This window comes from Orcinus orca, chromosome 5 (assembly GCF_937001465.1).
Source record: "Orcinus orca chromosome 5, mOrcOrc1.1, whole genome shotgun sequence".
Lineage (NCBI taxonomy): Eukaryota > Metazoa > Chordata > Mammalia > Artiodactyla > Delphinidae > Orcinus > Orcinus orca.
The window spans coordinates 30,021,460-30,093,548 of NC_064563.1; the positions used below are offsets into that span (position 1 = coordinate 30,021,460).

The window sequence follows — 72,089 nt, forward strand, 5'->3', positions numbered from 1 at the left end:
TTTAAGATGAAAGAGTTTGGGCTTCCCTGGTGGCGCAGTGGTTGAGAGTCTGCCTGCCGATGCAGGGGACGCGGGTTTGTGCCCCGGTCCAGGAAGATCCCACATGCCGCAGAGTGGCTGGGCCGTGAGCCATGGCCACTGAGCCTGCGCGTCCAGAGCCTGTGCTCCACAATGGGAGAGGCCACAACAGTGAGAGGCCCGCATACCACACACAAAAAAAAAGATGAAAGAGTTTACCTCTCAATTATGTACTGAAGTTTTTTTGGCCGTGTTGCACGGCATGTGGGATCTTAGTTCCCGAACCAGGGATCGAACCTCCGTCCCCTGCTGTGGAAGCGTGGGGTCTTAACCACTGGACGACCAGGGAAGTCCCTGTATTGAAGATATTGATTCAGTAGAGGTAGCTAAAATGTGATGATGATGGACAAAGATGGGAAAATTGCTAGAGTGATGTTCTTGAAGAGGCAAAATGAGATGAGATCACTTGCACCAATGCAGAGAGTATGGCCTTTGCTAGGAGCAAGATATTTCATCTACGGGAACAGGAGAAAAAGCACAATATATAGTCTCAGTGGAGCCTGCTGAGATGTGACTTAGGGAATTTTGGAAAATATTTTCTGATTGCTTCATTCATAAAGTGAAAAAGAAGCAAGGTGACCACCTAGGAGATAAAATAAGGGATGAGGTATTGGAGGTTTGCAGAGGGAAGAGAAAGCATGCAATGTTCATCTAAAAGAGTGAGCGAATGGGGTACAGCAACATAGTAAGTTCAATGGGCAGCAGTAGGAGCCCATCTGATGTATGTGACCATGAATATAAATTGAGACCAGTCAATGGGGTTGAGTGTTCTTCTCCAACCCCCTTCAGCTTGGAAAGTGCAGGCACAGGGTAGCAGATATATCGACCAGCAAAGCAGGAGACAGGAAAAAGAAGTGAAGATATAAAATGGCTAAGACTGATGTCAAAGAGAGTACTGCCTATATTTTCTCTAGGAGTTCTATGGTTTAAAGTCTTACACTGAAGTCTTTTTTTTCTTTTTTTTGCGGTATTCGGGCCTCTCACTGTTGTGGCCTCTGCCGTTGCAGAGCACAGGCTCAGCGGCCATGGCTCACAAGCCCAGCCACTCCGTGGCATGTGGGATCTTCCTGGACCAGGCACAAACCCGTGTCCCCTGCATCGGCAGGCAGACTCTCAACCACTGCGTCACCAGGGAAGCCCTACACTGAAGTCTTTTAATGCATTTTGAGATGACTTTTGTGTGTGGTGTGAGATAGTGGTCTAGTTTCTTTTTTTTTTTTTTAGCATGTGGCTGTCCAGTTTTCCCAACACCATTTTTTAATATAAATTTATTTATTTATTTATTTTTGGCCGTGTTGGGTCTTCATTGCAGTGCATGGGCTTCTTGTTGCAGTGGCTTCTCTTGTTGCGGAGCACAGGCTCTAGGCACACGGGCTTCGGTAGTTGTGGCACAGGGGCTCAGTAGTTGTGGCTCGCGAGCTCTAGAGCACAGGCTCAGTAGTTGTGGCGCACGGGCTTAGTTGCTCCGTGGCATGTGGGATCTTGCCAGACCAGGAATCAAACCCGTGTCCCCCTGCATTGGCAGGTGGATTTTTAACCACTGCACCACTAGGGAAGTTCCCCCATCACCATTCATTGAAGAGACTGTCCTTTTCCATTGTACGCTCTTTGCTCCCTTGCCATGAATTAATTATCCATATATGTATGGGTTTACTCCCAGGTTCTCAATTATGTTCCATTGACCTATGTATCTGCTTTTCTGCAAATATAATGCTGTTTTGATTATTGTAGCTTTATAATATAGTTTTAAATCAGAGAGTGTGATACCTCCAACTTTGTTCTTTTTATCAGGATTGCTTTGGCTGTTCAGGTTCTCTTATGGTTTCATGTAAATCTAAGAATTTTTTATTCTGTTTTTGCAAAAAATATCCTTGGGACTTTGATAGAGATTGTATTGAATCTGAAGATTGCTTTAGGTAACATAGACATTTGAACAATGTTATTTCTTCCAATCCATGAGCACAGAATACTTTTCCACTTATTTGTCTCCTCAGGCAAGGGAAACACAAGCAAAAGTAAACAAATAGGACTACATCAAACTAAGAAGTTTCTGCACAGTAAAGGAAACCAGCAACAAAATGAAAAGGGAACCTACCTAATGGAAGAAGATACTTGCAAATCATATATCCGATAAGGGGTTAACATCCAAAATATAGAAAAAACTCACAACAACAAAAAGAAGAAAACAACCCCAAAATGGGTATAGGACATTTTCCAAAGAAGACATAGATGGCCAACAGACACATGAAAAGATGTTCAACATCATAAATTATTAGAGAAATGCAAATAAAAACCACAAAAGTCTATTTCTCTTAAAGTCTATGTCTGATATAAGTATTGCTCCCCAGCTTTCTTTTTATTTCCATTTGCATGGAGTATCTTTTTCCATCCCCTCACTTTCAGTCTACGTGTGTCTTTAGATCTGAAGTGAGTCTCTCGTAGGCAGCATATACATGGGTCTTGTTTTTGCATCCATTCAGCCACTCTTTTTTTTTTCAAAACAAACAACTTTTTATTGAAGTATAGTTGATTTACAATGTTGTATTAGTTTCAGGTGTACAGCAAAGCGATCTATATATGTATATATTCTTTTTCAGATTCTTTTCCATTATAAGTTATTATACACAAGATATTGCATATAGTTCCCTGTGCCATACAGTACATCCTTATTTATCTATCACCCTACGTCTTTTGATTGGAGCATTTAGTCCATTTACTTTTAATAATTATTGATGTGTATGTTCTTATTGCCATTTTATTAATTGTTTTGGGGTTGTTTTGTAGTGCTTTTTTCTTCCTTTCTTCTTTCATTCTTTTGTCTTGTGATTTGATGACTATCTTTAATGTCATGTTCAAATTCTTTCCTCTTTTTTCTGTGTGCATCTATTATAGATTTTTTTGTTTTGTCTATCATGAAGTTTATATACAGCAATATATTGTTATATGTGATTGTTTTAAGTTGCTGATCTCAAATTTCAAATGCATTTTAACAACCCTACAATTGTACTCTCCTCTCCTTATGATTACTGTTTTTGACATCATATTTTACATCTAATTATTTTGTGTATCCCCAAACTGCTTATTGTAGATACAGATGATATTACTACTTTTGGCTTTTAACCTTCCTACTAGCTTTGTACATGGTTGATTTTCTATCTTTACTGTATATTTTTTTTAATCTGTCTCCTAAGGCAAAGGAAACAAAAGCCAAAATAAACAAATGGGACCTAATTAAACCTAAAAGTTTTGGGTTTTTTTGTTTGTTTGTTTGTTTTTTGCGGTACACGGGCCTCTCACTGTTGTGGCCTCTCCCGTTGCGGAGCACAGGCTCAACGGCCATGGCTCACGGGCCCAGCCGCTCCGCGGCATGTGGGATCTTCCCGGACAGGGACACGAACCCGTGTCCCCTGCATCGGCAGGCGGACTCTCAACCACTGCGCCACCAGGGAAGCCCCAAACCTAAAAGTTTTTACACAGCAAAGGAAACCATCAACAAAATGAAAAGACAATCTACTGAATGGGGGAAAATATTTGGGAATGAGATGACCAATAAGAAGTTAATATCCAAAATATATAAACAGCTCATACAACTCAATATCAAAAAGAAAACAACTTGATTAAAAAATGGGCAGAAGAGGTGAACAGACATTTTTCCAAAGAAGACATAACAGTTGGCCCACAGGCACATGAAAAGATGCTCAACATCACTAACCGTCAGAGAAATACAAATCAAACCACCATGAGATACCACCTCACACCTGTAAGAACACCTAACATCAAAACGACCACAAATAACAAATGTTGGCTAGGTTGTGAAATAAAGAGAACACCCATATGTACACTGTTGGTGGGAATGTGAATTGGTGCAGCCACTGTGGAAAACAGTGTGGAGGTTCCTCAAAAAACTAAATAGAATTACCATATGATGCAGCAATTCCACTCCTGGGTATATATCTAAAGAAAACAAAAACACTATTTTGAAAAGATACATGCAGCTGAATGTTCATGGCAGCATTATTTATGACAGCCAAAATATGGAAACAACTAAGTGTCCATCAACAGATGAACAGCTAAAGAAGATGTGATGTGATATATATATGCATGTGTGTGTGTGTGTATGTATATACTCAGCCATAAAAAAAGAGTGAAATTTTGTCATTTACAACAACATGGATAGACTTGTAGGGTATTATGCATAGTGAAATAAGTCAGACAGAGAAAGACAAATACTGTTATGTTACCACTTAAACATGCAATCCAGAAAATAAAACAAACTAGTGAATATAACAAAACAGAAACAGATTCACAGATATAGAGAACAAACTAGTGGTTACAAGTGGGGAGAGGCAAGATAGGGGTAAGAGATTAAGAGGTACAAACTACTATGTATAAAGTAATTAAGCTACAAGGATATATTGTACAACACAGGGAATACAGCCAATATTTATTTTTTGGCCATACCCCACAGCACACGGGGATCTTAGTTCCCTGAACAGGGACTGAACCCAGGCCCCCTGCACTGGAAGCATGGAGTCTTAATCACTGGACTGCCAGACAAGGGACCATAGCCAATATTTTATAATAACTATAAATGGAGTATAATCTTTAGGAATTGTTCATCATTATCTTGTACACCTGAAACATAATACTGTAACTCCATTATACCTCAATTTTTTAAAAAACTAAAAAAAAAAACCGACAATGAAATATCACTTCATACCTGTTAGAATGGCTTTTATCAAAAGGCAAGAAATTAAAAGTGTTGGCGAGTATGTGGAGAAAAGTGAGCCCTCATGCGGTGTCGGTGGGAATGTAAACTGGCACAGCCACTATGGAGAACAGTATGAAGATTCCTTAGAAATTCAGGAATAGAACTACTATATGATCCAGCTGTCCCACTTCTGAGTATTTATCCAAAGTATATGAAAACACTAACTTGAAAACACTTATGCACCCCCATGTTCATTGCAGCATTATTTACAATAGTCAAGATATAGCAACAACTGAAGTGCCCATCAACCAATAAATGAATAAAGAAGATGTGAAACACAATATATACAATATAGATACAGCCATAGAAAAAAATAAAATCTTGCCATTTGCGACAGCATGGATGGACACTGAGAGTATTATGCTAAGTGAAATAAGTCAGCTAGAGAAAGCCAAATACCATATGATTTCACATAGATATGGAATATTAAAAAAAACATACAAAGTAAATGAAAAAACCACACCAAACAAAAACAAACATGTAGATACAGAGAACAGAGTAGTGGCTACCAGAGGGGAAAGGATGAAATGGATAAAGAGGATCAACTCTGTGGTGACTATACGAACTAAATCTTTGTTGGTGAGCATGCTGTAGTGTGTACAGAAGTAGAAATATAATATTTTCCATATGAAACTTATATAATGTTATAAACACGTTACCTCAATAAAAAATAATTTTCAAAAAAGATATAAATACAGCAATGATTAAAGTGACTATCTCTGGAATTTAGGTTCCAGTTACGAAGGGAAGTGAAGAACTGATAGTTTAAGTTTCACTGAAAAGATAAATTTTTCCAGAAGGGCATAAGGATGGATGGAGTTTGGATATTTAAAGGGCTAAGCTATAAAGTTAGGAGGTAGCCAGTACTCTGAGAATAAATGTTTTAAGTTGTGCTTATAGAGGGGTCACAATTTGGAGTAATTGTTACTGAGCCACGTTCATTCGCCTAACACACAGAAAGCCAAACTCTGAGATAGAGAGGTTTGCAGCAGAGAAAGGGTTTACTCACAAGGCAGTCAAGCAAAGAGAAAGGAGAACAAATCTCAAATCTATCTCCCCAAAGGCCAGGGGATAGGGATATATACTGGATAAAGAATTAGGGTGGCCTGAGGTGCAGGGAGAGTGGTGAAAGGTGGCTGAAAATTAGAAAAAGATGAGGTCGGGACTTCCCTGGTGGCACAGTGGTTAAGGATCCGCCTACCAATGCAGGGGACATGGGTTGGAGACCTGGTCAGGGAAGATCCCACATGCCTCGGAGCAACTAAGCCCATGAGCCACAAGTACTGAGCCTGCACTCTAGAGCCTGCGTGCCACAACTACTGAGCCCGTGTGCCACAACTGCTGAAGCCCACACGCCTATTGTCCGTGTTCCACAACAAGAGAAGCCACCGCAATGAGAGGCCTGCACGCTGCAACGAAGAGAAGCCCCCAGTCACTGCAAATAGAGAAAGCCCGCATGCAGCAACGAAGACCCAACACAGCCAAAAATAAATAAATTAAATTAATTAATTAATTTTTTAAAAAAAGATGAGGTACCGTTATTCTCGGCAGGTGCAACTAAGCTACATGCTTCTTCAGAGGATGCATGTTCAGAAAATGGCAGCATTAGCATATTTTTAGGGTGGAGGTTTTGGCTCTCTGACATCAAACGGCCACCGATCAGACACTCTTGCATGCCCGAGGGGAGAGTCGGTTGTCCCAACCAGTCTTAACCAGCTGACGTTCAAACTGGACAACTGACTCCAAGTTCCAAGAAAACGACTCGGGCAAACATCTTAAGACTCTTACATCAGAGGTACTTATCTATAGGGGTCGTGAAGAGGTCTTGTAGCTTATCGTTTAGGCTTCATGATGCTTGGAGGATATGCAAGTTTTTGTACAAACAGTTAAAGTGAGCTTGACCAGTGAAGGCAGTTTACAGTTTACTATTTACTAATTAAGTTATAGTCTAATGGATGTAACTGATGACTATCATATAAGTTTCATAATGACAAGGTAAAGAATATGAGTCGAGGTAGGAAGGAGGACAAAATTACTGAAGAGGAAGAGAACTAAGAAGCCAAGATGTGGGGGGAGGAGGGATCCATGACAATATTAAACTCACCACAAATTATAGCAGATGTGGAATGAGTGAGAATTACAGTGAATCACGTGCTAAAGTCTTCAAAGACTGTGACAGAGACATTTGCTACACATACATTTGATAAGTGACTGGTACTAGTATGACTGAACCCCAATTTCTTTAAACAATATTTTGTTTATTTACAGAATGTGGTAATACTATGAAGGCCACAGAGAGAGGGATGAGATAGAGAATAAGTGAAGAAACCATTCCAAACAAAATGGTCAGAAATGCCCTTTTCAAGAAAGTGCTCTCGGAGTTGGTCTTTGAAGAAGGAACCAACACTGCAAAAAGTTGGAGGAAAAGTTGAAACCTAATTTTTTTAAGTAAAAAAAGAAAGAAGATCGGAATATTTCAAAGAATTAAATATAATATTGGCTAATAAGCGTATGAAAAAAATGATCCACCTTGACTGGCAATCAGAAGTGCAAAATGAGAACACAATGATATAGCATTTTACTACACCAGGCTGGAAAACAGTTAAGAGTCTATCAATAAGAAATGTTTACAAGGATGTAATGAAATGGAAACATACTCCGCTCACAGGAGTTTAAACTGTGAAAAATATTTTGGAAAAAAAAAAGAGGAACGCATTACCTATTAACATTTTTTTATATAATTTTTAAATTTATTTATTTTTGGCTGTGTCTGGTCTTCGGTGCTGCATGCTGGCTTTTCTCTAGTTGAGGCCAGGAGAGGCTACTCTTGGTTGCAGTGCACGGGCTTCTCATCGCCGTGGCTTCTCTTGTTGCGGAGCACAGGCTCTACGCACACGGGCTTCAGTAGTTGTGGCGCACGGGTTTTGCTGCTCTGCAGCATGTGGGATCTTCCCAGATCAGGGATCAAACCCATGTCCCCTGCATTGGCAGGCAGATTCTTAACCACTGCGTCACCAGGGAAGTTCCTACCTATTAACTTCAAAAGACACACATAGGACCAATTAGTAATTCACTCTCAGGTGTATGCAATAAATGTATGAGTTAAGAGTTCATGATTTAAAACCAGATAAGTCTGCATTGGATGCCTATATCTAACACAAACTTGGTACATATTTAAGTTTTGAAACCTCACTTGACCACTCTGAGCTTAGGTGTAGTGAAAAGTAAAAAAGATCATTTTTTTTTTCAAAGATGGCAGGAAGAAACTTTTGCAGGTCATAGATACTTTTATGGTTTTGATTGTGGTGGTAGTTTCACGAGTGTACGCTTTATCTACAAACTCAAGTTGTTTATATTAAATGTGTACAGCTTTTTGTATGTCAGTCATACCTCAACAAAGTGTTGGGCTATCTTTTAAGAAAAAGATCATTTTCTGGACTTCCCTGGTGGCGCAGTAGTTAAGAATCCGCCTGCCAATGCAGGGGACACGGGTTCGAGCCCTGGTCCGGGAAGATCCCACATGCCGTGGAGCAACTAAACCCGTGTGCCGCAACTACTGAGCCTGCACTCTAGAGCCCAAGACCCACGACTACTGAGCCTGCGTGCCACAACTACAGAAGCCCGTGTGCCTAGAGCCTGTGCTCCGCAACAAAGAGAAGCCACCGCAACGAGAAGCCTGTGCACCGCAGCGAACAGTAGCCCCCGCTCGCCGCAACTAGAGAAAGCCCGCACGCAGCAACAAAGACCCAACGCAGCCAAAAATAAATAAAAATTAAAAAATTTTTTTTAAAAAGATCATTTTTTAAACCTCAGTAGAATGGCTGACATAATAAATACTGAATAAAACAATTATACTAAGATTGTTTTAATTTTATAACAGCTTTTATCTTCAGGAAGGAACTGCCACAAATATTTTACTATTAAGACTGAACTTTACCTAAACATATATGAGTATTTTCCATTTACTCCTGAAATGAAAGACCAAGCATTAAAGGAATTTCATGGGACATTTAGATAGGTCCGTTTTATGTTGCCAAGGGGGTGGTCTATTTGAGTGGTTTTTTTCTCTAGAATGCCTGAAATCAAAGGAAAATATTAACCTTAAAGGTGACTAATATTTAAAGTTCCATTTCCGGTGTATCTTTTTTTCCTCTAAAAATGAAGTACACGAGTATTCTGCCCCCTGTAGGACTGCAACAGTAGCTTCCTACCAACCACAGCCCCGGCTATTGGGCAGCACAGACACCGCGAGTTCTACGGGGCGGAGCCTTGGAAGGGGCGGAGCTTAGCGTGACATTTTGCGACTAGGATTCCACTGGCTTCACCTGCAACATCTTTCGCTGTCTGTTGCGTAGACGAATCGGCGAGAGGAGCTGAAGATTCGAAGGCGCCAGGCCCAGCCTAGCGACAGACGCCGATCCCCTAGAAACCTGAACTGCAGGATCCCGGGGAGGCGGCCCCGGAGCTCCGAGGACTCGTCCCGTATCGCGCAGTCCTGCCGTCCCCGCATCGCGCCGCCCCGCCACGGCTTGCCTCAGCCGTCGTCGGAACCCGTCACAGCGTGCAGGATCGAGCGCTCCGCCCCCTCGCCCTCTGCCAGGCCCCGGGAGCGCTGTCCGTCGGTCGAGGTCATGGGCAGCCGGCCCCGCAGCCCCAGTGCCTACCCTGCGGACTGGTGGGGACCGCAGGCCGAAGGACCCGGCCCCGCCAAGCGCCGCCGCACGGAGGAGCCCGAGGGCCCCGAGTCCGAGTCCGAGGCGACGCCCAGCCTGGACAACCTGACGCAACCTCCGACCGCGGACGCGCTCACTTCCGTAGTGGTCCTGCCCGCCGGCTGTGGCCTGCACCTGTCCCTAGACGACGTCGACGTGCTCCTTGAGCCCGAGCCCACGTCCGTGCTGCAAGTGTCTCTCGGAGATCACATCCTCATGCTGGTCCCCGAGGCCCTCCTGGGCTCGGGTGTGGAAGGCCCGTGGGGACAGGGCCTGGGACGGGGCGCTTTCCTGAGCCCTCCCGGGGAGTACATGGCCCTGGCGCCGGGATTCTTCTGCGCAGCTGTCCCAGAGATCGCCTGCCAAGAAGAGGCCAACAAGGAGGAAGCAGACGCCGAGTTCCTGCCGCCTGGGATGGATGCTGAGGCCGGCTCCGTCGCTGGGCTCCGCAGCCCCACCGCAGGGGTGTCGGGCCCCAGCGCGCAGGGCTTTGTCCCAGAGCCCTGGCCTCGGGCGCCCACCCCTAGTCCAGAGAAAGGCTCTCCTCACCACGACGACAACCTGGGCTTCCACCTTCTGGAGCCCTTCCCCGACTCACCACTCCAACCTCTACCTCCCTCTCCGAGTCCTCCGGGTCCTCACGAGCGCCCCCAACACCCCCATGGTCCTAAGCGCAAGGCCCAGAGATGTCTGTTCCCGGAATGAACTGCACCCCGGTACACACACACACAAATTCTGGCTACCATCCTGGAGGCCCAATGGATTTCCCAGCGTCTTTTACACTGAATGTCCTACAACCTGGAAATTAAGCATTTCGTGTGCCAACAACTCCTTTTCCCCTCCAGACTGGCTATAGTAGCAGGAGAAGACGTCAGGAAAAGAAAGCAGACTCTAGACCTCATCTTAGTAATGGAAAATCTGCCCAGGGATACCGGACAATGTGTTTTCAGACATCTGGACTTCTTTACAAGATCATTCTCAGACCCATCCATTCCCGCTCGTTTGCATCAGTTATTTTCTCTCAAATTCCACTCTCTCCAGCACCATACCGTTGCTACCCTATTTCTCCCCAAACCAAAAAATAAATGGATTTCTCATGTTATGTGTTTTCCCGTGAATTTATAAAGATTTTTAGCCATGGCTTTTCTCTTTCTTGGTGTTTTGAGCTTCTCTCCTGGAAAACTGCAAAACAGTATGATGGTTACTATACATAATTGTATGATGTTTGTTCATAGCTTCCTCTTAACCTGAGGAAGTTCTCTTCCAGTCAAGTTCACTTTTCATTATGAATAAATGTTGGATTTTATCAGATGTTTTCAGCACGTATTAGGATACGCATTTCGTTTTTAGATCTGTTCCTCTGGTTATTTTCACTCACAGACTGATGTGAAATGTCTGCATTCCTGCTATTCCACATTATTCATACCTTTTAAATTCTACCCTGAGTTTTTTCTTTTGTAAATCAAACCTCTAACTTTTAAAACATTAATTTAGGGGCCTCCCTGGTGGCGCAGTGGTTAAGAATCTGCCTGCTAATGCAGGGGACACGGGTTTGAGCCCTGGTCCGGGAAGATCCCACATGCCTCGGAGCAACTAAGCCCATTAGGCACGACTGAAGCCCGTGCACCTAGAGCCCATGCTTCGCAACCAGAGAGAAGCCCGTGCATCTCAACAAAGAGTAGCCCCCGCTCACTGCAACTAGAGAAAGCCGGTGCGCAGCAACGAAGACCCAATACAGCCAAAAATAAATAAATAAAATTTTAAAAAAATAAAACATTAATTACCATATTTGTTTCACATATTTATAAAAGAAATAAAATCTACAGGTAAAGCTGAAAACAAGATGGTTTCAGTTTTCTTAAACATCAATAGTATTTATATTCACCAACATGCTTTACCATTTCCTCTCTACCTCTTTATTCTTATATTCCACTCTCAAAGTCTAGCCTCAATTTTCTTCTTGCTGAAGAATATACGTTAATAGTTCTTTCCACTGTACCCTATGTGTAGTAAATTATCTTTGTTTTGTAAATCTCAGCATGTTTTGCGTAGTACACTCTCTTAGTCTTGTATATCTGAAAATGTTTTATTATGTATTCATTCCTAATTCTAAAGTTTTATTTAAGTACTTTAAAGACATTACTCCATTGTTCTGCCATTTTTTATTGTTGTTGCAGGCAAGAGGTCTCCGCCAATCAAGTTGTTATTCCTATTATATTTGATTCAGCTGTTCATTAGCACATTTTTTAATTTAGTTTTATTTTTTATTGAAGTATAGTTGATTTACATTGTTGTGTTAGTTTCTGGTGTACAGCAAAGTTATATATTTTTTTCCATATTCTTTTACATGGTTATGGTTTATTACAGGATATTGCATATAATTCCCTGTGCTATACAGTAGGACCTTGTTTATCTGTTTTACATTGAATACATAATAGTTTTGTATCTGCTAATCCCAAACTCCTAATTTATCTCCCCCCCCACCCTCTTTCCCCTTTGGTAAGCATAAGATTGTTTTCTATGTCTGTGAGTCTATTTCTGTTTTGTAAATAAGTTCATTTGTATTATATTTTAGATTCCACATATAAGTGATAACTTATGATATCTGTCTTTCTTTGACTTACTTCACTTAGTACGATAATCTCTAAGTCCATCCATGTTGCTGCAAATGGCATCATTTCATTCTCTTTTATGGCTGAGTAGTATTCCAGTGTATAGGTATGCCACATCTTTTTATCCATTCATCTGTAGATAGGCATTTAGGTTGCTTCCATGTATGGCTTTTTTTTTTCATTTATTTATCTATTTATTTAATTTTTGGCTGTGTTGGGTTTTGTTGCTGCATGTGGGCTTTCTCTAGTTGCAGCGAGTGGGGGCTACTCTTCGTGGCAGTGCGCAGGCTTCTCATTGCGGTGGCTTCTCTTGTTGCAGAGCACGGGGTCTAGGCACGCAGGCTTCAGTAATGGCATGTGGGCTCAGTAGCTGTGGCTCGTGGGCTCTAGCCTAGTGGGCTTCAGTAGTTGTGGCACACGGGCTTAGTTGCTTGGTGGCATGTGGGGTCTTCCCAGCCCAGGGCTCAAACCCGTGTCCCCTGCACTGGCAGGCAGATTCTTAACCACTGCGCCACCAAGGAAGTAGCCAGTTGGCTATTTTAAACAGTGATACTATGAACACTGGGGTGCATGTATCTTTTCAAATTAGAGTTTTCTCTGGATATTTGCCCAGGAGTGGGACTGCTGGACCATATAGCAACTGTTTTTAGATTTTTAAGGAATCTCCATACTGTTCTCCATAATGGCTGCACCAATTTACATTCCCTTCAACACTGTAGGAGAGTTCCCTTTTCTCCACACCCTCTCCAGCATTTATTATATGTGGACTTTTTAATGATGGTCATGCTGACCAGTGTGAGGTGATAACCTCATTGTAGTTTTGATTTGCATTTGTCTAGTAATTAGTGATGTTGAGCATCTTTTCATGTGCTTTTTGGCCTTCTGTATGTCTTCTTTGGAGAAATGTCTATTTAGGTCTTCTGCCCTTTTTTTTTTTTTTTTTTTTTTTGCAGTACGCAGGCCTCTCACTGTTGCGGCCTCTCCCGTTGTGGAGCACAAGCTCCGGATGCGCAGGCTCGGCGGACATGGCTCAGGGGCCCAGCCGCTCCATGGCATGTGGGATCTTCCCGGACCAGGCACGAACCCATGTCCCCTGAATCGGCAGGCGGACTCTCAACCACTGCGCCACCAGGGAAGCCCTGCCCATTTTTTGATTGGATTCTTTGGGTTTTTTGTTATGGAGTTATATAACCTGTTTGTATATTTTGGAAATTAAGCCCTTGTCAGTGATATCAGTTGCAAATTTTTTCCCCCATCCATAGGCTGTCTTTTCATTTTGTTTATGGTTTCTTTTGCTGTGTAAAAGCTTGTAAGTTTGATTAGGTCCCATTTGTTTATTTTTGCTTTTATTTCTATTGCCTTGGGAGACTGACCTATGGAAACACTGCTACGATTTTTGTCAGAGAATATTTTGTCTATGTTCTCTTCTAGGAGTTTTATGGTGTCATGTCTTATATTTAAATCTTTAAGCCATTTTGGGTTTATTTTTGTGTATGGTGTGAGGGACTGTTTTTTTAACATCTTTATTGGAGTATAATTGCTTTACAGTGGTGTGTTAGTTTCTGCTTTATAACAAAGTGAATCAGTTATACACATACATATGTCCCCATATCTCTTCCCTCCTGCGTCTCCCTCCCTCCCACCCTCCCTATCCCACCGCTCTAGGTGATCACAAACCACCAAGCTGATCTCCCTGTGCTATGCGGCTGCTTCGCACTAGCTATTTTACGTTTGGTAGTGTATGAGAGAATGGCGAGGGACTGTTCTAATATCACTGATTTACATGCAGCAGTCCAGCTTTCCCAACATCACTTGCTGCAGAGACTGTCTTTCTATGTTGTATATGCTTGCCTCCTTTGTCAAAGACTGACTGTAGGTGTGTGGGTTTACTTCTGGGCTCTCTATTCTGTTCCATTGATCCATATGTCTGTTTTTGTGCCAATACCACACTATGATGATTACTGTAGCTTTGTAGTATTGTCTGAAGAAGGAGGTTATGCCTCCAACTTTGTTCTTTTTCCTCAGGATTGCTTTGGCAACTCTGGGTTTTTTATGGTTCCATATAAATTTTAGGATTATTTGTTCTAGTTCTGTGAAAAATGTCATGGGTAATTTGATAGGGCTCGCATTAAATCTGTACATTGCCTTGGGGAGTATGGCCATTTTACAATATTGATTCTTCCAATCCAAGAGCATGGGATATCTTTCCATTTCTTTGAATCATCTTCAATGTCCTTTATCAGTGTTCTATAGTTCTCAGCATATAAGTCTTTAACCCCCTTGGTCAGGCTTATTCCTAAGTATTTTTTGACATTTTAGCATATTTTAAAATTTTTCTTTTCCTTTGGCATCCTACAGTTTTACTGTAACATCTCTAGGGGTAGATTCTATTTTTATTTGGCTCGATGGATTTGGTTAACTATCAATATGGGAAATTATCTCTTGCCTGAAATCCCACAAAATCTTAGGCTCTATCTCTTGTAATAACACACATCCTCGGGCTTCCCTGGCGGCGCAGTGGTTGAGAATCTGCCTGCCAATGCAGGGGACACGGGTTCGAGCCCTGGTCTGGGAAGATCCCACATGCCGCGGAGCACCTGGGCCCGTGAGCCACAACTACTGAGCCTGCGCGTCTGGAGCCTGTTCCGCAACAAGAGAGCCACGATAGTGAGAGGCCCGCGCATCGCGATTAAGAGTGGCCCCCACTCGCCGCAACTAGAGAAAGCCCTCGCACAGAAACGAAGACCCAACACAGCCAAAAATAATAAATTAATTTAAAAAAAAACACATCCTCATGTCTGGAAATCCAATCAGATAAATAGTGGCGCTGCTCAATCTCCCATGACTCTTAACATCTTAATATCATGTGCTGTATGCTTTATCAACTCCAGCTTTCTATTTTTTAATCCAATTAATACTTTAATCAAGTTTCTTCTGTTTATACTTCTACAAGAATGTATTTATTTCAAAGAATTTTTTTCAAGATTTTACTTCCTTATTCTTGTTTCAAAACTTCCCCACTTAGTATTATAAACTCCTATTTTTGTTTCATGGATGGTATTCCATCCTTTATGTTTTGAAATTATTTAAACATTAATTAATGGCTCCCTTAATTCAATTTCCTCACAAGTAAAATCTCCTATTCTTTGTTCTTTCATCACTTTGGATTGCCGCATGTGCTTGGTCATTTCATTGGTGGGTGCCTTTTGAGTGAGAATTCATCTTCTTCATCTCACAGTTATAATTTTTTATAATTTCCACTTCCTAGTGGAAAACAACTCAGAGCCATGGCTTTTGGAACTCTAGAACGTCACAGGTCTAATCCCCAAGCAATTACATGTCACAAATCACAACTGGTCATTTGCAGTTTCCACCTGTCTTTCCTGATCAACCACAGGTACAACCTTGAAATAGCGGTCACTGCCTCTTCAACCTCTGATGATTGGCAATGGGCTGATTTTGAGCCCCCTCAAAAGAACAGAAATCCCAGCTGCCATTATATATTTTAGTCTCAGTGCCCCAAATACATCAAAATACCAGCTGTCCATTCAGAGATTGGATTTTCTACTCTGTCTCTGGTCCCTGCAAGCTTGTGTCTTTCTTTTCAAAGTAGATGTCTATATTTAATATGCTTTAATATTTCCTATCATTGCTCTCTGCCTCCAGTAGAAGGAATCCCCTGTACTACCATCTCATCCACAATTCCCACCACAATTCCACAATCTCTCCTCCTTACCCCCAAAACATAGCAATCAATCAGACACAAGTCCCAGCCTAATTATCTGATTATTATGAAGAGGGAAGATGGCCCTGTTTGCAAAATTATACCTTCTATTGCAAGAGCCTCATAATCTACATTAGAAATAACTGAGGGTACCCATTTTTAGCAACATGTGAACCAAACAGTACAAAATATCCTCAAGAGGAACACTCATGAAACTGATGGATAAAAATTATTTTAATATTTTAAAGGCATATCACAGCTAGTAAAAATGTAAGAGAAATCTTCCAAGGTCAAAAATGATGACATATCACAAACCCAGACAGGAAAGTGTATGCTAAAACAAGAAGGTACATGGGGATACCTAACATTCTATGATGACCTAGAGCTTTGGTTTTAATGGCCCATTTATGGGGGAGCGAATAAAAGTCCGGGTCACACAGCCCTGAAAAAAATCCCAGGCTTCCAGAAAATACCTCCAATAGCTAATCTAACAAGAAAAAGAAAAAAAAACACCTCATAAAACAAAAGGAGATGGGACATAAATGTATCTGTCTCAGCCTTGGCTCCAGGTAGAATTGAACAGAATAGGGGGTAGGTGACAGTTTAGTTCAAGATATTCTCTGGTAGACGGTTAACCTGGCAAAAGTAAAACAAATTTTCTCTGAGAATACAGCTTATACTCAGGGCTAAGTACCTTCTCAGAGATGACCTTCTTGTGATTCTAAACTTATAATCCAAAATCAGAGAACACATAAGGGAAGAAACCACCATAAGTAAGAAAAAATGAGAAATATTCAAAACAAGGAAAAGGTAAATCAGTCCCTCAAATGATTGAAATTGATGAATTATCATATATAAACTATCTTAAAATAAAATTAATATGATTTGAGGACACAAAAGAGGGCAACATAAGTGTAGCTAAGAAAAAATATCAAAAGATATGGCAACTTTAAAAGGGAACTAAAGAAAATTTCTGGGGATTAAATTTGTAAACATGGAAGTGAGAAATACAGTGAATGGGTTAAACAACAGTTTAGACAGAATTAAAAATGGATGGGAACACTGAACTAGAGAAGTCACCCATAAAGCTTTTGCACAGTAAAGGAAATCATAAATAAAATGAAAAGACAACCCACAAAATGTGAGAAAATATCTGCAAACGATGCGACTGACAAGGGACTAATCTGCAAAACATACAAACAGCTCATGCAGCTCAATAAAACAAACAACCCAATCAAAAATTGGGCAGAAGACCTAAATAAACATTTCTCCAAAGAAGAAATAAATATGTCCAAAAAGCACATGAGGGACTTCCCTGGTGGAGCAGTGGTTAAGAATCACCTGCCAATGCAGGGGACACGGGTTCGATCCCTGGTCCGGGAAGATCCCACATGCTGCGGAGCAACTAAGCCCGTTTGCCACAACAACTGAGCCTGCACTCTAGAGCACGTGAGCCACAACTACTGAGCCCACATGCCACAACTACTGAAGCCTGCGTGCCTAGAGCCCATGCTCCGCCAGCAAGAGAAGCCACTGCAATGAGAAGCCCACGCACTGCAGTGAAGAGTAGCCCCCGCACGCCTCAACTAGAGAAAGCCCGTGAGCAACAAGGAAGACCCAACACAGCCATAAATAAATAAATAAATCTATATTTAAAAAAAAACACATGAAAAGATGCTCAACATCACTAAATATTAGAGAAATGCAAATCAAAACTTCAGTGAGGTATCACCTCACACTGGTCAGAATGGCCATCATTTAAAAGTCTACAAATAATAATTGCTGGAGAGGGTGTGGTGAAAAGGGAACCCTCCTACACTGCTGGTGGGAATGTAAGTTGGTGCAGCCACTATGGAAAACAGTATGGAGGTTCCTTAAAAAACTAAAAATAGAACTACCACATGATCGAGCAATCCCACTCCTGGGCATATATCTGGATAAAACTCTAATTCAAAAAGATACATGCACCCCAGTGTTCATTGCAGCACTAGTTACAATAGCAAGACACAGAAGCAACCTAAATATCCATCGACAGAGGGGTGGATAAAGAAGATGTGATACATATATAAAATGGAATACTACTCAGCCATAAAAAAGAAATAATGTCATTTGCAGCAACGTGGATGGCCCCAGAGAATATCATACTAAGTGAAGTAAGTCAGACAGAGAAAGACAAATATCGTATGATATCACTTAAAAGTGGAATCTAAAAAGATGATATTTATTTACAAAACAGAAACAGACTCACAGACTTCGAAAACAAACTTATGGTTACCAAAGGGAAAGGTGGGGGGAGGGATAAATTAGGAGTTTGGGATTAACATATACACATTACTATATATAAAATAGATGATCAACAAGGACCTACTGTATAGCACAGGGAAGTCTACTCAATATTCTGCAATAACCTATATGGGAAAAGAATCTGAAAAAGAATGGATATATGTATATGTATAACTGAACCACATTGCTGTTACACTGGAAACTAACACAACATTGTAAATCAACTATATCCCAATATAAAATAAAAATTAAAAAAAGAAAATGGAAACACTGAGCTAGAGAAATCATCCATAAAGCTAAGGAGGGTAAAAACATAAAATATGAAAGGGAGACTAAGAGACATTATCAGAGAGGGAGTAGTTCTACTACATGACTGTTGTAGATAGAGAGGGGGAACACTGAAAGCACAGGAAGTAGCTTTATTCACAGAAATAATGAATGAGAAATTCTCCAGATGTGATGACAGAAAAAAATCAGTCACTCATTCATTCAACAAACATGCATTAAGTGCCTACTATGTACCAGGCACCTTTCCAAACTCCAGGAGTACAGCCAAGAACAAAATAGTTAAAAATTACTGCCTTCATGGAGTACAATAATTCACACAAGAAGTAACGGTGCCTTACATTAAAGTAATAGGAAGAGGAGTGATATGAAGTGGCATGTAGTTGGATACATTCTGAAGACAGAGAAAACAGAATTTCCTCATGCAAGAGGTGAGAGAGATGCTAGGATAACTTTAGGGTTTGGGACAAGGGCAAAAAAAATGCAATTGTTATTTTCTGAAATTGGAAAGACCTAAGGGTAGTACATATAGAAAAAAATGTTCAATTTTGGACATATGTCATGTGAAGTGCCTGTTACATATTCAGTGGAGATGTTTAGTAGGAAGTGAGAGATGGGAGTCTAGAATGCAGGGGAGTGGTATAAGATAGAGATACACCAGTGTTCTGTAAAAACTACCTAATGTGCATTTTGAAATCACCAAGAATTATGACAGCATCAAGAGAGAGTGACAGAGGGACTTCCCTGGTGGTACGGTGGTTAAGACTCCATGCTCCCAATGCAGCGGGCCTGGGTTCGATCCCTGGTCAGGGAACCAGATCCCACATGCATGCCACAACTAAGAGTTTGCATGCCACAACTAAGGAGCCCACAAGCAGCAACTAAGACCTGGTACAACCAAATAACAATAGAGAGTGACAGAAAGCCAAGAGTAAAAAACATTTAAGGAGTGAGGGAGAGGCGTCCTACAGTTGGAAAGAGGGTAGAGGATTGCACCAAGACGGATTAGACAGTGGTTATACTCTGATGATGTGAAATTCAGGAATAATGGAGATATGAATGGGAAACATCAATGAGGAGCAAGAATAACATACACTGTACCTCCAGCCATGGGTACTAGGGGTATGTGAGAGAAAATAGTCTCCACTTGAGAAGCCTCCAGGGAAAAAAGGGAACTCAGAAGAAGCAGGTTTCAGTTATAAAAAGAAAGTTAAAGGGAATATCACGGAAGTTGAAGAGTTTTTAGTTCTGTGATTGACTATGAGTTCCAGAAGGCAGAATGAAAAGGAGAAGGATATGAGGTAGTGAGAAAAGGCCAGGTACTGAGTATTTGAAGATTTTTAATCTGAGATATTAGGGATGAACAGTTTCCTACAATGAACAGGAGTAAAAGGCATGATGAAATTAGTCTTCATGATCCTATGGCAGGTAGAGGTGGCAAGACTTTCAGCATGGAAGAAAGGGAAAAGAAGCCTATTTGCAAGAATATACATAGTTCTGGGACATAGTATAGTGTCCTCATTCAGGAAGCACAACAACTTTCAAGATTGATAAATTTTAAAAAATACACATTTAGACAGACTACTATAAGCCCACAAAACACCAAATCCAAAGAGAATATTTTTTATAAGCAGAAAGAAAAGACAACTACAATAAAAAGGCAATTCAGTCAGACAACTGACTTCTCAGAAACAGCAATGGAAGACAGTAAACAGTGGAATAATAGCAGTACTGCTAGAAAACAAGTGTTTTGACCAGGAATTCTTTGCTTAATAAATCCATTTTTCAAAAATGGTCATAAACAAAGATTTTGTCGACTAAAAAACTTATTATGAAAGTATACTAATTTAATTAGTATTGTATTAATTATTATATGTTAAATATTTTGCAAACAATGTATTAAAAGTATTAATTGCGTGAAATTGCTTCTGGTTAGACAATTAAATCAGTGCATCATAATAGATGAAAAACATATCCACACGTAAACCAAAAAGTATGTAACCCAGGAAATGATGCAGTTCAAAGAGAAAAGATTTTTTATTTTTTGGCCATGCTGCGCAGCTTGTGGGATCTTAGTTCCCCGACCAGGGATCAAACCCATGTCCCCTGCGGTGGAAGCACAGAGTCTTAACCAACAGACTGTCAGGCAAGTCCCAGGAAAGCACTTTTCAATAAAAGAATTGGGTCAACATGCACAATGAGGAAAAAATTGAAATTGAATCACTGTCTCATCCATAGAAAACAATCATTTTTAAATCTGGATTTGGATAAAGAGTTTAAATTTTGAAAAGCGAAGATTTAAATATTCGGAAGATATAAAAATTATCTTGGAATAGGGAGTATTTCTTAAACAATACACAAAAATTACAAAGCATAGAGAACAACACTAATACATCTGAAACTATATTAAAGTTAAGAAATTCTGTTTATCAAAAGGCACTATAAAGAATGTGAATACAAACAAGCCACAAAATGGGAAAAGATAATTTCAACACACATAAATATAAAAGAAGTTCCAAAATTCAGTAACATCCAAAAATGGGCAAAAGACATAAACACATACTACACAGATGTTACACAAGTGGCCAATACATATGAAAACATGATCAACCTTATAAGTAATCAGAGAAATACAGTATAAATAAATGATGAAATACCATCAGATTGGAAAATGCTTAGAAATCTAACCATACTAAGTGTTGGCAAGGATGTGGTGGAAAGGGAACACTTACCCACTGCTCACAGAAATATAAATTAGGACAACTATTTAAGAAAGCAGTCTGGCTTTATCTCTCCTATTGTTCCGGTGCCACACACTACCACCCAGCAATTCCACATCTAGGTTTTTTGCCATAAGCGTATAGGTAAAATGTCAAAGATCTCTGTTTTAAAGTTAAACATGTGTGTATTTAATTCCCAAGTCCAACACAACCCTGGTGTTTAATTTTGTAAAATTTCCTTCTCTCCTCTGACCTTCACTAATGAGAAGTGAATAAACTAACTTTTTAAACACTCATTATAACACGTCAGACAGCAAGTTTAAAGACAAAGGCTAACTTCATGATAAAATTTCCGTACTGTTATTAATAATTACCACATACTGGTCTCCAGAAACAACAACAAAAACTGCAATCAGTCCATTTCACTTGAATATTTTCAAGTTTTTTTACCGAAGAAAAATTGCATTTCTAATTTGTCTCCTGGGTGAAAAGAATTTCAAGAACCACGTGGGTAGGGTTGGGAAGGAGTGACTGGTGATGGGATAAAGGCTTTTCATAGCCTCATGGAAAATCTTAGAAGACATTAGACATAAGCTACTTCTAAAAGTAAGCAAGCAGTTGATGAGATTGTATTTTGGATATTTTCCCAAGAATAAAAGTAATAAAGACCACTGGGCCGCATACGGGCACCCAAGGAGTATTATGCTACACTTTCGTTTAAAAAAAAACAAAACGCTCCCGCTACTGCATTGCACTAACGCTGATCCAATCCTCTCTCTGGCAGAAGGCGGGGCTTACACTGAGACTTCCCGGCAGCCGCAGGTCACATGACATCCCATGTTGTTAATCATCCAGCGAGCATAGGGGTCAGCGTGAAGAGCTGAAGATTCCAACGCCCGAGGCCCAACCCAGCTGCAGACGCAGCTCCGCTAGAAACCTGGACTGCGGTACTCTCGGGAGGTGACCCCAGAGCTCCGAGGACTCGACCCGCATCGCGCTGTCCTGCGCCCCATTCGGCCCGTCCCGGCTTGCCTCACCTGTCATCGTGACTCGTCACAGCGTGCAGGACCGAGCGCCTCCTCGCCCTCTGCCAGGCTCTGGGACCGCCGCCCGCAGGTCCGTCGGTCAAGGTGATGGGCAGCCGGCCCCGCAGCCCCATCGCCTACCTTGCGGACTGGTGGGGGCCGCAGCCCGGAGGACCTGGCCCTGGTAAGCGCCATCGAATGGAGGAACCCGAAGCTGAGGCGGTGCCCAGCATGGACAACGTGCCTGAGCCCCTGGCCAAGGGCGCGCTAACCTCCATGGTGGTCCTGCCCGCCGGCTGTGGCCTGCACCTGCCCCTGGACGACGTCGACCTGCTGCTGGAGCCCGAGCCCACGTCCGTGCTGCAAGTGTCTCTCGGAGATCACATCCTCATGCTGGTCCCCGAGGCCCTCCTGGGCTCGGGTGTGGAAGGCCCGTGGGGACAGGGCCTGGGACGGGGCGCTTTCCTGAGCGCTCCAGGGGAGTACATGGCCCTGGAGCCGGGATTCTTGTGCGCAGCTGTCCCAGAGATCGCCTGCCAAGAAGAGGCCAACAAGGAGGACGCGGACGCCGAGTTCCTGCCGCCTGGGATGGATGCTGAAGCCGGCTACGTCACAGGGCTCCGCAGCCCCGCGGCAAGGGTGTCAGGCCCCAGCGCGCAGGGCTTTGTCCCAGAGCCCTGGCCTCGGGCGCCCAACCCCAGTCCAGAGAGAGGCTCTCCTCACCATGACGACAACCTGTACTTGCACCTTCCGGAGCCCTTCCCCGACCCACCACTCCAACCTCTACCTCCCTCTCCTTGTCCGGGTCCTCACGAGCGCCCCCAACGCCCTCTCATGGTCCTCTGCTCAAGGGCGGAAAATGCCTGATCCCGGAATGAACTGCCTCCCACAATTCCTTGCACCCAGCTTCCGGCACTTAGTGATCTACCTACACTCACTTTGAGCCCATGCCACCGCTCAGAGATGCAGCATCTTCATTCATGGACAGTGGGCAGCTGCGTTTTTTATTTTGGTTTTGTTAGTTTTCAGGTTTTGTTTTTTTTTTTTTTAAGCAAAATGCCTTGATCGACAGCAGCAAAAAGATTTTTTTACAAAAGTAGATTCTGGTAAGGACTTTTCACAAGGGTAGACCACATATAGCCAACCATGGATGTTTAGATCCCTTGCCACTGCTGCATGAGCTGTTTCTTCCACCTCTGTCACCTTCGGCCAACTCCATTTTTCTTGTTTCACCGCTACTCTTGCCTCAAACTCACCTCAATATTTTTCCAGTTTATCCCCTTTTTCATCACCTTCCCATGCATCTCTTCTTTCTCTCCATTCCAGGTTTTTTCCTTCCTTTTGTAATTGTAGTTTTACCTGTATGACCTCCGCAGTGTCCTCTGAAATGCTTCTGATCATTTTTTTTTTAGCATGCACAATATTATTAAGAAGATCCTTGTGAAAGAGAAGCAAAGTAAACAGTAGTGGTCAGAGAGAGAAGACGAGGTATAGGAGGTCCAGCGACAGCCTCAGCCAACCTCACTGGGAGCTCTGGAGTTAGAATGGCTGGTCAGAGCTGTCCCAGGTTAGGTTGAAATAGCCCAATTCCCTCATCCATCAGTCTTTCGGTGTGAGAAACCAGGGAAGGGCCATGGCTCTGGGCAAGGCAGCTTTCCTCACTGGAGACAGTTTATAAAGGGGATAATAGCTGAAGCCAGTTATGGAAACAACTCTCACTGAAGAAGATTCTGGTTGGTGCATCACACTGTCCACCACAGATATGGTTCTTTTTATCTTGATGTTCATCTCCATTTATTCTGGTCTTTAACTAGCAGTAAAGAAATTATAATTTTCTTCATATAGGTCTTGAATATTTAAATGAAGTCTGATCACCGACTTTCATTTTTCCTTTCTTCTTGCTTTCCTAACACTTTTCCCCGGAGCTGGTCAGTCAAGATAAATGCACATTGAATAAATAAATGAATAAATGGCACAAATGTAATACACTGGACTTTTTGGAAATATTTCTAAAAATACAACGAAAAAATGAGTGAAAGCAATATTTAATGGAAGGAGGAAAGGGGAAGCTATGATTTTTTTCCTTAAAGAAACAGTTTGTACAATGCCATATTCCCCTGTACTTTAACAATCAAATGGCTAATTTTTAATTTCATGGCAGTCTAGGCTTTGCCTTGATTTCCCCATGGGGGTGATAAGAAGAACTGCTACACGCGAGGACACACTCAGCTTCACATCATGGACATTCCAGCTTGTGGGATCTTACTTGCCCAACCAGGGATCAAACCCAGGCCCTCAGCAGTGCAGAGTCCTAATCACTGGACCACCAGGGAATTCCCTGGTCTAATTTATTACTGAGCACTTTTTCATGCTCATGAGCCCATCACCCAGACTTGGCAGCTGTTACTTCTTAGTACTATTTCTTTAAAGTCTTTTTTACTGTAAAGAAATTATTAAAGATAATGTAGTCATATCCTTTGATCCCCATTTCCTGCTGCCCATTCCCAGAGGATTCTCATAACATCATGAATTTGGGGAGTATCATTCTAGTCAATACATGAATGCTACATGTATGGAGATATAAATAATCAATGTTTATGTTGCTTTGTGAACAATTAAATTTTTATAACTGGCATTATATTCTTCAGTTCACATTTTTCCTCAGTTATTTTTGAAATCATCACTTATAGATATATATATGGTCCATTTCTCCTGAAGGTTTTTGTTTCCATCATATGAATATACTATATTTTATTTGTTAATTTATTAATGGATATTTGCGTAGTTTTTAGTATTACAAACGAAACTGCAGTGAATATCCTCACACTTGTCATCTTATGCAACTGAGGAAGAGTTCCTCTAGGAAGTATACTTAGAAGTTGTATTGACGGGTGGCATAATATATACATTTACAGTTTTCTTCATAGTGCCAATTGTTCTCTTGGGTGGTTGCAACAGTTTAAACAGCCTCTAGCAGTCTTTCACCAAACTTTAAACTGTTTGCCAGTGGTATCTCATTTTTCAAATTTGCAATTTCCTAGCTACTGGTAAGATAGTGCAATTTTTCACATGTAATGAGAATAATATTTTTTAAAGCAATTTCATTTATATTTTCTCTTTTTTAACTGAAGTATAGTTGATTTACAATGCTGTGTTAATTTTTGCTGTACAGCAAAGTGATTCAATTATACATATATAGAGACTTTCCTGCTGGCGCAGTGGTTAAGACTCCACACTCCCAATGCAGGGGGCCCGGGTTCGATCCCTGGTCAGGGAACCAGACCCCACATGCATGCCACAACTAAGGAACCCATGTGCTGCAACTAAGGAACCCATGTGCTGCAACTAAGGAGCCCACCTGCGGCAACTAAGACCCGGCACAACCAAATAAATAATTTTTTTAACTATACATATGTATACCTTCTTTTTTTAATATTCTTTTCCATTATGGTTTATCATAGGATCTTGAATATAGTTCTCTGTGCTTTACAGTAGGACCTGTTGTTTATCCATTCTATATATAAAAGCTTACATCTGCTAAACCCCAACCTCCCACTCCATCCCCCCCCCAACCCCTTCCCCCTTGGCAACCACCAGTCTGTTCTGTATGTCTGTGATTCTGTTTCTGTTTCACACTTAGGTTCATTTGTGTCATGTTTTAGATTCCTCATATAAGTGATATATGATATTTGTCTTTCTCTTTCTGACTTCACTTAGTATGATAATCTCTAGTTGCATCCATGTTGCTGCAAATGGCATTATTTCATTCCTTTTTATGGCTGAGTAGTATTCCATTATATATATGTACCACATCTTCTTTATCCATTCATCAGATATATTTTCATACATTGTATGTCTTACTGTCTTTCAGCTTATCACCCATCAAGTCTAATGGCTTTAATCTTTTCGGTGGGGAGGACAGATACAACCCAGATTAAAGAGGTTAGCTTTCAGCCTGGAGTTACTAGGCAAGTGTCATGAGAATCAATCTTTCTCCAGACAGAAAAGTTACATTTAATTTCTTAAGCAACCTTTAAATATCAACAGCAATGTTTGGAAGACTGAACATAGAATTTTAATAGAAATCATCATGCAGAGAGGACTGAAGAGTCCTAACTGGATGAGAATGGAAAGAGGAAAAGGCCACTCTTACCCAAGAGTAGGATGTGGAAAATAAAAGAGGGACAGAATAGAGAATGTAAGCATTCATCACTCACATGTATCATGACTTTCAGCTTCTATGAGTAAAAATCCTTAGCATTAGCTGAAGCAAAGGCCAAGAAAAGGAGGTTTTTTCCTTGCTTCCCATTTAAGAATCTGGGGAAAATAAGATGGAGGATGGTACTCAGATTGGCTAATCGCCACCTACCATGTTCCCAGCCACCATCCTAAGGAGAAGCAAGGAAAGGAGGAGAGAATCCAAACGGGAAACATTTACAAAAAGGTGCTGTGTTATCTGAAGATGAATGAGAACCAAAAATGTCTGAGATTCACTTATCTGGAAAGTTTACAGTGTACCTATTCCCCAACCCCCAACTCCAAATCCCCCATACCAATGAGGTGGAGGCTCAGGAGGAAGATGAAGTCAATTATGTAAATGAAGAAGTTATACTTCCTTTATACAACTGAGTAGAAATCTGTTCATTGATATATTCATGTCTGCTTATTGTCAGTTTATATCCTTAAGTCTTTTTTTCTATTAGACCTATGAGACTATTCTTTATTCATTTGAAAATTTTTATATATTCAAGCTACTAATCCTTTATGTTTTATAGCTTATAAATATTTTCTTCCAGTGTGCTGCTTGTTTTTTAACTTGTCTAATTGTACATGCCCTTATAATTCTCATACGGTGAAATTTCACAGTCTCTTATGGTCTCTACTTTTTGGGTCAGTTTTAAAAATGTTTCCCAAGAAAGCTCAAAAAGATATTTCCTACACTCTCTGCTAATGGTTTAAATTTTTTTCCAATTTAGATACCTAATTTCTTAGGATTTCATTTTTGTATATATTTTGAAGTAGGGATGAAATTTTTTCATATCGGAAGACATTGCTGGGACTTCCCTGGTAGTCCAGTGGTAAAGAATCTGCCTTCCAGTACAGCAGACGCAGGTTCGATCCCTGGTCAGGGAACTAAGATCCCACGTGCCACGGGGCAACTAAGCCCGTGTCCTGCAACTAGAAAGAAGCCCCTACACCACAACTAGTGAGAAGCCCACGTGCCCCATCGAAAAGATCCCACATGCCACAACGAAGATCCAGCATGCCGCAACTAAGACCCGATACAGCCAGAAATAAAATAAATAAATATTAAAAATTTTAAAAGATAATAAAAGCTGCTGTAATTGAAAGTTATTCTTTAAAAATAAAATAAAGATTCAATGCAATCCCTATCAAAATTCCAATGTCAACTTTCACAGAACTAGAACAAATAATTCTAAAATTTGTATGGAAATACAAAAGAAACTGGAAAGCTAAAACAATCTTGAAAAAGAAGAACACAGCTAGAAGTATGCTCCCTGATTTCAAACTATACTGCAAAGCAAACAGAAATCAAGACACTGTGGTACTAGCAAAAAACAGACGTGTAGATCAACAGAACAGAATAGAGAGCCCAGAAATGAATCCACACTTATATGGTCAGTTAATATACAATGAGGAAATGACAGCCTCTTCAATAAATAGTGTTGAAGAAACAGGACAGCTACAGATTCAAACTGGACTACTTTCTCACACCATATACAACAATAAACTCAAAACTGATTAAAGACTTAAGTGTAAGACCTGCCTGAAATCATAAAACTCCTGGAAGAAAACATAGGCAGTTTGCTCTTTGACATCATTCTTAGCAATATTTTTTGAATCGGTCTCCTCAGGCAAGGAAAACAAAAGCAAAAATAAGCAAATGTGGGCTTCCCTGGTGGCGCAGTGGTTGAGAGTCCGCTTGCCGATGCAGGGGACGCGGGTTCTTGCCCGGTCCGGGAAGATCCCACATGGCGCGGAGCGGCTGGGCCCGTGAGCCATGGCCGCTGAGCCTGCGCGTCCGGAGCCTGTGTTCCGCAATGGGAGAGGCCACGACAGTGAGAGGCCCGCGTACCGCAAAAAAAAATAAAATAAAATAAGCAAATGTGACCTAATCAAACTAAAAAGCTTGTGCACAGCAAAGGAAACCATAGACAAAATGATAACACAACCTACAGAGTGGGAGAAAATATTTGCAAGTCATGTATCTGATAAGGGGCTAATATCCAAAATATATAAAGAACTCATACAACTCAACAGCAAAAGATTGTTTTCAATTAAAAAATGAGCAGAGGGGCTTCCCTGGTGGCACAGTGGTTGAGAGTCCGCCTGCCGATGCAGGGGACACAGGTTCGTGCCCCGGTCCGGGAGGATCCCACATGCCATGGAGCGGCTGGGTCCGTGAGCCATGGCCACTGGGCCTGCGCGTCTGGAGCCTGTGCTCTCCAACGGGAGAGGCCACAACAGTGAGAGGCCTGCGTACCGCAGGAAAAAAAAAAAATGAGCAGAGGATCTGAAAAGACATTTCTGCAAAGAAGGCACACAGATGGCCAACAGGTGTGTGAAAAGGTGTTCAACATCAACTAGACATCAGGGAAATGCAAATCAAAACCACACACATCTGTCAGAATGGCTATAATCAGAAAGACAACAAATAACAATTGTTGGTGAAGATGTGGAGTAAAGAGAACCTTCACGCATGGTGGGAATGTAAATTGATGCGGCCGCTGTGGAAAACAGTATGGGGTTCCTCAAAAACTTAAAAACAGAACTATCATATGATCCAGCAATTCCACTTCTGGGTATTTATCCAAAGGAAATAAAAACATTAACTCAAAAAGATATATGCACCCCATGTTCATTGCAACGTTATTTAGAATAGGCAAAATATTAAAACAACCTTAATGTCTGTCAATAATGAATGGATAGTGCAAGAGGGTTCCCTTTTCTCCACACCCTCTCCAGCATTTATTGTTTCTAGATTTTTTGATGATGGCCATTCTGACCGGTGTGAGATGATATCTCATTGTAGTTTTGATTTGCATTTCTCTAATGATTAATGATGTTGAGCATTCTTTCATGGGTTTGTTGGCAATCTGTATATCTTCTTTGGAGAAATGTCTATTTAGGTCTTCTGCCCATTTTTGGATTGGGTTGTTTGTTTTTTGTTATTGAGCTGCATAAGCTGCTTGTAAATTTTGGAGATTAATCCTTTGTCAGTTGCTTCATCTGCAAATATTTTCTCCCATTCTGAGGGTTGTCTTTTGGTCTTGTTTATGGTTTCCTTTGCTGTGCAAAAGCTTTTAAGTTTCATTAGGTCCCATTTGTTTATCTTTATTTCCATTTCTCTAGGAGGTGGGTCAAAAAGGATCCTGCTGTGATTTATGTCATACAGTGTTCTGCCTATGTTTTCCTCTAAGAGTTTGATAGTGTTTGGCCTTACATTTAGGTCTTTAATCCATTTTGAGTTTATTTTTGTGTATGGTGTTAGGGAGTGTTCTAATTTCATACTTCTACATGTATCTGTCCAGTTTTCCCAGCACCACTTATTGAAGAGGCTGTCTTTTCTCCACTGTATATTCTTGCCTCCTTTATCAAAGATAAGGTGACCATATGTACATGGATTTATCTCTGGGCTTTGATGGGAATGTAAATTGATACAGCCACTATGGAAAACAGTATGGAGGTTCCTTAAAAAACTGAAAATAAAACTACCATATGACCCAGCAATCCCACTACTGGACATATACCCTGAGAAAACCATAATTCAAAAAGAGTCATGTACCAAAATGTTCATTGCAGCTCTACTTACAATACCCAGGACATGGAAGCAACCTAAGTGTCCATCATTGGATGAATGGATAAAGAAGATGTGACACATACATACAATGGAATATTACTCAGCCATAAAAAGAAACGAAATTGAGATATTTGTAGTGAGGTGGATGGACCTGGAGTCTGTCATACAGAGTGAAGTAAGTCAGAAAGAGAAAAACAAGTACCATATGCTAACACATATATATGGAATCTAAGAAAAAAAATGTTATGAAGAACCTAGGAGTAAGACGAGAATAAAGACACAGACCTACTAGAGAATGGACTTGAGGATATGGGGAGGGGGAAGGGTAAGCTGTGACAAAGTAAGAGAGTGACATGGACATATATACACTACCAAACGTAAAATAGATAGCTAGTGGGAAGCAGCCACATAGCACAGGGAGATCAGCTCAATGGTTTGTGACCACCTAGAGGGGTGGGATAGGGAGGGTGGGAGGGAGGGAGATGCAAGAGGGAAGAGATATGGGAACATATGTATATGTATAACTGATTCACTTTGTTACAAAGCAGAAACTAACACACCATTGTAAAGCAATTATACTCCAATAAAGATGTTTAAAAAAAGGTAAAAATTCAAAAAAAATAAGGAATGGATAAATAAAATGTGATATAATGACACAAACAGATGGAAAGATATACCATGTTTTGGATTGGAAGAATCAATGTTGTCAAGATGACTATACCACAGAAGACAATCTACAGTCAATGCAATCTCTATCAAATTACCAATGGCATTTTTCACAGAACTAGAACAAAAAAAGTTTTAATTTGTATGGAAACACAAAAGACCCCAAATAGCCAAGGCAATCTTGAGAAAGAAAAATGAAGCTGGAGGAATCACACTACCTAACTTCAGACTACAATACAAAGCTACAGTAATCCAAACAGTATGGTACTGGCACAAAAACAGAAATACAAATCAATGGAGCAGGATAGAAAGCCCAGAAATAAACCTATTCATCTATGGTCAACTAGTCTATGACAAAGGAGGCAAGAAAATACAATGGAGAAAAGAGCCTCTTCAATAAGTGGTGCTGGGAAAACTGAACAGTACATGCAAAAGAATGAAATTAGAACACTGTCTAACACCATGCACAAAAACTCAAAATGGATTAAAGACCTAAATGTAAAACTAGATACTATAAAATTCCTAGAGGAAAACATAGGCAGAACACTCTTTGACATAAATCATAGTAATATCTTTTTTGATCCGTCTCCTAGAGTAATGGAAATAAGAACAAAAATAAACAAATGGGACCTAATTAAACTTAAAAGCTTTTGCACAGCAAAGGAAACCATAAACCAAATGAAAAGAGAACCTACAGAATGGGAGAAAATATTTGCAAATGAAGCGACCAACAAGGGGTTAATCTCCAAAATATACAAACAGCTCATACAGCTCAACATCAAAAAACAAACAGCCCAATCAAAAAATGGGCAGCAGGAGTCCGCCCAAGCAGTGGTGTAGAGGTGACGGGATGCCTGGATTCCTCAGTTTCCTTCCTTTTCCATTCCTGGGCTGGAGGAAATACCTGAACATATGGTATCCCAATGCCGGGCAGCCAGGGCCATATCCACACACCCCCAACGTCGGGTACCCTGGAGGTTGCAATCCTGCCCATCCACCACCTGCCACCCCTACCTTTCCTCCAGGTCCCTTTCCCACTCCCCCAGGAGCACCCCAGGGGAATCCAGCCTTTCCCCCTGGTGGGCCCTGTCATCCTGTGCCACAACCAGGGTATCCAGGATGCCAACCCTCAGGTCCCTACCCCCCTCCATACCCACCACCTGCCCCTGGTATGTGTCCTGTGAATACATTGGCTCCTGGCATGGTTGGACCAGGAATGGTGATTGACAAGAAGATGCAAAAGAAAATGAAAAAAGCTCATAAAAAGAAGCAGAAACACCACAAACATGGCAAGCATTCCTCCTCCTCCTCCTGCTCTTCCAGCAGTGACTCTGACTGAATACAAGGCCTGGACCCTTCCCTCAAGTCTCTCCAGTTCTGCTCTCCCATCAAGCTTCAGAGGCCATCTTGTACTGGGGGAAATTAGCCCTTGTGTCCCTCCCCCCGCCACCCCTGCAATCTAAGCCTCACTCTGCTGTGAAAAGAATTGCTATGGGCTAGCAAAGGCCATCCTCCAACTGCTTGGATAGAACTTTTAGCTGGTGAATTTTGCAGGAGAACTATTTTTTGAAGATGGTGAGATTTGAGCTAAATGCTGAAGACAAGTCTAAGATCTGTAAAATGTGATTTTTTTACTTTCTTTTGTAATACTCATGATTGGGAAGATGCTGTGGAAATTTAATTATGGAAAGGAAAAGACAACCTGTACCTTTCTTGTAATTGTGGCATGCTTGGGTGATTTAGTGGCAAATAAACATTTCCCAGCAGGCCTTTTATTGATTGCACTCACTGCAAGGCTGCGGGGAAGTGGAGTCCATTTGTCTGATGAGCTCTGACTGCCATTTTGGAAACTGATCTCTACCCCTTAGCTCAGTATGCTATCTCAGGTCCTCCTCTCACTCTCCAACTCTCAGTCCAAATAAACCTGTTTCTCCTGGTCTCTGTTCAGAAAAAAAAAGGGCAGCAGATCTAAATACACACTTCTCAGGGCTTCCTGGTGGCGCAGTGGTTGAGAGTCCACCTGCCGATGCAGGGGACATGGGTTCGTGCCCCAGTCCAGGAAGATCCCACATGCCGCGGAGCGGCTAGGCCCATGAGCCATGGCCGCTAAGCCTGCGCGTCCAGAGCCTGTGCTCCGCAACGGGAGAGGCCACAACAGTGAGAGGCTTGCGTACCGCAAAAAAAAAAAAAAAAAGGTAAATACACACTTCTCCAAAGAAGACATACAGATGGCCAAAGGCACAAGAAGAGATGCTCAACATCACTAATTATTAGAGAAATGCAAATGAAAACTACGAGGTGTCACCTCACACCAGTCAGAATGGCCATCATCAAAAAGTTTACAAATAATAAATGCTGGAGAGAGCATGGAGAAAAAGGAACCCTTCTACACTGTTGGTGGGAATGTAAAATGGTACAGCCACCATGGAGAAAAGTATGGCGGTTCCTTTAAAAACTAAAAATAGAGCTACCATACGCTCCTGCAATCCCACTCCTGGGCATATATCCAGAGAAAACCATAATTCGAAAAAATACATGCACCCCAATGTTCATAGCAGCGCTATTTACAAAAGCGAAGACGTGGATGCAACCTAAATGTCCATCAACAGATGAACGGATAAGGAAGATGTGGTACCTGTATACAATGGAATATTACTCAGCCATCAAAAAGAATGAAATAATGCCATTTGTAGCAACACAGATTATCATACTAAGTGAAGTAAACCAGACAAATATCATATGATATCGCTTATATGTGGAATCTAAAAAAAATGATACATTGGGAATTCCCTGGCAGTCCAGTGGTCAGGACTTGACACTTTCACTGCCAGGGCCCAGGTTCAATCCCTGGTCAGGGAACTAAGATCCTGCAAGCCACGCAGCACAGCCAAAAAAATAAAAGTAAATTTAATTTAATTAATTTTAAAATGATACAAATGATGGGGATTCCCTGGTCATCCAGTGGTTAGCACTCTGTGCTTCCACTGCAGGGGGCAGGGGTTTGATCCCTGGTCAGGGAACTAAGATCCCACGAGCCATGAAGCATGGCCAAAAAAAAATACTAATGAACTTATTTACAAAATAGAAAGAGACGCAGAGATGCACAGATGTTGAAAACAAATTTATGGTTACCAAAGGGGAAAGGGGATGGGAGGAGGGATAAACTGGGAGTCTGGAATTAACAGATACAAACTACTATATATAAAATAGATAACCAACAAAGACCTACTGTATAGCACAGGGAACTATACTCAGTATTTTGTAATAACCTATAAGGGAAAAGAATCTGAAAAGGAATACACACACACACACACACACACACACAACTAAATCACTGTGCTGTATACCCGAAACTAACACTATATTGTAAATCAACTATACTTCAGTTTAAAAAAAAAAGAAAGGGCTTCCCTGGTGGCACAGTGGTTGAGTCCGCCTGCCGATGCAGGGGACACAGGTTCGCGCCCCAGTCCAGGAGGATCCCACATGCCGCGGAGTGGCTGGGCCCGTGAGTCGTGGCCGCTGAGCCTGCGCGTCCAGAGCCTGTGCTCCGCGATGGGAGAGGCCACAACAGTGAAAGGCCCGCGTACCGCAAAAAAAAAAAAAAAGAAAATGTGATATACACACACATATATATGGAATATTATTCAGCCATTTAAAAAAGGAAGAAATTCTTCCATTTGTGACACGGACGGACTTTGAGGGCATTATGCTAATTGAAATAAGTCAGAGAAAGACAAATACTGTATGATCTTACTTATATGCGGAATCTAAGAAAAAGTAAAGAAACTCATAGATACACATAACAGGTTGGTGGTTGCCAGAGGCAGGCAAGGGGGAGGGTTTTTGGTAAAGGACATCAAAAGGTACAAATTTCTAGTTATATAATAAATAAGTCCTGGGGATGTGGTGTACAGCATGGTGACTATTAACAATACTGTATTATATATTTGAAAGTTGCTAAGAAGTAGATCTTAAAAGTTCTCAGCACAAGAAAAAATATGTGTAACTCTGTGTGGTGATGGATGTTAACTAGACTTACTGTGGTGATCATTTTGCAGTATAGATAGATAGATATAATTATGTTGCACACATACACAGAAAAGGATAGGAAATGAACAATGGAAAGTATTTGTTTTATTTATATTTTTTCTTCCAGTTTTATTGAGATATAATGACATACAGCACTGTATAAATCTAAGGTATACAGCATGATCTGACTTACATACATCATGAAATGATTAGCACAGTAGGTTTAGTGAACATCCATCATCTCATGAACAAAATTAGAGAAAAAGAAAAAACATTTTCTGTTGTGATGAGAACTCAAAATTTCCTCTCTTAACAACATTCACATACAACACACAGCAGTGTTCGTTATATTCATCATGTTGCACATTACATTTCTAGTACTGATTTGTCTTACAACTGAAAGTTTGTACCTTTTGACCACCTTCATCCAAATCCCCCTCCTTACACCCCTTACCTCTGGTAACCACAAATCTGATCTTTTTCTATGAGTTTGTTTGTTTGTTTTTGAAGTATTATTGATCTACAACACTATGTTAGTTCCTGGCGCACAAAACAGTGATTGGATATTTCCATACTTTTCAAAATGATCACCATGTTAAGTCTAGTTACCATCTGTCACCATACAAAGATATTCCATTATTATTGACTGTATTCTGCACACTGTACATTTCATCCCCGTGACTCATTTATTTTTTAACTGGAAGTTTGTACCTCTTAATTTCCCTCACCCATTTCACTCATCTCCCACCATCCTCCCCTCTAACAACCACTTCTTTGTTCTCTGTATCTATGACTCTGCTTTGTTACTCTTATTTGATTTTTGATTCTACACATAAGTGAGATCATACAATATTTGTCTTTGTCTTATTTCACTTAGCAAAATACCCACTAGGTCTATCCATGTTGTAGCAAATGACAAGATTTAATTCTTTTTATGGCTGAGTAATACATATATCACCTCTTTTTCAATTCATCTATTGATGGACACTTAGGTTGTTTCCATACCTTGGCTATTGTGAATAATGCTGCAATGCATATATGGGTGCATATATCTTTTCAAATTAGTGTTTATATTTACTTCGGAAAAAAACCAGAAGTGAAATTGCTGGATCATATGACAGTTCCATTTTTAATTTTTTGAGGAACTGCCATACTGTTTTCCATGGTAGATGCACCAAGTTTCATTCCCACCAACAGTGCATGAAGATTCCCTTTACTCCATATCCTCACCATTGATCTTCATGTCTGTTTTTATGCCAGTACCACACTGTTTTGATTACTGTTGCTTTGTGGTATAGTTTGAAATCAGGGCATGTGATACCTCCAGCTTTGTTCTTCTTTTTCAAGATTGTTTTGGCTTTTCAGGGTCTTTTGTGTTACCATACAAATTTTAGAATTATTTGTTCTAGTTCTGTTAAAATTGCCATGGGTATGATGATAAGGATTGCATTAAATCTGTAGATTGCCTTGGCTAGTACAGACATTTTAACAACATTAATTCTTCTAATCCATGACATATTATATCTTTCCATTTGTTTGTGTCATCTTCAATTTCTTTCATCAGTGTCTCATAGTTTTCTGAGTACAACTCTTTCACCTCGATTAGATTTATTCTTAGGTATTTTTTGATGTAATTGTAAATGGGATACTTTTAATTTCTCTTTCTGATAGTTCATTGTTAGTGTACAGAAATGCAACCGATTTCTTTTTTTTTTTTTTATTTTTTCGATTTCTTTTTTTAATTTATTTTATTGAAGTATGGTTGACTTACAATGTTTTGTTAACTTCTGCTGTACAGCACAGTGATTCAGTTATACACATATATACATTCTTTTTCATATTCTTTTCCACTACAGTTTATCACAGGATAAATATAGTTCTCTGTGCTATACAGTAGAACCTTTTTGTTTATCCATTCTATATATAAAATTTGAAATGCAACAGATTTCTGTATATTAATTTTGTATCCTACAATTTTAATGAATTCATTTATTAGTTTTAATAGTTTTTTGCTGGCACCTTTAGAATTCTCTATATGCTGTGTCATGTCATCTGCAAACAGTGACAGTTTTACTTCTTCCTTTCCTACTTGGATTCCTTTTATTTCTTTTTCTTGTCTGATTGCTGTGGCTAGGACTTCCCATACTATGCTGAATAAAAGTGGCAAGAGTGGGCATCCTTGTCTTATTCCTGATCTTAGAGGAAATGCTTTCAGATTTTCACAGTTGAGTATGATTTTGGCTGTTGGTTTGCCATATGGCCTTTATTGTGTTGAGGTGTGTTGCCTCCTTACCCACATTGTTAAGAATTTTTATCATAAATGAATGTTGGATTTTGTCAAAGGCTTTTTATACATCTATTAAGATGATCATATGATTTTTATCCTTCAATTTCTTAATGGGGTGTATCACATTGATGATTTGCGGATGTTGAACCATCCTTGTTTCCCTTGGATAATTCCCACTTGATCATGGTATACAATTCTTTTAAAGTATGGTTGAATTCGGTTTGCTAATACTTTGCTAAGGATTTCTGCATCTATGTTCATCAAGGATATTGGCCTACAATTTTCCTTTTTTTTTTTTCTTTGTAGTGTCTTTGTCTGGTTTTGGTATCAGGGTAATACTGGTCTCATAGAATGAGTTGAGACATGTTCCTTTCCTTTTCAATTTTTTGGAATAGTTTGAGAAGGATGAGCATTTAATTCTTCTTCAAATGTTTGGCAGAATTCACCAGTGAAGCCATCTAATCCTGGACTTTTATTTGTTGGGAGGTTTTTTTTCTTTTATTACTAATTCAATTTCATTACTGATAATTGGTCCACTCATATTTTCTATTTCTTCCTGATTCAGTCTTGGGAGATTGTACATTTCTAGGAATTTATCTGTTTCTTCTTGGTTGTCCATTTTATTGGCATATAATTATTCATAGTAATCTCTTATGATACTTTGTATTTCTATGGTGTCAATTATATCTTCTCCTTTTTCATTTCTGATTTTATTTGGGCCCTCTCTCCTTTTCTTTTTTTTTTTTTTTTTTTTTTTTTGGCGGTATGCGGGCCTCTCACTGTTGTGGCCTCTCCCGTTGTGCAGCACAGGCTCTGGACGTGCAGGCTCAGTGGCCATGGCTCACGGGCCCAGCTGCTCCATGGCATGTGGGATCTTCCCGGACCGGGGCACAAACCCGTGTCCCCTGCATCAACAGGCGGACCCTCAACCACTGCGCCACCAGGGAAGCCCTCTCTTCTTTTCTTGATGCGTCCAGCTATAGGTTTATCAATTTTGTTTATCTCTCCTACTGTATTATTTCTTTTCTTCTACTACCTTTGGGTTTTGTTTGTTCTTCTTTTCCTAGTTCCTCTAGGTGTGAGGTTGGGTTATTATTTGAGAGTTTTCCTGTTCCCTGAGGTAGGCTTGTATCACTATAAACTTCCCTATTAGAACTGCTTTTGCTGTGTCCCACAGATTTTGCTGGGGTTTTTTAAAATATTTATTTATTTGGCTGCACCAGGTCTTAGTTGCAGCACACAGGATCTTCATTGTGGCATGTGGGATCTTTAGTTGCGGCATGCGGGATCTAGTTCCCTGACCAGGGATCGAACCTGGGCCCCCTGCATTCGGAGCAGAGTCTTAACCACTGGACAACCAGGGAAGTCCCTGTGTCCCATACCTTTTGGATCCTTGTGTTTCCATTTTCATCTTTTCATTTGTCTCCAGATAGTTTTTTATTTCCTCTTTGATGTTTTACTTTTTAATCCAACAATTTTAACCCTTTGGGGGGGGGGAATTTGTTTCTCTCCATGTTAAATCACAATCTAAAAATAGTTCTTTTGTAGGGGGGGAAGGGGGTGGGATGAATTGGGAGATTGGGACTGACATATACATGCCACTGGGTACGAAATAGATAACTAGTGAGGATCTGCTGTATAGCATGGGGAACTCTACTCAGTGCTCTGTGGTGACCTGGATGGGAGGAAAATCCAAAAGGAGGGGATACGCGTATACACGTGGCTGATTCACTTTGCTGTGCAGCAGGAGCTAGCACAACATTGTAAAGCAAGTGTACCCCATTAAAAAAGTAAATTTTTAAAAAATAGTTCTTTTGAAACACCAGATTATGATTTAGTTTCTTCACTCTATTGGTGAATATATAATGTAGTTTGAAGGTACTGCATCCATCTGTACTAGTTGTTGAGAAAGAAAAACAGAATTTTCAAATTTGTTCTTTTAAAAAAGGATTATTTTCTGACTTGTTTTCCCTTGGTCAGAGTGACAGAGCAGCAAGGATGATGGGATTGGGCAGAGGCAGGAAATGGAGATCTTGTAGGACAGGATAACCACGCTATGGAGAAGCTGACAATCAGGACCACAGTAGCACACTGGTCAGTGTTAACAGTGAAGAAAGAAAATTGTGCTGGATGGACAATCCTGTTGGGACTTGTAGTTCTGACGTCAGTCCTAAGTACCTTCTCTTCAAAACTCTATGTACCAAGAACTTACAGTACTTTGTTTCCACAAAGAATGCTTTCTAAGCATGACAATTACAAACACATATACACACACACACACACACACACATCACTGTTAAAATACTATATATTTTTATAAGGACTCAATAATCTATTTTATGGCTTTCTTCAAATTAGTTTAGTTTTTAAAATCTCATTTTAAAATGTGTGAAAATAGAGCATACAACAAAGTTAAAAGGAATATAACTATTTTAAATAGCTGTTCCCTTTACCTTACTTACTTTTGTTTTTCTTTAAGGATAATTTGCTTCAGGGAGGACGAAGTATTGGTTCTTCTGATGAAATGCAAGAAGATGGGAATAGGAATGCAAAGCAACGTTTCTTTTTTTTACATTTTTATTGGAGTATAGTTGCTTTACAATAGTGTGTTAGTTTCTACTGTAGAGCAAAGTCAATCAGCTATATGTATACATATATCCCCTATTTCTGGATTTCCTTCCCATTTAGGTCACCACAGAGCATTGAGTAGAGTTCCCTGCAAGGTTGCTGTAAGTCTTCTGTCTTAAAATCTTTTAACTGTCTTCTTATCAAGCAAATAGTCTTAGAGGAATGTGGTAAGCTTCACAAAACGTTCACTGTTTCAGGAAGCAAACTCCATTTTGTAGGAAGGATGTAAAAAAAAAAAAGGCAGCTTTAGAGAATTATAATTCAGTCAAGGAAAAAAATAAAGGGTATTTTATGTTATGTGAACTATATTTCAGTAAAGATTTTTTTTAATGTAAATTGTATCATCTCACTCTCCAGCTTACAAATAATAGTTTCTCAGTGTTTAGAATAAAAATCAAATTCCTTACCAAAAAAAAAAAAAAAAAGGAGGAGGGGAGAAAAGATGAATCCACAAACTCAGATTCTAGTCCAAGCTGCTCAACTAACAGATTGTCACTCAAGGTCTCTGTGCCTCAGTTTCCCCTGCTCTAAGGGACATTTTATGGGTATGTGCTTCCCTGGATGGGTTCATCAGCTAGTGGGTGTGTGCGTTCAGAGAATACAGCCAGGGAGTCATTTGTCACTCTGTTCCCCCGACACCTGGCTCTAACATGAACTCTGTTCTGAGCTGGGTTCCTTTTAAATCCACTCATCAAGCTGAGGCTGTCATGGGCTCAAAGCCCTGCAAGCTAAGCCTGCATGGAGACCACTGAAAACACAGCCAGGACCCAACGACTGAACCATCAGTCCTTGTCATGCTCATCAGAAACGACCTTTGGGCATTTCCTGGAGTTTTCTTCCTTTTCCCATCAAACTGGCAAAGACTCCAGGAGATTACTGCTTATTAACCTGTGGTCCACTAATTCCACTCCCATCCTTCCACCAACTTATCCATCAAAATCAGGTAGGAGTAAGAAGATTCACTTTCCCAGAGGCCTTGTCAAATGCCTGGTCCACCGGCCTCTCCTTTCCCTCCTTACAGACCTCTGGACACAGCATTCCAGAAGCTACCATGCCTTCCCTGACCACTGACCATGACTATCTGGGTCAGGATTGAACAGAGAACTGCAATAGCAGCCACTGATGATAGGCACTTGCTATATAACAGGGACTTCTCAAACATGATCTCATTAAAGCTATTAGCCCTCTCGTTATCCTCATTTTGCAGATGAGAAAACTGGGGTTCACAGATTGTTAAAATCAGGTGACCAAAGTCTTACACCTCTTAACAGTGAACTTCACTGTCTCAGGCGAAGTCTAGAAGGACAGCAGCCCAGAGGGGCCCTCCCTAGAGACAGTCCCATGAGGATCCCAGGATACATCCTTGCCAGGATCCTCTGCCCAAAGCAGGAAGGCACTGAGACTCCTGCAAATCCCTCCCTGGAGAGCATCAGGCAGTGATGAGGGGCAGTGAAGGGCAGCACTCAGAGGAGAGAACTGGTGTACACTTTGCAGAAAGCTTTTATGGCTGGGAAGGAGTAAGTCATAGGCACACAGACTCTGGAACAATACAAGAAACTAGCCATCATATTTCCTTGAGCTGCATGACTCTGTGCAAATCCATCCCCCTCTACGGACCTCACTATCCCCACCTGTCAAATGGGCAGGTGTCAGACTAGATCTCCAAGGGCCCTCCCAGCTCTATCCCTTGAGGCTGAAGCTGGGAAACATCCGTGACACGCCAGAGTAGAGGGTGAAGAATGCATGGGAAAGAGCAAAAGGGGTCGGAGAAGTGGAAAGAAAAGCAATGCCCCCTGACAAACTCCTCCTCAGCCTGACTCTCCCAGGAAGCCTTCCCCGAACCCCACCCCTGTGGCCTTCTTCCAGACTCCCCTTTAGCCCTCAGCCTAGACCTAAAGCAAGGCCCGGCCCTGACTGAGGGCAGGTTGGCGAACTGAAGAAGCAAACTTCTGAGAGAGAGAATATGTGAACAAGGTGAGCCATCTCCCCTGTGGGGCCAGCAGGTGCAGGAAAGCCCCGCAGAACTGAGCTGACATGGGATGTGAACCAAAGACGTGTGAGTACATCAGAGAGTGAGTTGGTGAAAGAAGGACCAAGACTGGGCAGCTGCCTCCCCAGAAGGGGGCTTGGGAAGGGACGGACCAGCTGGCTGGTTCTGAGCATGATATCAGGGACTGAGGCCCAGAGGCAGTTTGCAGAAATGGAGTTTTAAACACATGCTAAACGCCCCTGGGGTCTGAGTCAGGAGCTCAGTTTTGGAGGGAGGCACGAAGAAGGTGAACAGCCAAAGCGAGTGGAGGAATTCGTGAAGACACTCCTTGATTCCCCAGCTCTGCACCTTGCTAACAACTCCGCTCAGCCTCCAGCGGTCAGCTTCCTAGCCTCTGACTGCCAGCCTCCAGCGGTCAGCTTCCTAGCCTCTGACTGCCAGCACAAACCGCATCCTCCCACCAAACACTCCCAACCCACAACGTGGCCCCTCGCCTTCCTTCCAACACAGCTTTACCTAAAGGACTATTCAGCATCTGACTGATCTCTCCGCAGGGTCTATTAGCTCTGTAAGGGCACGGACAGTGCCCTGTTCACCACTAAATGGCCGGCCCCAGCCCCGAGGTACTCGTGAGAGGTATTCAGGAAGTACGTGTTGAATGCAAGATGAGTGAAAGAGAGCAGGGGCTCAGGGGGAGGGGGGGTCTGGAAGGCCTCGAGAGACTAGACAGTCCTCTCGGGGCCCCGGTGGCAGCCAGCCTGCTCAGGATGGATGGGTGAGGAGGGGCACGCAGGCTGGCACTCACTGCCACACTGGCCATGTAGTTTGGCCTCACATCCACTGGGAGAGGGTGAAACCAGGCTGACAGACAGCTGTCTGGAACCATTCAGTGTGTCACTGATTCCTTACCCTGGCTTGAGGGCCGCGTTAAAGGAAGCTCAGGAAATTGTTTCAACCAGCTTGCCTCGCTGGGGACTGACATCATGCGGCCTGACATCATGCGGCCCTCTACTGTGGTTTGGTGATTAGGGAGCTTGCCTGTCGCCCATTCTGCATCACACAAGCCCAAATCAGGCATGTCTTCCTCTAGTTCACGCATGGAACCAAAACATCCTGGCCCTGGTTTTACTTTCCCTCGTAAGCCCTTGTGCTTCCCTGACTGAGGGTCCTTCTGAAATCCTAGAGGTTTGTTCCCAAGTGGTGTATTCCATACATAGCCTGAAGTGGGATTACAGTAGAGATAAATAAAAGATTAGTTTCCGAGTTTCGGGACTAAATAAAGGATCAGATTCTTAGTGATTGGGAGATAAAAGGAATTTCGGGGTTTGTTCATGGATGAACCGATTCAGAAGCAGTTTGGGGCAGTGGGTGGGACCTGGAGCTCAGTTTTCCCTGGGGTTTTTTTGTGGATCTCCCTCACTACCCATCCTAGCCATCTGGTTTCACTTCTGAGACAGGCTGAGGCAGCTAGGGCAGCAGGAAGCCCAAGCGAGGAGGCTGATCAGAGCCTCTGCCCGGGCTGGGTGTTGAATTAGGAATGGCTGAGCATAACTGGCCCTTATGCTGGATTTGGAGTCTTCCTGGTCCCACTGGAGTATAACGTCCAGGTAACACTTGGCTTCTCTGGAAGATATTCTGCATGACAACCATAACTCTCTAGAACATCATTAACAACTTAAGATTAAGCAAAAGCGGCCCTCAGCCATTGGGCATCTTTACTCCTCTCTGTCTCGCTTGTTTCTCTGTAGGGCCTGACAGATTTGGTGCAGCGAGAGTTAGAAGGGGGAGCAGAGGAGACTCCTGGAAGCAGAGACAGACGAATATCTGAATGGGGAGGGTGCGCCACAAAAAAAAGAAAGAGAAGAAGAGAGCAACTCAAGAAGCACTTGCCCTGTACCATGCTGTGGCCTGACAATCACCAGCTGGTGTTCTGAATTCTGAGCCCAGGAGACCAGAGGAAAACCAGGCTGTGTCCGTCGAGCTTTATTTATAAAAGCAAGGGAGTCCAGCATGGCCTCCACGTCCCAGTGACTAAAGGTACAAAGATCTCCTCTTTTAAAGTATAAGAGTTCAGTTAGCTGAGAATTTAATGACTGTAGGACAGAGAATTCCCCACTGGCTTGAAATAATTAAGGGGTTGCTCCTGAAGGATTTATGTTAACAGGATATATCTGTAGTAGTAGTAGTAGTAGTAAAGAAAAATGGGCATCATTTTATGAGAATTTATGGCACAGTTGTAAGCCCATTTCATGTGTTAACTTGTTTAAGCCTTATAAGAAGCACATGAAGTTAACCGAACTTGTTAGCTGTGGGAAGAAGACCCTGGGAGGAAAAGCAAAGGATCATTATTTTTTTTTAACTGGATTTATTTTGAATGTTTAACAAGGGCTCAAAAATCCAACTATCTCTTTATAATTCATGAATTTGGCCTGAATGATGATGATGACGGGGATGAATGTGACTGTGAAGTAAAGTAGTATCATCCAAAGATACGCTGTAACCAGTCACCTACTTGCAAGCGAACTTATCACACCCGGAAACATCAGGATGAAACATTTCAATTTCCATCTAATACATGGGTGTTTGCAAAGATCTCTATGTTTACTAACATGGAGGAAAAAATCCCAAATATCTGATAGTTTTTCACTTTCCACTCAGTTGTTTTGGGAACCATGTAGTGTCTCTCTCTCTCTCTCTCTCTCTCTCCCCACACACACCCCCCTCCCACTTCCCTCTCTCTCCCTCTCTCACTCACACACAAACACACACACACACACACACCCCACCACCACCACAACCGGGGCACCCTGGCTGAGCCCCAGCCAACCTGCCTCCTGGCTGCCCTTCCTCAAGGATCCTGGCCTGAGGCTTGTGGACAGAGCTGGGTAAAGCGACACATGATCTGAACGGGATACCTGGTGATGAGCAGCCTTGGCAACCTAGACCCCAACACTCCCACTGTACTTGAGATAAAAGGAGAAGTGCCCCTGACCTGGCTGCTTTCTACGTGGGCCTCGCAGGTCAGAGCATAGAAACCTAAAAGCATCATCCAGCTGGGGACTGGGCCTCGCACGGAGGCAGTCAATGAGGAGAGGAGGGAGCCATCCTTCCAGGTGACCCCCTCACAGATGCAGTGGCTCTGGGAACTCCAAAGTGGGAACTCAAATCCCAGAGAACAACTGGCAACAAACTGAGGCCTCTCTATTTACAAATTCTACTCTGAGCCTCTCAATTCTGGAGCTACATGTCCCACAGAGTGAACGCTGGACCACCTGCAGCAGAATTCCCAGGAAAGCTTGTTGAACCCGTGGATTCCTAGGTCCCACCCCAGGCATCCTGGATCAGCTCCCGGCACTAGGATTCAGGAATCTGCATGTTGAAAGGGCTCCCTAATCAGCCTTATGCTCCATAAAGACTGGGAACCACTTCTTTAGAGATGTATTTCACCGGGTTGTAGTTTCTTCCATTTCTACAGGTTTCATATTTTACTCTGCTTCAATTCAACAAAAATTCACGGAGAGCCTGCTAACCAGACCCTGTTCCAGGTACAGAGGGTGCAGCACTGACAGGGACCCAGACCCTGCCTTCAGGGAGGCTGCAGCATACCAAGAGCTGCAGCACATTAGGACTCTTTTTTTACAAATGAGAAAGCAGGACTCAGAGAGTGTAAACAACTTACCCAAGGTCACACAACTGCTAGGTGATATTTCTAGAGCTAGAATCCACTCCCCTCGTTTCAGACCCACGTTCTTTGCACTGCCCCTCAGAACGTTAAAGGCTCCGTTGGTAGAGTGAAAGCTGGAAGGACCCTTAGCAGATAACTAACTGTTCCAGGAATATCCAAGAGGTTTTGTCATTTCAGCTCTAACCAGTTGACAGTGATTGCCTCTACTTGTAAGGGAGGGCTCTGAGGCTACATCCAGGATCAGTGACAAAGATGCTGCAATTGACTAATCACGTCTATCACGTCTACAGTGGGTAAAGAACCAGGGAGTGGCTGCACATGGACTACATATGCACATTCGTCCTGTATATAGACAAATCCTCCATTTTATTGATGGGGAAATTGAGGTCCAGAGAGACAAAAGTCATCCAAGTCTTAGACCTGGTACTAGACTAGAACCAAGGTCTCTAAAATTCTAGTCAAGGGCTCTTTACATTATCTAGTGCTGCCTTTCCCATGCAGTCAAGAAGACTAAACTGAGAAACGGACCAAAGTGTCAGGAATCAAAGACTTTCTGGTGTTGGTACAAAGGGTCCTGTGGAGCCCAGGGGAAGGAAAGGAGGCTGAAACGGTAGGAGGACTGACTAGGGAGACGGCCCCTCCCATTTCTCCCCTCCCAATGGTGTAAGGAAGAAACCCACATTACTGAGCCCTCATCTGTGCCAGGCACTGTGCTAATTACATCAATTACCCCATTTAATCCTTTCAATCACCCCATGAGGAAGCTTCACGCAGAGGAGGAAACAGAGTGGGAGAGGTTAAGTGACTGGGCCAAGCTCACATAACCCAAGTGGCTGAGCCAGGACAGGCTCCCAGGTCGTTGTGGCTCTACAGCCCACCCATGATCACACAGCGGGGCTTAGAGCACATGCTTTGGGTCAGAAAGACCTTATTTTGAGTCCCAAATTTACCACACGCTGGCTCTGTAACCTTGGGCAAGTGCCTTAACCTCTCCATGCCTTAGTTTTTTCATCTGTAAAATGGAGATAGCAGGGCTTAGCTCAGAGAGTTGTTGTTATAGTATTAAAAGAAATAATATATGGGAAGCACTAAGCCATAGTATATAGTAAATGCTCAATAAATGGTAGCTCTTACTGTTGCCCTCTCTGCTGCCCTGGGCATATCACCTGGACACCTGCCACCCAGTGCTGGCCTGGACATCCCTCTTGGACAAGGTTCCATCCTGAGATCATCATGTTCATTTTTCCTACAGCTGGAGTTAGGACCCCAGAGCCCCATTTGCAAGTATATGCAAGTACTATATAAATCACAGGGAAGCAGATCTTTGGAGAAGTTAGGAAGCCTGTTACCCACAGACAGACTCACCTCAGAACAACTGCCACAAGATGGCAGCCTAAGAAGTAGCCACAAATCAGCAGAGCTCTTCTAAGCCAGGCCACAGCCTGTCAGATGGGGTCTCCCCAGCTGTGTTCACAGTGACCAGAGGGCCTGGCTGTGCGCAAGAACCTCCTTAGGGCACTTCCTGAGGTGGTCACTGCTTTCCTGACCTCATTAGGGACTGTTAGCACACCAAAGAAGGGTGGTTGGAGTTTTAACCTAAGAAAGTGAGGCGTTGTGCTTTTATTTACTTTTAGGTGCCCAAGAACAAGTGACGAGTTTCTTTTAAACTTTTTTTTTTTTTTGACTGTGTTGGGTCTTCATTGCTGCACACAGGCTTTCTCTAGCTGCGGCGAGTGTGGGCTACTCTTCGTTGTAGTGCACGGACTTCTCATTGCGGTGGCTTCTCTTGTTTCAGAGCATGGGCTCTGGTGCACGGGCTTCAGTAGTTGTGGCGCGCAGCCTCAGTAGTTGTGGCGCGCAGGCTCAGTAGTTGTGGTACATGGGCTTAGTTGCTCCGTGGAACATGGGATCTTCCCGGAGCAGGGCTCGAACCCGTGTCCCCTGCGTTGGCAGGCAGATTTTTAACCACTGCGCCACCAGGGAAGCCCCGAGTTTCTTTCAAATGCCTTTTTTTGACAAACTTATGGTCACCAGGGAGGAAAGCGGGAGGGGGGGGGACTAAATTGGGAGATTGGGATTGACATATACACACTGCTATATATAAAATAGATTACTAATAAGGACCTACTGTACAGCACAGGGAACTCTTCTCAATACTCTGTAATGACCTATATGGGAAAAGAATCTGAAAAAGAGTGGATATATGTATAACTGATTCACTTTGCTGTACACCTGAAACTAACACAGCCTTGTAAATCAACTACTGTATACTCCAATTAAAACTTTTTTTTAAGATATAAAGAAAGAAAGAAATATGGGCTTCCTTGGTGGTTAAGAAGCTGCCTTCCAATACAGGGGACATGGGTTCCTGGTCCGAGAAGATCCCACATGCCACGGAGCAACTAAGCCCGTGTGCTACAACTACTGAGCCTGCGTGCCACAACTACTGAAGCCCGCGCACCTAGAGCCCATGCTCTGCAACAAGAGAAGCACTACAATGAGAAGCCCGCACACCACCACGAAGAGAAGCCCCCGCTCGCCACAACTAGAGAAAGCCCGCACACAGCAATGAAGACCCAACACAGCCAAAAATAAATAAAATAAATTTTAAAATATATGTTTAAAAAAAGAAAGAAAGAAATGCCTTTTTTAAATTAAGGGCTCCAAACAATATACCTAAATAAATATGTTACTAAAAGGCATTGGTTCTATTTTCTATGTTTGGAAGTCAGATCCAAAGGAGTGGTGGACTTAGAGGGCCTGGAGCCCCTGCAATGGGTCCCAGTATGTGCCAGCATCTCCTCTGACTCCCTCATCCAAGGAGGAGGAGCACCCCCAGCTTCATTCATTCCACACACTGGCATTTGTTGTGCTTTATATGCATTATCTGATTGAGTCCTCCTCACAAAACCTTACGTAAGTAAGATAACTACTATTATGGTCCCCATGTTATAGGTGAGAAAACTGAGGCTCAGTGATGTTAAGTGACATGCCCAAAGTTCTCAGCCAGAAAGTGGTAGGTCCAGGAGGCAGACTTAGTCTCTCCTACTCCAGTACTTAATTTCTAACACCTCCAAGGTCAGACCTCTCCTGCTGCTCAAAGAATTCCTAAGCACCCATAAAGGCCCAAACAATGAGGGTGGGGAGTGGAAAAGCTATGGTCTCTGCTCTTAAGGGCCTTCCATCTATTTGGGGCAGGAACAACAGAGCTGTCACCATGTGGCTGGGATAGTTTTCTTGGAGAAGAATCTTAGAAGAGGAGGTTCTGAAACCAAAGCCTGCACCAAAAGCCCAGGTCCTGGGGCTTCTTCCCACGGCCCACTTCCACCAGTATCCCCCAAACTCACCAATTTGACTAGTATTTCACTGGAACAGGCAATGGGGGAGGGCTGGGCCATGCTCTGATGACAGAGCCGGCATGGTGTAACCTTGACTTGACCTTGCTGTCTACCCACGGATGTCCTGGTCCAGAGGTAACACAATCTGTCACCTTAGGCAGGAGCCAATATCAAGAATGGGGTTGAAATCATCGTGTTTCCCCCTGTGAACTGCTGTGACCAAGAGAAGCACTTTCAAAGGGCAGCTGATAAAATTGCTGGTTTGACCCTCCTTTTAGCTGAAAACCAGACACCATCAAAATAGCTTTTCTTTTTATTAGCTACATTATTGGAGAAATAGTGAGGGATTCATTTCATAATTGATTCTCCAAATAAAGATAATGTCTGTGGAGTAACAGGCAAGAGCTGACCAAGGATGGATACAGTGTGTGTGTGTGTGTGTGTGTGTGTGTGTGTGTGTGTGTGTGTGTGTGTGTGTGTGTGTGTATTCGCCTGTCCTATTGTGTGGCTGTGTCTCATCTCAGAGCATGTGATCCCCTCAGACCCTCTGTTTAGTCTCCATAGACAAGACCTCTTTGCCCCCAGACCTCATAGAATGCAAAGTCATCCAAGCACATCATCCCTGATTTCAGCCTGAAAAGTAGCAAGCTCTAATGGAGCAGCCATTATATCAACAGCCTCCAGAATGAATTAAAAGTTTAAAATAAAGTTATTCACTTACTTAAGTATTCAACAAATATTCACTGAGGCCAAGGTGCTGGGGACACAAAAGTCATCAAAAAAGCTAGTCCCCCAGCCGCATAGCACAGGGAGATCAGCTCGGTGCTTTGTGACCACCTAGAGGGATGGGATAGGGAGGGTGGGAGGGAGGGAGACCCAAGAGGGAAGAGATATGGGAACACACATATATGTATAACTGATTCACTTTGTTATAAAGCAGAAACTAACACATCACTGTAAAGCAATTATACTCCAATAAAGATGTTAAAAAAAAAAGCTAGTCCCCACCCCTGTATAAGCTAGCGAAGGAGGCAGACATAAAACAAATAATTGCGTAAGCAAAAATAAATTACCAATAAGTTAAAAATTAAAAGAATAAATTACCATAGATGATGGGAGCTTGCCTAAAGGGGTGGCAATGGAGATGAAAAGGAGAGGACAGGATGGACGGGTACTTAGAAGGTTCGACCAAGAATGTTGCTACTGCACCGGGGCAGTGGGGGAGGGAGGAGTCCAGCATGACTGCCGCTGCCATTCCCTGGGCTTGGGCCCCTGCAGAAGGACCAGGCTGCGGGTAGAGGTGGTTGTGAGTTTAGTCTTGGGCATGTGAAACCCTGAGTGCCATGGAGTCATCCAAGGCAGATGTCAGATGACTCACTGCAGTATAGGTTTGAGGCTCCAAGAAACAGTCTGGTCTGAAAATAGAAATTCGCAAGTCAGGTGATGATGGAAGCCCTGGGCGTGGATAAGGCTGACTGGGTAGAAAGGATGGATTGAGAAGAGAATCGGATGCAGAATTAGGTCTTGAGGAGCTCTACCACTGAGCTACCCTTGGGGCCTCCGCAGTAACAGGAGATTCCGATCACATTGCCACCACTTCAGTGGCATGACTTCCAGCTCTGCCAGGTACCTCGTGTGCACCCTGAATCCAGTTACTTAACCTGTCTGAGCCTCCGTGTCCCACACCCCACACATTCTGTGTCAGTCTTTAATCTCTCCCCTTTTACTGCTTCCCCACCTATGCCCCATCCCTGCCTCAAAACCTCCTCCACTCCCAGCCCTCGGCCCCAGCCCCTCAGTGGAAGGGAACGAGAGCTACAAGACTAGCTGTTTCCCTTTGGAGAGGTTCTCAGGCCTGGATGTTCTTTGGAGTCACTGGGGAACTTCACAGGATACCAATGCCCAGTCCAACCCAGAGACGCTGATGTCATTGATCTGGGTGGTCTGCGCAGTGTGGACTTTTCAAAGCTCCCCAGGTGGTATTAATGTGCAGCCAGGGTTGAGAATCACTAGTTTAGAACCAAGAAAGCCGGACTGCCAGCACTTGCGAAATCATCCCCTTGCCTTGTACACAACACATGACAGCAAGGGTTTCTCAAGCATCGCAATTGGCAGCTCTGGCTGGGCTCCTGTGTTTCAAGACCACGACCATCTTTGACTTAGGAGGCGGGCACTCCTCACCTCAGCATCAGTGATCTGTGACCCTTAGGGACTAAGAGCCCAGACTTGGGCATCAGACAGCCTGAGCCCCAGCTCCTTCTCTTACAGGCTGTTTCAGTCCATTCAGGCTATAACATAGTACCATAGACTGGGTGGTTTATAAACAACAAACATTTCTTTCTCACAGTTCTGGAGGCTGGGAAGATCAAGGTGCCGGCAGATCTGGTGTCTGATGAGAGCCGACTTCCTGGTATACAGCCTGTGCCCTCTCGCTGTGTCTTCACATGGTGGGATGGGCAAAGGAGCTTTCTCGGGGCACTTTTATAAGAGCACTAATTCCACTCATGAAAGCTCTGCCCTCATGACCTAACCACCTCCCAAAGGCCCCTCCTAATATCGTCACATTGGGCATTATGTTTTCAACATATGACTTTTGAGGGGACACGAAGATTCAATCTATAGCACAGGCCTTGGGACTGGGCAATCAGCAAAGCTTTCTGAGCTTCAGTTTCCTCCCCTGTAAGACAAGGAACATAGTTATGTGCAGTGTGGGGCTGTCACAGCAGGACTATAACCTCTACACACAGTACCCACTCACAGAAAGCTCTCAGTACATTGCTACAGATGGAACTTTTATCAGCAGCAAAGTTCCTCCTACCTTCCGTGGGGTCTCTCTCTTCCTTCTCCCCTCCTTTATTCTCTGGATACCTCCTTGTTTCCCCAAAATGTCGAACAGAGCCAGGGACATAGGACACATCCAATAAATAACAATAGTTACCACTTATTAAATATCAACTCTGTGTTGACCTCTTTACTAGCTCAGACTTTAGCGCAGATGCTCACGTCAACAGCACGAGGCAACTGCTCTACCCCCTCTCCATGAGGTTCTGGGAATTTAGGCAATGAAGCTGCCCACAGTGACAGGCAGGCGGTGGCGGTACAGGCCTGTCTGACTATAGAGACACAGTTCTCTCCTGTCCCTGTCCTAGAACTGCGACATACTGTGCTTCACAACTTCCTTATTGGTCCACTTGTATATTCAGATTATTTTAAAATCATAGAATCTTAATTTAAATACCTGCAACCTAGGGCTTCCCTGGGGGTGCAGTGGTTAGGAATCCGCCTGCCAATGCAGGGGACACGGGTTCAAGCCCTGGTCCAGGAAGATCCCACATGCCGCGGAGCAGCTAAGCCCACGTGCCACAACTACTGAGCCTGCGTGCTAGAGCCCGTGAGCCACAACTACTGAGCCTGTGTGCCACAACTACTGAGCCCACACACCGCATCTACTGAAGCCCCTGTGCTCTAGAGCCTGTGCTCCGCAACAAGAGAAGCCACCGCAATGAGAAGCCCGCGCACCGCAACAAAGAGTAGCCCCCGCTCACCGCAACTAGAGAAAGCCCGCGCTCAGCAATGAAGACCCAATGCAGCCAAAAATAAATAAATAAAAATAAATTCTAAAAAATAAATAAATAAATACCTGCAATCTTTAAAATCATGGAATGTTAGTTTAAATGTTAAAGTGTGCTCCACAGGGCCTTAGAGTTCCATGGGGTATCGTGCCATGCTTTGGGAATCACGGGGACCAGCTCTGAGACCTCCAGTCCCCACTTTCACGTGTGTAACCCCTCTCCCATCTAAGAGGAAAATCACCAGTTTTACAGATGAGGAAACTCCCAGTTACTCGGGCCGAGGCCCCACTGCCCCCAGAAGGCACATGACTTCCCTAGTCCAGGGCTCACTCCCCCGGCCTACGCCACCATCTTTGCAACCGCAGGGCCCTTCCTCCGCCTGGTGGGCTGCCATTAGGACATGGGGGGTGGGGCCCACCCCACAGGCCATGAGGCCTCACTGCCCTGCTTGTACTCGGTTCCCGGGTCATCCCTATCAACCCCGCTGGCTGTGTTGTCAGAAAGTGCAGGCCTGCACTGAGAGCCAGGTCACCCTGAGCTGCAGGGCCGCCCGCTGGAGCCCCCTGTTTATTTTCCTTCATGAACACGTTGGTGACTCGGTGTTTGAAAAGCTCCAATGAGGCTGGAATGAGAGTCCACAGGAGAATGGACAGTCACCTCACAGAGGCCTGCTGGTGATTTGGAATGTCCTTCAGAAGGCTTTTTAATAAACTTTGTTTGTATCTGCCTTGATGAGGAACACATTTGCCTGGGACCGGGCAGGGATGTTTGGTTTCGAGGCTTCCCTTTCTTGGCCTTAGAAGTTCTTGGTGGCAGTGGCTGCCTGCAGGCCCTTGGGACTCCCCTGTGGAGGGGTGACCTGCCTCCGGCTTTGTCCCAGTAACTTTAGTCGTGCTACACTCCTGGCCCCTGGTGTCCCTGATAAACTCCAGAGCTCAAAGTGCAGGGTCAGAAAGGTTTGAAAGTTCAACAGGAAAAAAGGTCCCATCACCTTTTCTAAGGAGCTTCCAGACTCAGCACTGGAATTTGTTTTTTTAATCCATCAAGTAATGTCTCTCTGCCTCCTGCCTCTCTCAGTCCCCTGCTTTTCCAGCCTACATCAATTGTGAGAATTAGTTTCAGTAGCTTACACACACAGCAGTTCCTGGCCAAGAACCCTCACTAGAAAGAGGAAAACATTTAGGGGCCTGTTCCTCCCACTGGGTTTATCTCCTAGGCAGGAGTAGGCAGTGACCAGCTGCTTTCCCAGGCTCCCCACATGTGGTAAGTGCCCTGAAACGCTGTGCTGACCTGTTCTATTTGGCCAGAAAGGGATGAGCATTCAGCCCTAGGTGCTCTGTGGTCTGAGATACATGCACATTGGTCTACCGTCTGGAGAAAGCGTGGCAATGCCACCCTTGCTGGTACTTCTTATTCCTGTTTGACTCTGGTGTGCACAAAGCAGAAAACGGTCCAGGTGAGACAATTAGGTTGGTGCAGTAATTCCAGGTCAGGGGACAGGAAGGAAGCAGCAGGGCCAAGCTCCTGCCCCATTTATTCAGGGTGACCTCCCACCATGTAACAAATACCCACCCTGACTGACCCAACTGGCAAAAATAATAACAGCATGGAGGAGGGGCAGCAAGAAAGAGACCAGGTAAGACGCACACTACAGTTGACAAAGACCAAAGTCTGTGACCTGCTGGGGGTCAAGGCGGTGCCAAGGAAAAGGGTTTCCTGTCAGCCTCTGGAGTCACACACTACAAACAGTGGGTTTAAAACCCAGCTCTGCTCCTTCCCGGCTGTGTGCCCTGGGGCAAGTTGCTTAGCCTCTCTTGGCTTCAGTTTTCTTCTCTGTGAAATGGGGATCACAGTACTTTCCTTGAAGGGTTGTTTTTATGGTTAGAAAATAATATATGATGTATATGTATATAAACGCATAGAAAAGAATCTGGAAGGATAAAACTCAAAGTTGGGAGATGGGTTAGAGAGTGGGAAGGGGATTGAAGGTGGGAGAGAGAGGGAGGGCCTTCCACTTTCACCAGGCAGATAAAGATAACTGTGAGGGAAGAGAGAGAGAGAGAAGAAAAACTATGTGTGTGATTTATTTTATAATATGCTTAGCACATTGCACACAGTAAATGTTTAATAAATAGTAACTACTGTTACTCACTTTTTCCTCAAAAGTCTTAGATACTTATGGATACTTGAGGACCTGTGACCATCAAAAGTCCCTTGTCGAAGTCCCTTTTGATTCTGATCTAGGACAGAGGAAGGAGCGTCAGTCAAAGGGCCCCTAATTCTTTCTTTATTTTGGTTCAAAACGACCAACAGGAGAGGAAGCTAGATGTGTGGACACTCCGTGGGTCACTTTCTTGTTATGAAATCCAAGTGTGAGCAGTTCCCGCCTGGCTAGCAAGCCTATGGCCTCTCTTCCGGCCTCAGCTGGAGCCCCTCTTGGGCTGTGCTCTCGCCCGGCCCAGGCAGCCTCCCTCCCAATGCCATCCTGGAGGGGCAGCCCAGATATGCAGTACAAAAACACCCCAGCAGCGGCTTATTCCATAACATCACGTGTCCAAATAAATGGAGCTGTTGACTCAGGCTAATTAGATGAGGGGCCTTTCCTAAAGAGCAATCTGTGTGAGGCTAAGAAAAACAGGATTCTCGGCAGACTTAGGCTCCTAATCCCTGGCTTCCCCAGCAGAGCCATGGCCTGGAAGAGCTGGGGGGCCTCCCAGAGATGCCCTGTCAGGAGCCGGCCAGAAGGCTGCATTCTTGTTCTGCTGGCTGCCTCCAGCCTGGTTCATCCCCCTTGGGCAGGAGCATGGGGGCCTCAGGGTGTCAGTGGGGCCAGGGCCCAGGCTGAGGGCGTCCCTGGGGCTGCACACCTGAGCTGTGGGCAGCTGGGGTTGCTGAAGGAGCCCCACAATCCCCTCATCGTCACCCCAGATGGGCTTACTGCGACCTCAAGAGGCGGGTACCATTCAAGCTGTGGCCACCCAGGCTCACTTTCCAAGTGGAAATTGATTAAAGGCAGAGATGGGTTTATGGGGAACCCCCCCTCACACACACATGCACACGTTCACACGCACACACACCACCAGCACACAAAAGAAAAAGCAGAAAAATAAAAGGGGGTGTGTTATAAGGCATCTGCAAAGGGGCCAGCCACCACGCCAGGCCCGTACTATTTTGCATTCACATCTCTTTTGTGAGTGCCTGTGAGCAGGGACCTTGTTCAAGTCACCTCTCCAAGTCACCTTAGGGATAGTCAAAATCCAGGGCTCACCGTGAGAACTAAATCTGGAAATTTGTGCGAAGGGCTTGGCCCCTTGCCCAGCCTATAGCAAATGCTTTATCAGCGGTCTACCACTGCCCGTGAGGCTTGTGGGGCAAGGAGTGGGTTGGAGCTGGGGCTCCTGCCTGAACGTGGGGAGCTTAATGAGACAGACATTAGAAAGGGGCCCAGGACCCCTCAGCTAAAAGCCAGGAGAACTGAGTTCAGAGGATAGAGAGCAACTACAGCAAAGGTCAGAGAAGGCTTTCCCAGAGGAGCTGAAATTCCCAGCAGGCCATGAAGGGACAGGCAGGATTTGGGTAGGTGGAGAAGAGAGGGGATGACATTCAGGTGGGGGAACAGCAAATGCCAATGTGGGAAACCAGAAAGGAGCCCAGCAGAAGCAGAATGTCTGCAGGGGGCCAGCGGGAGAGGAGGTTAGCTTGTCAGAGCAGACAGCTGGGCCTCGAGTGGTCAAACAAGGCCCTTGATGGAGGCATGGGGCCCGAAAAGGAAGTTCTGCAAGTTTCACCTCACTGGCTGCCACACAGGGCCAGCCTGGTCCCTCCCCCTTGCCTCTACTCAGGAAGTTCCACCACCTCTCATGCCTCCTAGGCTTACCCTCCCATCTGCCCTCATACATACCCAAAACTTGCCTTCCCCAAGAAGCCTTCTGTATGGGTTTGGGAGTCAGACTGGGCTTGAGCAAGTCACTTAACTTCAACAGACCTCCTCTTTATACTCACACCTGCTTATGTGTGAAATGGGAAAAGTATCTACCTCTGTGGCTATACTGAGATGAAATTCGATAAGGTATGTAGAGTGCCTAGTAGGTATCTGACACACAGTGAGGAGGTTCTCAGTAAACATTTGTGGTATGAACGGATTCAAAGCCATGGAACCTGCAAACCTTCCTCCACTCTACAAAGAAAGGCCTTCTCTCCATGCTGTGAAACCCTAATCCCTTCTTTCCTCCCCACACTTGCTGGTGTAGGCTCCCCACTGGAACGCTTTCCCTTCTCTCAGCCTAACCCGATCCCACGTGGAGGCCCAGCTCGAGGCTCAGCTCAGCATCCTCAGGCCTGCCACCACATGGCCTCCTAAGGGTATACTAGCATTATTCACTATTCTCTCAGAGGGCAGATCTGGCCACCCGCTCCTTGGGGGCAGAGAACAGTCCACCTTCTCACCACAGCACCCAGGACAAAGCTGGGGACAGGCTGCATGCTGCGCGGGGGCTGCCACTCAAATATCTTCAAGGACCAGGAAGGTGACATACGTGAGAGACACAAGCACGGTGACGTACAGCAGGGCATGGCGGGGCGTGTGGCAAGCTGGAGAGCCTTGCTGGGTGCTGAGCGGTCGATCAAGCTGCACAGGGAAGAGGCTCTTTAGAGACAGTCCTAGATCCCTTGGTTGCCAGGTGACTGTAAGCCTAGTGGCTTCCCCCTCTCTGGACCACAGGGACATTGTCTGTCCAAAGGGGCCAATAAACTCTTTCAGGCAGTTCCTAAGCTGTGAAAAAGATCAAATGAGTTGGTGCTTCTGAGAACACTTTGAAAGCCTGAGGCCCTGTGGCGACCTGAGGGACCATGTTTAGAAGTCCTAACGTTTTCCCCAGACCAGGCCCCAAATCTCAGATGATCAGGAACAGGTGTATGGTTAGGGGAGCTTAAAAGGCCCCTGCTGCCCTGCTGGGAGCCGCCTCCTATCTCCCCAGGATCTCTGGCGGCCCTGGCTCCACAAGGGGGTGGTAATTGGGTCCCTCTGGAAAACAGCAGAGGCGGCTTAGGGCAGCTGGAGGCGGCAGAAACCCTATCCCCTCCAGAGCCCTGACATTCTCATCAGCTCCTTTCCCGCCCACCAGCCAGGGCTGCAGCTTCCTGGGGCCACCTGGCTTCCCGCCTGTCCCTGTCCCCATGGCTCCATGCTGCTCCCCTCCACTGCCCTGGCAGAGGCCAGCGACTGGAGATGCCCCATAGCTGTCTTCACTCCAAGGTCTTGGTGGCAGCTGCTAAATAGCACAGTGACCTCCTCAACCCCAGTTCCAGTGTCACTCACCTCCTGAGGCGGGGGGACTGAGCCCCAACCTGTGGCCCAGCCTGACCCCAGACACTGAGGCCAGCTATCGCTGGTCACCAGGAGCACAAGCTGCTCATGAACAAGTATGCTCCTGGCTTTGCATCAAAGATGCTACTATGATAGTTACCGGGGCTCAAGCATCAGCTATTTGCCCAGCACTTTCAAAGTCCTTCCAACAGCTCCAAGAGGCAGTGTTATTGTACCCATTTTTCAGATGGGAAAACTTCAGCTCATAGAGATTGGGTAACTTGCCAAGGTGCAGAAATAAAATTCACCCCAAGTTCTGACAACAAGCTACATGCTTGTGCTATCAAAATGCCACATGTGTTCACTTCACAACCTTTTACTGAGCACCTACTATGTGCCAATCTCAGAGCACAGAGAATATAAGGTTGCACAAAACAGACATGCTCCCTGCTTGCATGACACATAGAGTAAGAGGAGAAATAGGCACTAAGGATCAAATCGGAGAAATATATATATATAAGCATAAATAATGATAAATGCTGTAGGAGAACTGTGTGGGGATCAGTCCTGAATGATGAATCAGTGTTAACTAGGGTGCTGAGTGGCAGGTGGGCGGAGGGAGTCTTCCAGATGCAGAGAACAGCATGAGCTGGGAAGGAGAAACACCAGGTGGCTGGAGTGCAGGTAGCCCAGGGACAGCTCCTCAGAGGAGGCTGGGTGGCCGGCAGGGCCAGACCACTCTGCACTTTATAGATGAAGGTAAGGATTTACTGCTGCCCCCAAGAATTCCCCCAACAAGTCATGGTGGGAGCAAGAGAATCTGGTTGGCATAATTCAAGACCCACCAGGGCTGCAGCGTGGGTATGGATTGTTCACACACACACACACACACACACACACGCCTCCTGCCCATTCAATCCAATCATCCTCCCTTCTAGAGTCAAGGCTCCTGTGGGCCAAGCTCATCATCGGACCCAATCCAGGACAGGGCCCTTGTCGCGTTCATCTCAGGTCAGGAGCCCAGCAAACTTCTCTGAGCAGAAGCGTCCTAAACGCCAAGCCCCACCCAGGTGGAGCCAAGACTATCACGTCCCAGCAAGGGAGTGCAGCAGGTCCCAAAGACACTGTGACTGAAAGCAGGCTCACTAGAGATTCACAAAGTGTGAAGCTGAAAACCCACAGTGTCAGCAAAGTAACAATCTTGGTTACTGGTTTACTTTTTTCCACAGACTGAAATAAATGTCTCTATCTTCTTCAAATCAATCAACTTTCATCACCATCCAACGTCTGTACTAAACGAGTGCTCATTATCCTATTCTTTTCACTTTTCTCTGTGTTTAAATCTTTCAGAAACTTTTTTTAAGTTGGGGAGACTTGTATTACCTCTGTGGAGAGCAACTTGGCAATATCTGTCAAAATTACATGTGCATGAACCCTCTAATCTAGCAATTCCACTTCAAAGGCTATACTCACACACGCAAAATTAGATATATATTTTTTTGAAGGACCAGAGGAAGATGCCACTGCCTGCCGTATACACATCTGTTTCTAAATGCATAAAATAGCTCAAAAAGATATACAAGAAGCTGGTATTATTGGATGCCTATGAAAAGGAACTGACTGGTTACACAGTGGAGCGCGAAAGACTTGTGTACTTGTTAAATTTTGAACCGTGTGTCTATAATACCTGTTCAGTGAATTAGGATATATATGCACAATGGAACACTACTCAGAAATAATCAGGAGTGAACTATGGATTCACTCAACAACATGGATGAATCTACCAAATATTATGCTGTGTATACAGAAGCCAGATACAAAAGACCACACACAGTATAATTCCACTTATATGAAACTCCAGAAGGACAAATCTAATCTCTAGTGACAGAAAGAAAATCAGTGGTTTGCAGGGGCTGGGAGTGGGCTGGGGGATCGACTAAACGGGGACACAAAGGAACTTTTTAAGGTGATGTAAGTGTTCTATACCTTGACTGAGGTGTTCATTACATGGGTGTTTAAATGTGTCAAAATTCCTCAAAATATACATTTAAAATGGGTGCATTTTATTGTATGAAAATTATACCTCAGCGGAGTTGATTTTTCAAAGAGGAAAATACATGCACGTGGGGACTTCCCTGGTGGTCCAGTGGGTTAAGAATTGGTCTTGCAGTGCAGGGGATACCGGTTCGATCCTTGGTCGGGAAACTAAGATCCCACATGCCGCGGGGCAACTTAGCCCGCGTGCCACAACTAGAGAGCCCACACGCTCTGGAGCCCGCGAGCCACAACTGGAGAGAAGCCCACACACCGCCACAAAGAGCCTGCCTGCTGCAACTAAAACCCGACGCAGCCAAAGATAAATAAACAAATATTTTTTAAAAAAAGAAAATACATGCGTGTGATATAAATAAATAAAGAGTTTTGAAAGCAACAAAAAGCTAGTATTGAGAACCTAATGGTGAAAGCACTTCATAACAAGCCTGGTCACACCCAGAAAGGGGTTAGAAGAATAACTGCAAGAACCCCTGGTCCAATCTGCCTGCCCGCACTCAATTAGGCCCGAGTTAGACTTTCTTCTATCAGTCCAAACAATAATCTTGATAACCAAACACGGACAGAAGCGAATCTGTGAGTTGGCCCCCGCGGGTGACTGCTGTACGTCTGTCAGCAGGCGATCTCTGGCCCAGCAGCTTGAATCAGCAACTGCTCACAAGGGAGGGGTCACCCTTCCCCCCAAGTCACAGTTCCTCAGGCCTGGAAGGAATCTTAGCGGTTCTCCCATGGCAAGGTCCATGCAGGCATCACCACAAGAAGTGGCCCAATTATTCTGAGCAGATTCTTCCCCACTGCCCAAAGCCACATCCCACCTCTCACTGGCACTTGCTGTCCCCCCCAGAGCATGAAGAGCCTGAGTAAATGGCCAAGACAGAGTTCTGCTGTCCCTTCAATGGTCAGAACTGCTGATGCCATCAGGACCCAAGACTCCACCAAGGGAAGCCAGGGAACAAGCATAAGGACCATGGGCTCTGCCCAGAATCTGAGACCCAGGGCCAAAATGGGGGCAGCCACGGGCTGTCCCCAGAAGCCAAGATTCCCATCCCTTCCCTCCCATCCCGTTCCTCTCCCCCTGTGAAAACATGTGTGTATTATTCCCACTAATAGAAATACATATATTTATACTTGTATATACATATGTATGTTTAATTTATATATGTATATATTATATATAAATATATTATTATATTTACTTTATACTAATTATTATGTATTTATACTTTAATGTGTTATATATATTAACCATGTATTTAACTCAAATATATGGTGTATAGATAGATAGATATAGATATAGATATACCATCCCTGACCCATGAACATCCCTCTAGCTACTGCTTTCTCTCCCGACTTTTCATCTACTCACCTTAAGAAAATTATCTGGGGATTTCCCCAGTGGTCCAGTGGTTAGGACTCAGCGCTTTCACTGCCATGGCTCAGGCTCAATTCCTGGTCAGGGAACTAAGATCCCGCAAGCAGCGCAGCACAGCCACAAAAAAGAAAAAGAAAATTGTGCTCATTCTCTGCACTCCCTCATCTCCCTCAACTAACTGCAATCTAGCTGCTACACTGCTCTCTCACCCCCATGTCATAAAATAACAATATTTGTAAAAATGTTCATAGTGGGGCAATATAAACGTAGGGGATTCAGAGGTACAAACTATTACGTATAAAATAAGCTACAAGGATGTATTGTACAACACACAGAATATAACCAGTATTTTATAATAACTATAAGTGGAGTACAAATTTAAAAATTGTGAATCACTTTACTGTACACCTGTAACTTATATAGTAGTGTACATCAACTACACTTCAATTAAAATAATAATATAAATAAACATTAAAATAACAATAATTTTTAAATGTTCATATCAGCTTCATTGTGATATCTAAAAACTGTATACAGCTCAGGTTTCTAACAATAGGAGAATGGATAAACTGTGTTACAGCCAAACAATGAAATACTACTCAGCAATAAAAATGAACAAACTACTGATACACATACCCGCAAAACATGAATGAAACTCAAGATCATTTTGCTGAATGAAAGAATAATTACCCAAAGGAATACACCTGGAAAGAATTTCTAGAACAGGCAAAACTAGTTCATGGGGGAAAACATCAAAAGAGTTGCCTCGGGGCTTCCCTGGTGGCGCAGTGGTTGAGAGTCCGCCTGCCGATGCAGGGGACACAGGTTCGTGCCCCGGTCCGGGAAGATCCCACATGCCGCAGAGCGGCTGGGCCCGTGAGCCATGGCTGCTGAGCCTGCGCGTCCAGAGCCTGTGCTCCGCAACGGGAGAGGCCACAACAGTGAGAGGCCCGCGTACCGCAAAAAAAAAAAAAAAAAAAAAAAAAAAGAGTTGCCTCTGGGCAGGTACAGGGACTGACTGGGAAGGGGCAGGAGGGAACTTCCTGCAGAGATGATGATGCTCTATATGTTGATATGGATTTGCATTACACAGGTGTGCACATTAGTCAAAACTCATGGATGGTAGAGTTAATACTGGCTCATTTGTATCTAGGGGGGAAAAAGAACCATAAATAAATATTTAACTCTAGCTAATAATATGCATGCTGAACTGTTTAGGGATGAAGTATACTGATGTCTGCAACTTATTTTGAAACGTATCAAAATACAAGATGAATAGATGGATGACTAGAAGGATGGGTAATGGATAGATACAGAATAAAGCAAATATAGCAAAATGACAATTGTAGAATCTGGGTGGATAGGATGTATATGCATTATGTTTGAAGATTTTCATAATGAAGTGATGGGGGTAGGAGATCGTTATCAATAACTTCCTAAAGGCTACACTAAATGGAACCAGAGAAAGCTGGGTTCAAATCTTAACAAAGCCATTTCCTACCTGTCTGATCTAGGACAAGACTTAAACTTGCCAAGTTTCAATATCATAATGCATAAATAGAAGTTGATAAATAACGTCTGTGTCACACAGTTCTTGTAAGAATGATATGAGAGAACATACACAAAGGGCCTGGAAAGGTTCATTGTGACCTGAAGCTATTTAAAAAGAAGAGTCTTCCATTACAAACTCACAGAAACTCTATATTTTAAAATAACTAATAAAAAAAGAATCCATTTTTTTTCAACTTCTTGCTCTCAAGAAAGAAAAATCCCTAGACACCAGAAATATAGAGGGAACTGAAAGCCAGAAGAGTAGCACATGAGAAAACATTGAAGAAGTCCTAGATAAGGGGCGGTGGGCTTACAGACTACAAAATATCTCTGAAAGTGGAGTGCTTCAGTTCTAACCTTCTTACAGGTACAAGAGACAGAGCTTTGAGATCACTCAAGTTAAATTAGGAGTTAGAATCCTACAGAAGGTCAGAACTTTTGAAGAGCTGCACCCTAAGCAAAAAGAAGGTTAGAAAATCTTCCCCACCAACCCAGAGACATAGCAATAAAGCTTGTCTCTTCCTGATCTCTCCACGTGATGGTTTAGAGTTGAACTTATACCACCCACATTGTACAGCAATCCCAAGTCAAAATATTAACAAATAAAGAAAAAATAGATCCCAAGCTGCTGATGCCTCCAGGGCACCTGGCAAAACCAAAATAAAACCTCTCTGTGGGGTCATTCCTACAACTCAGGCAGTACAGGATTCCCACTGGGAAGGAAGTCACCAGTGAAAATGGCAGACCATACAAAGAAAAGTTCACCATGAGCAAGTTTTCAGACACAACAAACAGGATAAATGGCATCCCAAGAGCTTCCAATAGACAAACATTCTGAAAGACTATAAAATAAGTATGTTTAAAATAATAAAAGAGAAAAAGGTAACAGAAACCATAATGAAATACCAGGCATTTTTTTTAAAGAACCAAACAAAACTTCTAGAAATGAAAAAATATAGTCATCAAAATTAAATTTTAAAAAAAAAAACCTAAAATTTTAATGGATGAGTAAAATCTCTTTTCAGGAGCTGAAAAGAAAATTACTGAATTGGAAAATAGCTATGAGGAGATCACCCATAATATTGTACAGAGAGATAAAGCAACAGAAAGCATGAATGATAATTAAGGGAAAAAGAAAAGAGAATGAGAAGGTCCAACAAATTTGTAATGGGAAAGAATAAAAAGAATAGGGAAAAGGTAATATTAAAAGATGTAACAGGGACTTCCCTGGTGGTGCAGTGGTTAAGAATCTGCCTGCCAATGCAGGGGACATGGGTTCAATCCCTGGCCCGGGAAGACGCCACATGCTGCAGAGCAACTAAGCCCATGCGCCACAACTACTGAAGCCCACGCGCCTAGAGCCCGTGCTCTGCAACAAGAGAAGCCACCTCAATGAGAAGCCCACGCACCGCAACGAAGAGTAGCCCCTGCTCGCCACAACTAGAGAAAGCCCATGTGCAGCAACAAAGACCCAACGCAGCCAAAAACTTAAATAAATTTTTTTAAAAAAAGATGTAACAGCCAGGAATTCTCAAAATTGATGAAAAATATGAATCTTCATAAGGAAGAATCACTCCAGTCCCCAAGCAGAATATATAAAACTAATTCCACGCCTAGACATATCATATTAAAATTGCAAAACATCAAAGTAAAATCTTAAAAGCAACTAGAGAGACTAGACACATTACCTACAAAGGAACAATTAGGCTCCCCTCAGACTTCTCAACAGACACCACAGATGCCAGAAAGTAATAGAATATTCCAAGTATCTCCCATGTACTGAGGAAAAATAACTGTCACCTTTGATGTTCTATATCCAATGATATTAACATTTAAGAGGGAAAATGAAATTCTTAAATTTCATCAAGACTTACTACACACAAACTTTTGGTGAAAGCACTACGAAACCATATGCTGGACTTCCCTGGTGGTACAGTGGTTAGAAATCCTCCTGCCAATGCAGAGAACATGGGTTCGAACCCTGGTCCAGGAGGATCCCACATGCCGCGGAGCAACTAAGCCTGTGTGCCACAACTACTGAGCCTGCGCTCCATAGCCCACAAGCCACAACTACTGAACCCACATGCCATAACTACTGAGGCCCGTGTGCTTAGAGCCCGTGCTCTGGAATAAAGAGAAGCCACCGCAATGAGAAGCCCGTGCACAGCAACGAAGAGTAGCCCCTGCTTGCCGGAATTAGAGAATGCCCACGTGCACCAATGAAGACCCAAGGCAGCCAAAAATAAATAAATGCATAAATAAATTTATTTTTTAAAAAAGAAAGAAACTATATGCTTCAGGAAGAAGGAAATTAAACTCAAAAGGAAGAAATGGGTGAGCAAAGAAAATGTAAACATGTAAGTGACTCTAAACAAGCATTAACTGTAAAAATACACAGATAAGTGACAAAGCCTTAGCACATAAGTGCTTAACTAATGTTTATTGGTTGGTGATTCTTGATTGCATGCACCTCTTCTGAGACATAATTCTGCATATGTTTTGGGCACAAACTCAGAAGCACTTCAGCTTATGGCTGTCATATCCTATTCACTTCCTCATTCCAGGAATGTTTTATCCCTTCATAATTTAAGTGCAACTCTGTATTTATTATTTTATCTTTTTAATTTTTTCCATATTTTGTTGGTGAGGGAGGGAATTCCAGTTTGATTTCAGTATACCATTTTGAAACTCCACTCAATAAGTATTTATTGAACTGGAAAAACTATTCCCACCCCTCTGGTAGTTCACCCAACAAGAACAATCGTCACTGCCTGCCAAACTCCAGAGTAGTTAGATTCTTACCTGGCGACTCAGGGCTCCAAGTACAGATCTTTATCGACTTACAATGGGGTTACCTCCCAATAAACCCATCGTTAAGTTGAATTTTTCATAAGCCGAAAATGCATTTAATATACCTAATCTACCAAACATCACAGCTTAGCCTAGTCTACCTTAAACACACTCAGAAGACTTAAATTAGCCTACAGTTGGGCAAAATCATCTAACACAAAGCCTATTTTATAAAAAAGGGTTGAACATCTCATGTAATTTATTGAATACTGTACTGAAAGTGAAAACTAGAATGGTTGTATGGGTACAGAATGGTTGTAAGTGTATCAGTTGTTTAATCTCATGGTAGCTGACTGGGAGCTACAGCTTGCTGCCACTGCCCAGCATCATAAGAGTATTGTATCACCAGGAAAAGATCAAAATTCAAAATTCAGTTTGTACTGAATTTGCATCACTTTCACACCATCATAAAGTCGAAAAATCAGAAGTCAGGGACCACCTGTATGTGTTCCGGCAGCCAAAACAAAGCCTGTGAAGTCACAGCGTCACTTCCGCCATACCCTACTGGCCAAGGTAGTCACACGAACACCCAGACTCAAGGGGAGGAGACATAGACCCTACCCCTTAAAAGGAGGAATGCCACAAAATTTGGAGGCCATATTCTAAAACTGTCACCTGCAGCTGGAACACAGCTGAAATTCAGGGCAACTAAAAGTGGGAAGTAAAGAACAAGTAACGACGGGATCTGTAAGTTACTGGGCACATAGTGTGTTCCAGACACTTCCATATTTCACTTACCTTTACACAGAAACTGTGAGATAAATAGGACTGCTACTCCCCATCTTACAGAGGAGGAAGCTGCCCTCACAGGGTCAGCGTGAATGCCCAAGGCCATACAGCTAAAGAGTGGCCAGATTCAAGTCCAGGGTAGCCACACCACAAGGCCATGCTTCTACCCACTCTGCTGTACTAATTCTCAAAGTGACTGAGCAGGGATAACGTACTCTAGTCCTCCCTCACTGAGGCTGCCTGTGAGGAATTTGAGCTTGGAGCCAGCCATCAGGGGAGGGAGGTGGCACCCCAGAGCAGGGGCTTCCTGTATAAACAGGAGGCGCATGGGAAGCGGCACTGTGGTGCAGGGACAATGGGCAGTGAGCAGGCAGGGCCTCCTGTCTCCGGTGGGCGCTCAGGGCTGCGGGCGGCCGGGCAGGAACAGCTGGGGCCCTGACTCCCTGACGCCTGGCCCAGGAGAGGAACTGCCCCTCTCATGGCTTTCCCAGGAGGAAGTTCCCCACTGATTCTCGGGAAGCCCTTCCCATCCCAGGCCTCGGCTGTGCCTAGACCTCCTCTTTCTTCTTCAGGAGCATGTTGTCTTTAGGGCTAATCTAGGATACAAGCCTCCTCTGAAGTCCCCGTGGCCTGGAGGCTTGGAGGGTGTGGGCAAGCCAGGCCAGGCTCAGATGCCAATCTAGGAGGCAGCCACCTCTGAAACATGCGCTAAGGAAAGCAATTAAAAAAAAAAAAAAAACTTGGAATATGGAAAGCAAAAAGACCTGACTCCAACATCCCAGCTACAGTTCTAACAGCTGTGTGACCTTGGGCAAGACACTTAACCTCTCTGAGCCACAGTTTCCTCACTTGTCAAGGGGTGGGGGAATAATATCTGCCTGAAAAGAGTTGTTTGAAGATTAAATGTGATAATTTGTGTAAAGTTACCAACACCTGTAAGAGCTGCATAAACAGTATCCATGAGTATTTAAAGCACACAAGAGGCCCCCTCCCCAACCTTTGTCCCACAACCAGTCTACTGTAGCATCTAAATTTTCACCATCAGAGAAACTGTGTCACCACTAAAATACCAATCACCCCATAAGGGGCAAGGCACCCCAGGCGTAGGAAGCCAGAGAAGGTGGGTTTGAGGGAGGGTCCTCACCAGGGCCTTCCCAAGGCTCCCATTACACCACACACTCTTCGTCACCCCCACTTCTCTGTCTACTCCCGCTCAGTCATTTTACTGGCTCCCCAACTCTACCCATCTCTTTTCTTTAACGCCCTTCTCTCTCTCTCTCAATCTCTCTCTCTCCACACCCTCCTTGGGTGAATTCATCCTGTCCCATCTATAGGTTAGTGACTCCCAAACCTCTCTCAGGAGGCCAGATTCGCACATCCAACTGCCTCCCAGACACCTCCACCTGAACGCCCGTCGGGCACCTCAAATGCAGCGTGTGCCTCACAGATAATCATCTCACCCACCTGTGGGCCCTTCCGGCCAACCTCCTGCTCCTTCCTTGGCGCAGGCCCATCACCCCTCACCTGTGTGCTTCACCCTTGGCACCTCCGGCCATCCTCCACACTGCAGCCAGGATCAGCTTCCTAACAGGCAAACCTTCCCTTTCACTCCCATTTGACAGCCAAACGGCCTCAGGATAAAGTCCAAGTCCCTCAGGGAGGCATCCTTGGCCCTCAGTGATGTGACTTTGTCAACCTGTGCGGCTTCATGGCCCACTACCCGCCACCCCTCCCCCACACTGGACATTGCCAAACCCAGATACTGGTGGTCCCCTGAGAGCACCATTGCCTCCCTCAGCTCTGGCCTTTACACACATGCTTATTCTTACTGGAATGCCTTCCCTACATCTCCCCTCAAGACTTAGCCCCAGCGAGAAGACTTCCTCCACCTTCCCCCATCGCAGTACTTATCATATTATATTGCATTTGTCTGTTTACCTACTCAACTCACCACTAAACTGCACTTCCCCAAGGTCAAGAACAAGGCCTTCCTCCCCAGATCCCCAGGCCCAGCACAGGGCCAGTATAGACGCAGTGTGTGGATGTGTTCATCTGAATGCAAGAATGAATGAATGACAAATTCTGCCAACCAGGGAGTGCCACCTAAAGGTAGTCCTTGGGGGGGCAGCCAGTCGCAAGCAAACCCACATATGCAATAGAAGCTTGCTCCTCCCTGATGGCTCACGTAATTTAAAGTTTGCAAACAATTCTGCCCCACAGTCCCAGAAGCCAAAGAAAATCTGGTGGGATCTTAACAGAAATGCCCTTCCCAGACCTGAAAAATGGAGAAAGCAGACTGCCATATATAATAGGCATTCTATACGGACAGTTTTTTTAAGACACAAACTGGAGAGAAAAGGGGTGGGGTGGGGCACTGTGTGGGTGCGGGGGTGTGCGCGGGCACGCACACACACACCAGTGAGGACACAGATGAACAACTACGTGTCATGTGTGGACACACAAAGTGCAGAATGTTTGTGGAACTGTGAGGGCACACACTCAGCCTCTGTGATTTGTTCTCGATTCATACACTCTTCGGATGAAGAAAGGACCACCCCGTGACATATAAATAATGTCCCAGAACCTGTGGGCACCCGTTTCTCACAGAAAATTAGAACCAAGGCAGTCCTGGCTGTCCCGAACGAAACGCCAGCCTCCCCACACAGGTGTTCCCTCCATCTGGACTTTACCTTGTCTCCAGGGTCGTCCCTACCTAGAGAATGTCTTAGCTACGCCTTCTTGCGGCCACAGGAAGCTGCAGTCGGTCCCGCCGTCTCGGGGCGTATCTTTTATTCCTTTCCCGGGACGGGGCCTCCGAGGCAGGGCTTAGCAGAGGCGGGAGGTGGCGAGGCCAGCATCTCTGAGGACGTCAAAGAGACATGAAGATGGCGAGGCGGCCGCAGTGCAGGACCACGGCCGACCCCGCCTCCCTGGGCGAGCGCGTCTGCGCTGAGAGCCGAGGGCCATGTACCACGCCCAGGCGGAGGCCCGGCGCCGGGGCTCGGGTGCGCTCCCCAGGGGCTTCCTGCACCGCCGCGGGGTAGGATAACACGGTAGGGCCCGGCACGGCTCTGAGCCCCACAGCCGGCTGCCGCTTCCGGCGCTACAAAGCGAGGAAGACCCCCACGTCGGGCCAGCTCGACTTCCGACTTCCGGCCCGTTGGACGCACCGTGCACCGTCAACGTCCTGCACCCAAGACACGCGGCGGGCCTGGCACACCCGGAAGCTGCCCTTTCTTTCCTCCACTTGAGCGTCTGACGATACCGCCGGCAGCCTTTGCCTTCGAGCCCTCCGGGACCCTCTCCCATCCTGAATTCCGCTCCTCTTCACCCTGGCACCTCACTATCCGAGAATATAACACGTGCGGACCCCTAACTCTTGTCCTAGAGTTCCTCCCATTCCCAGTTTCTACCTCTCACAGAACTATAATGAAACACTGGAATGATTCATACTAAAGTGTTAGTGACTAATAACATTTGAATGCCTCATCTTTTCCCAGACTGAATCTGCGCCTAAGAGAAAGAAGCGCTAAATGTGGAGTCTCAGACATTCATTCAACGAACATTTTCTGCACTACAGATACGTCAGGCACTAAGAATACAAAGATGATGAGAAAACAGCCACTGTTCTCAGGAGGTTCACAGTCTAGGAGAAGGAGATAAACAAATTAACAAATAATTTACAGCAGAGGGTAAGAATTGCTGAGATAGAAGAAAGCACAGACAACGTGCCGTAGGACCCCAAACACCCAGCCCAGCCTGCTGATGTATCAATAGATTATTGGGCCAGGGAATACCTCCAAGAGGAGATGATCCTTGAGTAGACTTAAAGGATGACCAGCAAGCAACTGAGAAGACACTGATAGGTAAGTCAACTTTACCAAGGCCCACATGACCAAGGATGCACCCCGAGTTTGGGGTGAGAGGAGGGGTGGACAGGAACACAGAGCACCCAAAACACGGACATGCCGAGAAGGCCATACAGCCTGCTGAAGGCAGGAGGCCCTCCTTCTGGCATACCGTAAACACTTCAGAAAAGTTTGTTGAATTACAACCAATGCTTGCTGATCTGTTGTGGATCGAGTGTGTGTTGTTTTTCTTCCCAATCAGACTGAAGAGAACTCTTCATGGATAGAAACTAGGTCTTTTCTTATGTCCACCATAACACTTGGCACATACCTTGGCACCTGACAGGTACAAAGGTGAAAGCACTCCTTGATTAAGGCAGTAACATGCTGTCCTCTGGCCCATGCAATGGCATGGCGGGGGGCGGGGGGTGGGGGTGAGAAGGGCAGCTCAGCCTCTCCTGGGGGACGAGACCTTTACCTGCCAGGCCTTCCCAGATTACCCAGCCAGAAATCTCTCCTCTCTTCCTCTTGCCTCCTATGGCACCTGCATCTTGGGCTGGGGAGATGTGTACAGGCTGTGTACTTGTCACCTGGGGCTCCCTGTGAGCAGAAATCACACGTTGCTCCTCACTGCGTCCCCACACCTGGAACAGCCAATGCACAGAAAAGGGGTTCAACACCTGTGTGAAGAAACAAATTATGTGATTGGGGGAGTTGTGCATTTGTTCATTCATTCTTTTCTTCCTTTCTTCTTTTGGGTGGAAGACACTCCTAATATCTTTCAGGACCCACAAAATCAGCTATTTCCTAAATGACCACTTACAGCCCATTGTCACTGTCTTTAAACATAAGAAAAATCCATCATTCGTCCTGCCTATCCTTCACAGACATTACCTCCGGGCAATCAAATGGTTGATAAGGAGGAGTTTCTCTTTATGGAAGAATCTCATTAATTATTGAAGAAGGAATGACAGGATTAGAATAAAACCATTTTGCTAATGAACCCTAATGAATAATGGCTCTGGACAGTGATAATCAATGGCTGCTAAAATCCAAAAGAGGAAAAACTAAACATTAGTGTGTCCTGATTGAACTATGCAACACTATTGGTAAAGTGTTCTTGCCAAAATACCAAACCTGATCTAACCAAGCCTCTAGATCTACCAGCACACAGGAAATACAGAGGACAGAGGAGCATGTTAAAGGATGCCATCAGCAAAATCCAGGCTGTGAGAAGCCTTGTCCTAGAGGATGAGTGGCCCACTATCTTACAGATATAATGCAAGAAGGGAAAAAAAGAGGAGCAATATTTATAGGTTAAGAGACTTAAGAGACATCTAAACCAAATGTAATGTATGGATCTTGTTTGGATCGTGGCTCAAACCAACTGTAAAGTCCTTTTGAGATTATTGAGAAATTTTCAACATTAACTGTGTAGTTGATATACCAAAAAATAATCACCCTCGGGCTTCCCTGGTGGTGCAGTGGTTAAGAATCTGCCTGCCAGGACAGGAATAAAGACGCAGATGTACAGAATGGACTTGAGGACACGGGGAGGGGGAAGGATAAGCTGGGACAAAGTGAAAGAGTGGCATGGACATATACACACTACCAAATGTAAAACAGATAGCTAGTGGGAAGCAGCCACATAGCACAGGGAGATCATCTCGGTGCTTTGTGACCACCTAGAGGGGTGGGATAGGGAGGGTGGGAGGGAGATGCAAGAGGGAGGAGATATGGGGATATGGGGATATGTATAACTGATTCACTTTGCTATAAAGCAGAAACTAACACACCATTGTAAAGCAATTATACTCCAATAAAGATGTTTAAAAAAAAAAAGAATCTGCCTGCCAATGCAGGGGACATGGGTTTGATCCCTGGTCCGGGAAGATCCCACATGCCGTGGAGCAACTAAGCCCGTGCGCCACAACTACTGAACCTGCACTCTAGAGCCCGCGGGCCACAACTACTGAAGCCCATGTGCCTAGAGCCCATGCTCTGCAACGAGAGAAGCCACTGCAATGAGAAGCCCGCGCACCACGATGAAGAATAACCTCCGCTCGCCGCAACTAGAGAAAGCCCGTGCGCAGCAACAAAGACCCAACGCAGACAAAAATAAATAAAATAAATAAATAATTTTTTTTAAATC

At 43.9% G+C, this 72,089-nt stretch overlaps 3 protein-coding genes and 1 long non-coding RNA gene across 4 annotated transcripts in view; 3 read left to right on the plus strand and 1 right to left on the minus strand.

Annotated features, from left to right (window-relative positions):
- Positions 1-9,007: 9,007 nt before the first annotated feature.
- LOC125964510 (proline-rich protein 23C-like) lies at positions 9,008-10,266 on the plus strand. The gene is made up of 2 exons (XM_049710253.1): positions 9,008-9,034; positions 9,205-10,266. The coding sequence occupies exons 1-2, from the start codon at positions 9,008-9,010 to the stop codon at positions 10,264-10,266; spliced, it is 1,089 nt and encodes a 362-aa protein (XP_049566210.1).
- Positions 10,267-20,739: 10,473 nt separating this feature from the next.
- LOC101286991 (proline-rich protein 23C-like) lies at positions 20,740-23,077 on the plus strand. The gene has a single exon (XM_004278980.3). It carries the CDS (start codon positions 22,319-22,321, stop codon positions 23,075-23,077), a length of 759 nt encoding a protein of 252 aa, XP_004279028.1. The 5' UTR covers positions 20,740-22,318.
- Positions 23,078-31,292: 8,215 nt separating this feature from the next.
- On the plus strand, positions 31,293-32,635 carry LOC105748472 (proline-rich protein 13-like). The gene has a single exon (XM_033404119.2). The coding sequence runs from the start codon at positions 31,504-31,506 to the stop codon at positions 32,035-32,037; it is 534 nt and encodes a 177-aa protein (XP_033260010.2). The 5' UTR covers positions 31,293-31,503; the 3' UTR covers positions 32,038-32,635.
- Positions 32,636-60,665: 28,030 nt separating this feature from the next.
- Positions 60,666-72,089, minus strand: part of LOC125964465 (uncharacterized) — a 17,935-nt gene continuing 6,511 nt past the window's right edge. Inside the window, exons 3-4 of the long non-coding RNA XR_007477512.1 lie at positions 68,780-70,617; positions 60,666-61,048 (exon numbers count right to left, since the gene is read on the minus strand). This is a non-coding gene — a long non-coding RNA (uncharacterized LOC125964465). The remainder of the gene's footprint in view (positions 61,049-68,779; positions 70,618-72,089) is intronic.

Excerpts from the sequence above, each read along its gene's own strand:
- LOC125964510 (XM_049710253.1), top strand. The coding sequence starts at position 9,008 with ATGAAGTACACGAGTATTCTGCCCCCT. Across the intron at positions 9,035-9,204 it reads ACACGAGTATTCTGCCCCCT|ACGAATCGGCGAGAGGAGCT; the intron begins GTAGGACTGCAA and ends TCTGTTGCGTAG.
- LOC105748472 (XM_033404119.2), top strand. The coding sequence starts at position 31,504 with ATGGGCAGCAGGAGTCCGCCCAAGCAGTGGTGTAGAGGTGACGGGATG.
- LOC101286991 (XM_004278980.3), top strand. The coding sequence starts at position 22,319 with ATGGGCAGCCGGCCCCGCAGCCCCATCGCCTACCTTGCGGACTGGTGG.